We start from the raw sequence: 50,806 nt of genomic DNA, 5'->3' as shown, positions 1-50,806 counted from the left end.
ATACCATTACCAAAATCCAAAATGTAGTAAAAATTTACAGGAAAAATTTACCTGGTTTCAACAAATAAATGGAAATGAAAAAGCATTTGTGGAGGAAATCCATAAACTACAAGACTTAAGCACACATTAACCAAATGCAAGGCGTGAACCTTTTTCAGATCTCAATTTGAATAAACAAAAAATTTTTAAGACGACACAATTTGGGGTAAACACTGGATATTTGACATTAAGGAATTATTGCTAGTATTTTTAAGTGTGTTAATGATTTTGTAGTTATCTATTTAAACTCATTTTTTCCCATGATATCTTTTTTTTTCAATCGCTCAGACATCCCAGGAAGTTGTGCCATCATTAGACCTTTTTTTTAACATTTTATTTATTTATTAAAAAAATTTTTTGGAGTATAGTTGATTTACAATGTTGTGTTAGTGTCAGGTGTACTATCTTCTGATAGTTATTGGTAACCTTATGTACTGATTATTAACAGCTTTATTGAGACATCATTCACATAAAATTCACCCACTTAAACTGTACAATTCACCCACTTAAACTGTATAATTCAATGGTTTTTAATATACTCAAGAGTTTTATAATTTTAGAACATTTTCATCACCCCCAAAAGACACAGATATCCATTTAGCAGTCACTCACATCGCCTCTAAAACTCCTCCAGCTCTAGGTAACCACTAATTTACTTTCTCTATGGATCTGTCTATTCTGGAAAAAATCATTATCTTTTAGAGATATGTTCTTAGGCATTTATGCATGAGATGATGTGTCTGGGATTTGCCGCAAAATCCTCCAGCGGTGGCTGAAAGCAGGTAGGGATAGATTAAATTTAAAAAGCAGAATGCTGACAGTAAATGCAGCTGAGTACTGCACAGAGGAAGCACGGGGTTTCATCATACTATTCTCTTTACTCTTGTATGTTTGTAATTTTCTGTAATAAAAACAAACAAGGTCGTCTATTTTACCATAATGAAAAGCCCCAAGGTGGGCATAGGCAATATTGATTCAGTGACTCCGGGAGGATCCCATTACTTATTCTGTTTCTTTCCATCTTTCTGCTCTGCCATTCTCAGCATGTTGACTTTGCCTCTTGGGCTGGTTTCCTCATGGTGCTGGCATGGCGGTACTTTTCTATACATTACATGCAGACAACACTGTCCAGAGGCAATATAAGGGGACACACTAGTGTCTTATGTCCATTTTTAAGAGAGAGGGAAACTGCCCCAGAAGCCCCCAGCAGACTTGTCATTTCTCCTTGGCCAGAATGCCCTTGACTAATTCAATCACAGGGCAAGAGGTATGAGACCACTCCATCAAGACTCTCCTTTGGGAAGTTAGGTTCCAGACATTCTGGAAGAACATACAAATTGCAGAGTCACATGAGCAAGTATGAAGTGTGCAAATAAGAAGCAATGGCCTTAGGTAAAGCAACCAAGAAGGTCAACTCCAGGAGAGTCAAGGCAAGGAAGACTGGTCACAGGAGCAACCCAGACACAAGAGCACAATCCAGGAGCTTAACGATGCCTGAGGTTCAAGTAGAGCCAGAGTGGTTCCCACCAGAAGGCAGGCCTGGGAAGGTTTCCTGTGGTCTCTCCCTCCTTGAAAAGCCAGGGCAGGTTACCAGGTCTGTGGGTCTCAGCCCCACAAACAATGGCCAGACCACATATAACAGAACTCTTTGACCCACAATCTCTATTTTTTGCCCCTGTCCCACTTACGACCCACCAGAGAAAGCCAGATAAGCTCCCCCGAGCAATCACATAGGATGACCCACTACTAGTTAGCCGGCCTCCAACTTCCATACTCCACACTCAGGACACACCTGAGGCCATTTCTGTTTGTTGCTGTCAAGCTTTCCCTCTCCTGTGCCGGCCTTTGAGCCTTTGCCAAACGCAAAGACTGTGGTGGACTCCCCTGCTCTAGCGGGCTCTGAAAAAACGTCTTCTGTGGTCCTCATCAGGTGGTCTCCCTTTACTTCCACGGCAGGTCTGGCCGTTGCAAAGGCCCACGAGGAAAGCACGAAGCCGTGCACGGTTCAGACACGAACGTCGCGCCCTCGACCTGTGTCGCAGACGCCCATGAGGAGAATCAGAGTCGTCCATTAATTCGGGGCCGAGGGGCAGAGCTAAAGGGAGCAACATTCTCAGCCACAACCCGAGCTGTCGTAAGAGATAAAAAGTTGGGTCGCCGACGCCCAGACACCAAAGGCCTCGACGCTGCCGCTGCCGCTGCCGCTGCCGCCGCCGCTGCCGCCGCCGCCTCCGCCCGGAGCAACGGCCCCAGCAGCAGCTGGAAAAACTGCTACTGAAGCGAGAAAAACGGCCGCCAGCCCGCGGCCTTCTGGGACTTGTAGTTCGTTGCGCCGAGCGCGCGCACTTCCGCCACCCACCGGAAGTGCCGCCATTACCCGCGAGCGCAGGTGAGCCTGGCCCGGCAGCCCGCGTGGGGGGTCAGCTGTACCCGCGAGGTCGCCCCAGCCCCAGAACGTGGACACGTTTTCTTCCACTGGTACGTGGACTTTTAATTTAACTTGAAGAGAAAGCGTATGTTGTCCAGATGAACAAAGAATTAGGGGCAGTCCTGGCAGAGCAAAGGGCATCGGGCAAACTGCGGACAAGGGTGTTGGCCTGTGTTGGTTGTGTTTGATGATGCCCCAAGTTAAGGGCTCGGTGTGAGAGGGGGCTGTATAGTGGTGTGGAGAGCAGGGACACAAATTCCGTTGTGCGTGAGGGCTGGGGTTTGGATTACAGCGCCTCAGTAAGTAGAAGCATCAGGCGGTGGATAACTCAGTGCAAGGGATAGTGCCAAGGGAGTAGAAAGAATGAGGAGGACTCTGACTTTCCATGTCTAGTGAGGAGCCAGGATGGAGGCCACAGTGCAAGAGATGAGGAACCGTGGTCACGCTCAGCTGTGTTGAGTCCAGGAGTCTTGTCAATGATAGAGTTAATCCATAGTTGATCTAAGAAAGAAACGGAACTTTAAAAAAAAATTACTTATTTATTTATTTTTGGCTGCACTGGGTCTTCGTTGCTGTGCACGGGCATACTCTAGTTGCAGCGAGCGGGGGCCACTCTTCGTTGTGGTGTGTGGGCTTCTCACTGGGATGGCTTTTCTTGTTGCAGAGCACAGGCTCTAAGTGCATGCTTCAGTAGTTGTGGCACGCAGTCTCAGTAGTTGTGGTTTGCAGGCTCTAGAGCGCAGGTTCGGTAGTTGTGGAGCACACACGGGCTTAGTTGCTCCACAGCATGTGGGATCTTCCCGGACCAGGGCTTGAACCGGTGTCCGCTGCATTGGCAGGTGGATTCTTAACCACTGGGCCACCAGGGAAGCCGAGAAATGGAACTTGAATTTTATTCAAGTGAACCTGAGGATTATAACTCAGGAAATAGTCTTTCAGAAAGCTCTGAGGACTGTTCCACCCTAGAGATCAAAGCACAGTTATATACCTTTTTGAGACAAAGGGTCGTATATCAAATGATGAGTTGACAGTTTATGTAATCCAGAGCTGCAGTACAAAGCCAGTAGTGGGTCACTGTGACCCCTTACAAAGAAGGAACTTTGTCTCCTAAGGAGATAGGGTTAATGCAGATACAGGATACACACTAAATGGGAGGGAAGAGACCCAAACAAGCAGAGAAAAAGTTTATGTTTAAATTTTTCTTGTCTTGCCATAAAATATGAATTTTATTTCATCAAGTCTTTAAGAGACATGGCTGGATGTGGAGGAGGGAATGGCAGTGACAGGGAACTTGGGAGGGAGGTCTAGGCTGGACATAAAGCCTGGGGCAGCCCTTGAAACCCCACCCCCTCACAGGCAGGGAAAGAGGAAACTAGAAAAGGAAGGAGAAAGAGAGGCCTCTAGAAAGAGGGACCCCTGCCAGACCAGCCCCCTCCTGGGTCCAGCATGAGGAAAAGGGGAGTTTTATGTCCAGCTATAACCAATATAATTAAATCTGCTGTGCCCCTACTGTGTGTCAGCACAATGTTAAGCAATTATAAATGCAGCTCACATAATCATCACAGCAGCACCACAAGGCAGGTGCTCTTCTCCCGGATGTCTACAGATGAGGCTCAGAGAGGTTAAGGAGGCCTGTTCAGAGTCCTACAGAGGCACGTGGTGGAACTAGGACTTCGAAAGCAGGCAGTCTGGCTGCGGAGGGGAGGTGTTCCCAGCCCTCACCCTAGGGTGTCTCCAGACTAGGAAGAAGAGGATCAGAGGGTGGAAATGGACACGGGTAGTAGGAGATTGCCCGTGGCTGGATGGGAATGTCAGAACAAGGTAGCATCATATAGAGTCTTCAGTGGCCTTCTTAGGTGTGGTGAACATCTGTGTGTGTGCATGGCGTGGGTGTGCTTTTGGTACAGGCAGGGTGAGAGGGAGTCAAACATAGGGAAGGGTTTGGGGCAAGATTCGGGAGGATTTTTGCCTGGCTGTCTCAGTGGGACTGTCACGTGACTACAGCCAAGATACTAGATGGGCAGGGTATGGGAAGCAACGACAGTGTTAAGCAAAGCAGGGGATAATAGGTGTGGCCCACGGGCAGTGGGGCAGCACCCAGCAGCTCCAGAAGGATGATACCTACCTCTCAGAGTGCCCTTAGCTGTCCTCCTGGTGATTTTCATATCCTCCTTGTCCCCATACCCCACCTCCGTTTTTAGAAACCAGCTGATGTTTCATTGGGATATTTTTTAATTGTACGATTAATTGTTTTGACACTGCCTCCACTTCTCCCTATTTAGTATCTTGAAATAAGGGGAAATACTGGTCCCTCCTTTATTTGAGTGTTGAAGGACTGCTGTGTATCTTTGGGCTCATGGTTCAGACACCGCAGCACGTGCCTCAAGGCATTTACCTTGAGCCTGGGGTAGCCCAGGCCCGGACCCAGGCAGACTGGCCCTCTCCACAACTGGAAAGCTGGCTCGGCCACCTCAGCTGACCTCAGAGCCTTGAACAGGGAGAACACGTGATCAGAGCCCCGCCTCTCTGCCCCTCAGTCCCCAAGGGATGGTCCTCAGCTGGCATTGGCCACCCTCTCCTTTGGAGATGGGAATGGACTCAGGAGTGTGGACATAACTTAGGTGGGGCTGAATCCCTAATTGTTCCCCCAACCCCAGCCCTGCCTTCTGAGGACCTCTGCCCTCTTCAGGACAGCTTCTCCAGGTATGAGGAGGAAATGGAGGCATATCCTCAGCAGATCCTGTCTCAGGTGAGTTGGGGACCTTCGCTTTCATTGCCTTAGTCTCCTTGGCTGTAAAATGTGTCCAAGGATAGCACCCAACTCCTCAGGCCAGCACACAAGAGAGTTCTGTAATGCTGCCCTATGCCTTGGGGTGAAGTCTACAGGCTCCCTGCGTGAACAAGCCAGGAACTCCACAAACCTGGTTCCCTGGGCCAGGTCTCTGCCTCAGACTTTTTATTTGTGGTTTTTGCTCAGTGGGCCCTTGAGGGCAGGCAGAGCTGAGCCTCCATAAACATGCAGGCACTCTGGGCCCATTGATCCTCACTGAGACCACTCAGGAGGGCAGCTGAGAGTGTCCCCATAAAGAGCCACAGTCACCCTTAGATGGCTCACGGTGCAGCACACGGCGGGTGGGGGCGGGTCCCTGACCTCCTTCAGGGTCCCAGCATCATACACTTGCCTGTGCTTCCTGGGTGCCAGGGGTCAGTTGCACTCATGTCCTGTGAGACTCCCCGGTGCAGGAGGCTGTCTTTATAGTCGCATCAGGGCAGCTCATGCCGAGAAGTTCAGGGACACGTCCAGGTGTCCAGCTAGCAAGTCGTGAAGCAGAGAGGCCAACTTGGTCTACTTGGGCTGCTGTAACACAATACCACCCGCTGGGTGGCTTGGACAACAGCCATTTGTTTTCTCACAGTTCTGGAGGCTGGAAATCCAAGATCAGGGTGCTAGCAGGGTTGGTTTCTGGTGAGGACTCTTTCTGGCTTTCAGATGGTGCCTTCTCTATGTCTCCACATAGTAGGGAGAGAGAGAGGCCTCTGGTTTCTCCTCCTCCTCTTGTAAGGACACCAGTCCCATCACATTAGAGCCCTGCCCTATGACCTCCATTAGCATTAATTCCGTAAAGGCCCTGTCTCCAGATAAGTCACATTGTGGGGTAGGACTTCAACATGCGGATTCATGGGGAAACAATTCAGCTCATGGCATTGGCCTTCTAAAAACACACCACAGCCCTGATTTGTCCCATGGGCCACTGTGTGCTGACCCTGATTTAGAGCATCCTCTTTGACTGGCTTCCAATCTGTGATTTTGTAGAGAGGCTGGGGACGGGGATCTCCAAGAGGGGTCCCTGTTGTTTCCCAAAACAGAAAATCGGGATCACTGGTGTGACCAGTGGTAGATGAGATACCCAGGCAGAAATGAAAAGGCCATGGGCCTGAGTCTGGGTCTGATCTGAGCAAGGGGTTCTCCCTCCCCTGTACTGTCCTGTCCCCCCAACCTCCTCGTCGAGAAAGCAGGATCCCATGGTAACACCAGTGATGTTTCAGCCACCTGTGAGCTTCAAGGACGTGGCTGTGACCTTCACATGGGAGGAGTGGGGACAGCTGGACCTGGCCCAGAGGATGCTGTACCGTGAGGTGACTCTGGAGACCTGCAGTCACCTGGTCTCCCTGGGTAAGGCAGGCACTGCCCATTGCAGGACCCAGAGTGCGGCTCAACTCAAGGGTGTGCCCAGGCTGGGCCAAAACGTGCTGGAAGTGGGTCCTTTTGAGATTTGGGTCCTGGTATTGCCGCTTACTCCATCTCCAGAGCAGATCTGTGGCTTGTCGTTCAGGGAGTGGGAAATCTCCTCGGGAGGATGCGGGGGCCCTCCTAGTCCATTCACGTCTGACCCCAGGGGCGAGGGCTGGGCCTGTCACCAAGCAGAAGACCAAGCCCTCTGTTTTCCCTCCATTGACCAGGGCTTCTGCTTTCAAAACCGGATGTGATCGCCCGACTGGAGCAAGGGGAGGACCCATGGAGGGTGGAGCCGGGACCTCCCCGAGGTGAGAACAGGCCAGCGGCCCAATGGTTAAGGTCCAAGGAGCAGGGAGGCCATTTTGGGGGAGTTTGCTCAGGCGTTCTCTGCTGCCTCCTCGTGTCCAACAAGGCAGCTATGTTCTCATCCACATCAGCCTGTCTCTGTGCCCAGCCCACCCACAGAGAACACTTGTTGCTGTGGTCAGGACATGTCTCACACATGGGTTCATTTCTGTCCCCGTCTTCCTCTGGTCTTCACCCCTCTGCTGCTGCATCTCATTCCCATATCCTCATGCCCCCTCTTTTCCTCCATCCTCTCATCCTGACTTCTACCCAGGGTGGAAGCTCCTCAGCCCTCCCCTTCAGGCTGGTCTTTGCTCTGCCATTTGGGTGATCGGCCGTCCTCCATGTTGGACGTTCCCATGTCTTCAAGATGATTCCAAAGTGTGGTAAAAACTTGTGCGTCCAAGCCTTCCAGAAGGATTCCTACTAAATCTTCCTGGACCTCCTTTCCCACCTCCCCTCATCCCATAGGCCCACCTCCTACCCTGTGTGTCAGCCTAATTGGAATTATCTTTTTTTTTCTTTTTTTCTTTTAGAGCCGTATCAAAATACAGTTTACATACCATACAGTTCACCCATTTAAAGTATGCAAAGCCTCTTAGTATATTCGCAGTATGTGTATCCATCACCACAATCTATTTTAGAACATGTTCATCATACTGACTAATTGGGCTGCTTCTGATCTTTTGTTGTTTTGTTTTAATTCATAGACTTTATTTTCTTATTTATTTATTTATTTAGCTGTGCTGGGTCTTAGTGCGGCATGTAGGATCTTTAGTCACGGCATGAGAACTCTTAGTTGTGGCATATGGGATCTAGTTCCCTGACCAGGGATCAAACCCCGGCCCCCTGCATTGGGAGCACGGAGTCTTAGCCACTGGACCACCAGGAAAGTCCCCATTGATAGACTTTATTTTTTAGAGCAGTTTCATGCTTACAGAAGGTACAGAGTTCCATATACCACCCCACCCCACACAGTTTCCCCTATTATTAATGTCTTGCATTCTTTGGCACATTTGTTACAGTCGATGAACTTATATTGATAAATTATTATCAACAGAGATCAACAGTTTACATTAGGTTCACTATGGTGTTGTACGTTCTGTGGGTTTGGACAAATACATAATGTTATATATGCACCACTATAGTATCGTACAGAGTAGCTCCACTGCCCTAAAAATCCTCTGTGCTCCACCTATTCACCCTCCCTCCACCCTAACGCCTGGTAACCACTGATTATTTTACTGTCTCTGTAGTTTTACCTTTTCCAGAATATCCTATAGTTGGAATCATGCAGTACCTGTTCTTTGCTGAGTGGCTTCTTTCATTTAGCAATAAGCAACATGTTTGTCCTTTATACCACCTTGCCCTAGCCTGGAGGCGTTTAATTTATCTCATGTGTTCCTGCGCCTTTTTACCCTGTTACTCTCTTGCCTGCAGCTTCTGTTATTTCTTACTTCTGAACTCTTACCTACTTTTACTTACCCTTGGTTCTCAAATGACATCATTCTGAATTTAGTTTACCAGCAGTGTCTTTCTTCTCTTCTGTCATAGACATTACTTTCTTGCTGACCCACACAATCTGTCTTCCTCATTTCAAGATCTTGGTGCAGATGCTACTGTAGAATTTTAACCTCCTTTGCCCAGTTTCCAACAGCCAGGCACATCTTGGACATATCTTAGCCACTCAAAGATTTCTTTCCTTTCCTCCTCCAAATACCCTTTCACTCCCCTTCATGGGGCTGTTGTTTCATTTGAAAAGTTCTCATCATCAGAGATTCCAAGTCAACACCCCAAAGGAACACAGCAGTGTCTTGGGAAGGAGAACAGTGCTGGTCGTGGGAGAGGTTGGGCATAGATAAGGACCTTCCCCATGAGGGAAAGAAGGTCTTTGTTGGGCAGAAGGGAAACGTCCTCCTGGAAGTCAAAGGATAGCCAGAGAGTGTAGGTCATACGTTGCCAAATGGAGGATACTTATCTCCTTGGCAGGCATAGGGAGAGAAGCATGGGACCCTGGGCAAAGGCCTTGATATTACTGGATGTGGGTGGCTACCTGACTGAAAAGGACAGTATGTGGACAAAGTGACAAGTAAAAAGGGAATCCTGGAGGATGCAGGCAAGGATCTTGAGCTGGGAGCCTGTGGCACTCTTTGTTAAAGGCCCAGTATCTTCAACAGGCGGAGGAATCCCCTTTAGAACCATAATAAGGGTGACGACATCAACAGTACCATGTATAGCAGTGCACCGTGTGCCAGACACTGTTTGAGGCTCACATGCTGATTCGTTTATGCCTCGAAGTAACCCTTGTTAGCTAAGCATTCGTATTCCTGGCTTACTGCCAAGGAAATCAAGCCTCAGAAGTCGCCAGCTGGTGGAGTCCACTTGTGGCCCAGTCTGGCCAAGCACCCTGCTTCAGGGGCCACAGCACTTTTCTGGGGAGTCTGTGACATCAATTCTGGAGTGGTTAAAGGGACTTTTATTTCTCTGTGGGCAGCCTGAAGTGATGGTAGAAATGGTGCATTAAGAATATTAAATTAGGGCTTCCCTGGTGGCGCAGTGGTTGAGAGTCCGCCTGCCGACGTAGGGGACACGGGTTCGTGCCCTGGTCAGGGAAGATCCCACATGCCGCGGAGCGGCTAGGCCCGTGAGCTGTGGCCACTGAGCCTGCACGTCCAGAGCCTGTGCTCCGCAACGGGAGAGGCCACAGTGATGAGAGGCCCACGTACTGCAAAAAAAAAAAAGAATATTAAATTAGTGTTGGTATTTGGGATCTCGTTTCAAGATCCAGCACCAAGAAATGGATAGACTAAGATTGTGGATCATAAGGTTGAGGCACATGTTAAGATCCTGTTTCCTGTGACTGCTATTACAGATTACCAACTTGGTGGCTTAAAACAACACAAATTGATTCTCCCACAGTTCTGGAGGCTACAAGTCCAAAATCAGTATCATTGAGTTAAAATCAAGGTGCAGCAGGGCCATGCTCCCTCCAGAGGCTCCAGTAGGGAATCCATTCCTTGTCTCTTCCAGGCTCTGGTGGCTGTGGGATTCCTTGGTCTGTGCCCACATCACTTTAGTCTTTAAGGCCAACACCTTCAGATCTCTTTGCTCTGTGTTCAGAATGCTTTCTGTGTGTATCAAATCTGCTTCTGCCTCCCTCATATAAGGACACTTGTGATAACATTTGGGGCCCATCCAGATAATCTCCCCATCTCAAATCCTTAACACATCTGTAAAGATCCTTTTTCCAAATAAGGTATCATGTTGACAGGTCCCAGCAAAGAGAATGTAGGTATCTGTTGTGGTGATTGAGGGCTTTATACCTTCAGACCCAAATTTTTTGTGTGAATTTCTCCTTTAAGCTTCACCCTTCCCTGCTTATTTTATTCCTCTGCTCCCTCTTTGGGGACCAGTCTTCCTGAGTCATCTCTTCATTGCTTTTTTGTATTTTACCACTGATTTCCTCTTTGCTGAGCCATCCCTTCCTTTCACACCCTGCATGAAATTACAGTCCATGGATTAGAAACAAACCCAGAGATACCTCTCATACTTGGTGGTCTCCTTCATCCCACTCTCCCCTCCTAATGCTTCTCCAGTAATTCAGGCAATTTGGATTTCTTTCAGACTGGAAGACTACACTGGAAAATAAAGAGTCAGCTTCTGAAGAGGGTATTGCTGTGGAAGAGCTATCTCACCACATGGAAATGAAACACTGTGTACAGGAGGAGGGCCCCTGGTTGGTGTCATTAGAAGAAGTGCAGCATTGGAGGGACCAGCTAGGGAAGCACCAGGAGGACTCTCTGAGTCAAACAGTACTTACCTCAGAGAGACATTTTGCTCAAGGGGGTAGTTATCTGAGTCTAAGCCTTCTACCTCCGACATTACCCACAAGGACACATTTCCATAAGCTCAACTCACAGGTTAAAAGGTTGAAACAGAACTCGGTTTTCATTAATCATCAGAAAAACTGGGCTGATCTGAAGTCCTGTGAAGATCATCAAAGTGCTAGAGCCTTCTGTCAGAGCACTTACTTGAATAAAATTGCAAATGTTGAAACGGGAAATAAAAAACCTTATGATTATACTGTCAGTAGTGACTCTTTAAACTGTGGTACCTCCCTTCATTTTCTTAATAGAATTTTTTCAGCAGAGAATGGCAATGACAGTAGGGACGACGGAAACAGCATTAATCGTAGCATGTCTCTGAATGAACACAAGCCAATGAGTTTTGGAGAGAGAAAGTACGAGTGTGATGAATGCCTTGTACAAACTGAAATAAGTGATCCTGGAGAGGCACCATTCAGATGTGAGGAGGACTGTGGTGCCTTCCACGTGGCCTCATCTTTTCCTGACTGTGACATCATTCAGACTGGAAAGAAGTCATATGCATGTAACCAGTGTGCAAAATCTTTCAGCTGTTGCTCTAAGCTTGTTGTACACAAGAGAACACACACAGGAGAAAAGCCATATGAATGTACTCGGTGTGGGAAGTCTTTCAGCCAGAGCTATGACCTGGTTGTACACCAGAGAACTCACACTGGAGAAAAGCCCTATGAATGCAACCAGTGTGGGAAATCCTTCACCCAGAGTTCCAAACTTATTAGGCATCAACGAACTCACACTGGAGAAAAACCATATAAATGTCATGAATGTGGAAAATCTTTCAGGTGGAACTCTAACCTTACTGTTCATCAAAGAATTCATACTGGAGAGAAACCTTATGAGTGTGCTCATTGTGGAAAGTCCTTCAGTCAAAGCTCTGACTTTGTTGCACATAAAAGGACTCACACTGGAGAGAAACCCTATGAATGTAACCAGTGTGGAAAATCTTTCATTCGAAGCACTCAGCTTATTAGGCATCTGCGAATTCACACTGGAGAGAAGCCATATAAATGCAATCAGTGTGACAAAGCCTTCACTGGGAGCTCTCACCTTATTGAACATCAGAGAACTCATACTGGAGAGAAACCGTTTGAATGTAATCAGTGTGGGAAAGGCTTCACTGGGAGCTCTCACCTTCTTTCACATCAGAGAATTCATTCTGGAGAGAAACCGTATGAGTGTAATGACTGTGGGAAAGCTTTTCGGCAGCGATCTCAGCTTGTTGTGCATCAGCGAACACATACTGGAGAGAAACCTTATGAATGCAGTCATTGTGGAAAAGCTTTCAGCCAGAGGTCTCCCCTCATTGTGCATCAGAGAATACACATTGGAGAGAAACCCTATCAGTGTAACATGTGTGCTAAAGCCTTCAGTCAGAGGTCCCGCCTTATTGAACATAAGAGAACACATACTGGAGAAAAGCCCTATGAATGCATTGACTGTGGGAAAGCCTTCAATGATCGATCAACCCTTACAAAACACGAGAGAACACACACTGGGGAAAAACCCTATGAATGTAATCATTGTGAAAAGGCCTTTAGCCAGCGGTGTCAACTTACTAGGCATCAGAGAATCCATACTGGAGAGAAACCCTATGAATGTAATGAGTGTGGAAAAGCTTTCAGTTGTAGTACATCCCTTATTCAACATGAGAAAACCCATGGGAGAGAAACCCTATGAATAATCAAGATGGAAAAGCTCACTGCCAGACTTTCTTTACTAGACATCAGATGACCAAGGTATGATTCTCAGAGTGTAGTCTGATGACCATATACATCAGAACTGCTTGGAGTGTGTGTGTTGAAACTGCATATTACCAAGTTTATCCTCAGTTTACTATATCAGAATATCTAGCAGTAAAATCCAGGAGCCTGCAGTTTCCAAAAGGAGCACACGTGATTTGTATATATACTAAAATTTATATACTTCTGCATTTAGGTCATGAATATGACCACTGATGAAAAACATTCAGTCAGAGCTCTCGGCAGAAGTTAGAAAACACAGAATGGAGCTGTACCCACCAGATAATCTTTTTAGTGCATACAGCCACGCAAACTCAACCAGACGTTGTCTCCACATTCATGGAGATGATGGGGAACCAAAAGATACTCTTTACACAGATCCCCAAACACTCAACCTAAGAAGAAACCATTGCATGAGGAAGTTGGTGTTTGGTAATGAAATTTGAAGCCAGCTATGTTCAGTGTAAACCAGCAATTAAAAACACAAATTGGGGGGAATTTTTTGGTGGTCCAATGGTTAGGACTTGGTCCTTTCACTGCCGGGGCCTGGGTTCTATCAACGGTCAGGGAACTAGGATCCCGCTGCATGGCATGGCAAAAATAAACAAACAACAAATCGAAGGAAAACTAATGATGGGAAGTCTTCTAAAATGATTTTTATTGGAATTAAAAGTAGACTCAATTTTTCAGGGACTCTGTCATGCTCTAACTTAAGTTTGTTGCTCAGTTAGGTTGACTAATCAAAAGAGTCAAGTGAAGTGAAAACAGGGCTCAAAACGGTATATACACAGAATGTTACAACATATAAAATCATGTGCACAGTTGGTTGGTTAAGAAGGTCAACTCGGCAGCATGTTCAAAAAAAGGCTGAAGTGTAAATCAGTGGTGAAGCAAGTGGGAGAGGCCATTATTGCAGGTTTGAGCAAGGTGAAAGCAGGTGAGAGCATCGCCTGGAGATGCAGAGTGGGAAAGGCTGTAGCTAGGAACTTGCAAAGAGGGAGCTGCAGGAGTGGAGGTCACAGCCCCCCTGTCAGAGCTGTAGACTGACAAGTGGGGCAGGAAAGCAGGGTTCATTGAAGGTCTGTCCGTGAAACTCCTAATTTGCTCTCCCCTCTCTTGCGTTAAGTATCTGGCCATGGGTAAGCAAAAAATATAGTAGAGAATGAATTATGTGCTATAAGAAAAAGTCTGAGGTCCTCGGCGCTGCCTACGGAGGTGGCCACCATCTCTTACTCGGCATCATGGCTGCCCTCAGACCCCTCGTGAAGCCCAAGATGGTCAAAAAGAGGACCAAGAAGTTCATCCAGCACCAGTCAGACCAATATGTCAAAATTAAGTGGAACTGGCGGAAACCCAGAGGCATTGACAACAGTGCGCAGGAGATTCAAGGGCCAGATCTTGATGCCCAACATTGGTTATGGGAGCAACAAGAAAACAAAGCACATGCTGCCCAGCGGCTTCCAGAAGTTCCTGGTCCACAACGTCAAGGAGTTTGAAGTGCTGCTGACGTGCAACAAGCCTTACTGTGCTGAGATTGTGCACAACGCCTCCTCCAGGAACTGCAAAGCCATTGTAGAGAGAGCAGCCCAGCTGGCCATCAGAGTCACCAATCCCAACACCAGGCTGCGCAGCGAAGAAAATGAATAGACAGCTCGTGTGCACGTTTTGTTTAATAAAACCGTAAAATGGCCCCCCAAAAAAAAAAAAAAGTCTGAGGGACTAGGGAATCTGGTGTATTATGCTCCAGAACAAGTGCTGCCTTATTTTGGCATTTCAAGGACATTCATCCTAACAGCTGGTTCTTACCCTTTTAATCCTAAAGCAAAGTGTGCCGTTAAACCAGCCCCACCCATCTGTGGAGCTTCCCCTCTGTTTTTTGATAGCTTCTTCAATATCATGAGAGCTAGGGAGTGAATGATTAAGGAAGCCTCCAACATGAATGAAAAAATATCTGGGGCTTCCCTGGTGATTCTGTGGTTAAGAATACGCCTGCCAATGCAGGGAACACGGGTTTGAGCTCTGGTCCAGGAAGATCCCACATGCTGTAGAGCAGCTAAGCCCGTGTGCCACAACTACTGAGCCTGCACTCTAGAGCCCATGAGCCACAACTACTGAAGCTCACATGCCTAGAGCCCATGACCCGCAACAAGAGAAGCCACTGCAATGAGGAGCCCCCACTCGCCACAACTAGAGAAAGCCCAAGCACAGCAACAAAGACCCAACGCAGCCAAAACTAAATTAATTAATTAATAAAATTTTTTTTTAAATCTAAGATAAAACAGAAAAAAAAACTGCCAAAGAGAACAGATATTCAGGAGAAATAAATATTTTAAATGTTTTATTCTAGGAGTGAGTCAAGAAATAATTGCAAATGAAAAATAAATGCAAGATGCTCTTTTAAAAAGAATAGACTCCCTGAAATTAAAAGTAAGACTGTTGGGCCAAAAAGCAAAGAAAAGAAAAAGGGAAACTTCACCAGAGCTGAAACATCTTCAGATCATGGATAGATTCACACAGCATGAGAAATTGAGAACACAATTAAAAAGCCATCACAGACTGGGACTTCCCAGGTGGTGCAGTGGTTAAGAATCCGCCTGCCAATGCAGGCGACACAGGTTCGAGCCCTGGTCCAGAAAGATCCCTCATGCCATGGAGCAACTAAGCCCGTGCACCACAACTACTGAGCCTGCGCTCTAGAGCCCGGGAACCACAACTACTGAAGCCCGCGTGCCTAGAGCCTGTGCACCAGAACAAGAGAAGCCACCATGAGGAGCCCACGCGCCACAACAAAAAAGTAGCCCCTGCTTGCCACAACTAGAGAAAGCCCGCGCAGCAACAAAGACCCAAGACAGCCACACACACACACACACACATCACAGAAACTTCTGGAAAGAATTTTGAAAGTAGAAAAGGATTATTTTTTAAGAAAAAGGAATGTTTCTTCTAATTAAAAAAATCAGAGACTTCAAAGTAAGCAAATTGTTCGAGAAAATGTACAGATTGTACAAGACAATTGCAGTCCAAATGTGAAGCAAATGTTTTTAATATATATTTATTTACTTTTGGCTGCATTGGGTCTTCAATGCTGCACGTGGGCTTTATCTAGTTGCGGCGAGTGGGGGCTACTCTTCGTTGCGGTGCGCGGGCTTCTCATTGCCGTGGCTTCTCTTGTTGGGGAGCACGGGCTCTAGGCTCACGGGCTTCAGTAGTTCTGCCACTCAGGCTCAGTAGTTGTGGCTCTCGGGCTCTAGAGCTCAGGCTCAGTAGTTGTGGCGCACAAGCTTAGTTGCTCTGCGGCATGCGGGATCTTCCCAGACCAGGGCTTGAACCCGTGTCCCCTGCATTGGCAGGTGGATTCTTAACCACTGCGCAACCAGGAAAGCCCCTGAAGCAAACTTTAGAAAGGAGTATTCATTTGACCCTTGTGTTAATAATTCTTCCTGGAAGAGGCAGAGGACTCAGGAAATCGGAAAAAAAGAGGGGGAAATATAATCGTTGTTTTGATTGGCCCTTCACTGAACAGTGTTTGCATAGTTCTGATATAAAGAGTAGATACTGTTTATTTTTATTTTTCAATTTTAGGAAGAAACCCAGATCTGTGACAGAATAGATTTCATAATGGCAACAGAGTGGCGTGCCATTGTTCCCAGTCCTGTCACCAATAGTAATGGCACAGCCTGTGACTGTTACAAAGTAGAAAGGGGAAGAGAAGTAGAAAGGGGGGAATGTATCCCCGTATCATCATCTTAGGAAGCGGGCTTTTAAATACAATACTTTAGGTTACTTAGGAGACCAAAACTAGAGCTCAAAACAGTAATATGACAAAAAGTTGGAAGCAAATAGAAGAGCAACGACGTGAGTCAAATCTAAATTCCTTATCAGAGCAGGAAGCCAGTAAGGTCTATAGACTGAAAGAATTGCAGAGGTGGCCTCAGAAAGAACCAGAATAGAAGTGGCTAAAAGTGGTTGATGGGATTTGTGACTGTTGGGTAAGGTGGGGCAGGAGACAGCTATTTTCCATTTTAAAACTTCTGTAGCGTTTTATTCCCTGGTGGTACACTTCTTATTTGGGTAACAAATTATTTCAAATGTGTACCTATAGGTGAGCGAAACTACAGTGCATGAAGACATCTGCAGTTGATTTGGGGGTTATGTACATGTTTCCTTTTGATTCAGTGTCACTGTAAATTGAAAATTAAAGAAGCAAGAGCTTAAAGAAAAGATGTCAGGCTCTTCTGTTTTGCCAATCAGAGTTGATTCCAGTAGAGCAGGAAGGCTCCTTGGCTTCTTAGAATTCCTTGGAGTCCTTTTAAGGCTCTAAGACTTTATTTTCCAGAAGCCTTATCACCAGGAAGTCAGTGGGCCCCAGAGAGGTGCTGGTATCCTGGGACACCTGGGTGGACAAGACAGGTGTGTGAATTTGTATAACCACCAAATACTGAATGTACTCCCCCAAGGTCACTCTGGCAGTTACCTGGTATTTACTTTCCATAAGACCCTATAAGTAACGGCCCACATGATTCATATGAGACTTGGAGTTTGAGACAGGGAATGCCTTCCTACAGTGGCGTGGACAGAACAGAGGGGACTTTGCTGCCTGGTTAGGCAGTTGGTCCTGCTGCTGAGACCAACCTTGTGTAGCTTTCAGAAGATGCTGGGGCCTGGGAGGAAGGACTTGTGCAATGGATCTAGCAAAGTGAGTGTTGTTTGACAATTCTTGTTGACCAAACACCTGAGAGACATTTCCATTCAGCAAGTCTTAAAATTAGCCTTGTTCGGTGAAGGCACTATTTAGGGACTCAGTACGGAAGATGCGTGTGATGCCGCAGCGCCCTCAAGTCCCTTCTTCCCAAGATGGGGACGCCACACAGGAGCATAGGGGTTATGGGTTCCTGGAGACCACACCTTGTGGGAATCACACAAGAAGGATGCATGTAGGGGGCTGGGGGGAATGGAAGACAGAAGTTGCTGTGTACACAGTGAGTGCTTCAGGCCCTGCTCTGAGAGGGTTCTACCCTTTCATAAATCGGAAACCAGAGGCTCTTAAGGACCCAAGAAGTGGGCTCATTTGAAATAGGAACCCGAGACCTTTCCGCCCAAATGATTCTCATACCCAGTGGTTCCAAATCAAAACGTGCATAAGACCCACCTGAAAGGAAGTGTTAGAATTACAGCTTATTGGACCCATCTTAACATGTTGTAAAGAGTACTCTTGGGCTTCCCTGGTGGCGCAGTGGTTGAAAGTCCGCCTGCCGATGCAGGGGACACGGGTTCGTGCCCTGGTCCGGGAAGATCCCACATGTCGCGGAGCGGCTAGGCCCGTGAGCCATGGCCGCTGAGCCTGCGCGTCCGGAGCCTGTGCTCCACAACGGGTGAGGCCACAACAGTGAGAGACCCGCGTACTGCAAAAAAAAAAAAAAAAAAAAAGAGTAATCTCAAAATTGTATATCCATATAACTATTTCCTCTTTGCTGGTTTCACTTACATTTGTGGCTTAATTTTTAGAAGACCTTAAACAGTTACCACACCTGTGTTACATGTGACCCAGGGGCTCCTTTTAACAGAAATCCATTCTCCCTGCCCACCCCCACCCCCACTTTTTAAAACACAGATACCAAAATAATCATAATGTATATTTGATACAACCAGTAGTGAATCTATTGGTGGCCCACAAGACCACTCCCACATCTAGAGATTTTTCTAGAATTCATAGGGCTCAGCATCCAACTGTACTCACAGCTGAAATTTACGGCAGTGGTGTACTAAGGATACACAGTTGTTGGGACTTCCCTGGTGGTCCAGTGGGTAAGTCTCTGTGCTCCCAATGCAGGGGGACCAGGTTCTATCCCTGGTTGGGGAACTAGATCCCACATGCATGCTGCAACTAAGACTCCATGTGCCACAACTAAGAAGTCTGCATGCCACAACTGGGAAAAAAAAATTCCGTATGCTGCAACTAAAGATCCCGCATACCGCAATGAAGATCCCATGTGCCTCAACTAAGACCCAGTGCAGCCTAAATAAATAAATAAATATTTTTTAAAAAGATACACAGTTGTAGGACTTCCCCAGTGGTCCAGTGGTTAAGACTCCACGCTTCGACTGCAGGGGGCATGGGTTCAATCCCTGGCAGGGGAACTGAGATCCCACATGCCATGTGGCACAGCCAAAAAATTAAGAATAAAAATAAAGGATACGGGGCTTCCCTGGTGGCGCAGTGGTTAAGAATCCGCCTGCCAATGCAGGGGACACGGGTTCAAGCCCTGGTTTGGGAAGATCCCACATGCCACGGAGCAACTAAGCCCGTGCGCCACAACTACTGAGCCTGCGAGCCACAACTACTGAAGCCCGTGCACTTAGAGCCCGTGCTCCTCAACAAGAGAATCCACCGTAAGAAGCCCGCCCACCACAACAAAGAGTAGCCCCCACTCGCCGCTACTGGAGAAAGCCGGCGCGCAGCAACGAAGACCCGACACAGCCAAAAATAAAATAAATAAATTTATATATTAAAAAACTTTACTTTAAATAAATAAGTAAAAACAAGAGCTGTTCCCAAGGAGAAGATAATAGACTCAACACCCCACCACCACCTCTCTACCCTCTGGAGGGCTGCTGCTAAGGGGAAGGCAATAGACCCTCCTGGGACCTCCTGGGTTCCTCCTGGGACTTCCTGGGTCCCTCCTGGGACCTTCTCTGCCCACGGAGAAAGGAATACCACCAGGAAATTTTGCTGGGCTCCCAGTAGAAGCCAGATTCGGTCTCCTGGAGGCTGCCTGACCCGTGGTTCCCACAGCCACGGTGAGTGGTGAGTGAACACATGCTCCTTCTGGCATCGCAGGCCTGGTGGGGTTGGGTCCTGGGTGTGGTTGCAGGGGAAATGCCCAGCAGATTGCAGAAAGGTGGTTGGACTGAAGCGGAGAGATGCAGCAGCAGCAAAGGGATGACAGGGATGGGAGTGAGTGCAGAAACCGCGTGCCCCTTGGAAGCCGGCTGCCCCATCCCCGCAGTGACCACAGTCGTTCACCCTTTTGTCATGTTTGTGGTTTGCTGTCTGTCTCTCCCCACTATACCAGCAGTCCCGTGGGGGCGGGCGAGTATCTCTGTTCTCTGCCTTGCTGTGCCTGGTTCCTAGCACACAGTACATGATCAAATGAATATTTGTTCTGTTTCGACTGCATCCTGGTGAACATCGGCTTTTCCTTTCTTCTTTTCTAATAAACTTTTTAATGGACTCTAACAGAACCACAGATATGACGCTTCGCAAAGGGAATACCCCAAATCGAGAAACAGGACATGATCAACTCTCAGAACCCGCCTGTGCCCCCTCTGGGCCACTAGCCCCCTAAACCTATTCTATTAACAAAATCTTTAAACGTTCATGTAATTGTAAAGCATAGAAATATTTTAAGCACAACGGCAGTATACGATCCACAGACAAGGAAAGCCCCAGGCCTCCTCCTGCGCCTTTCCAGCTGGGAAGAGCAGGCCCAGATTTCAACCCGGGCCGTGGCATTCCAGGTTGCAGACTGGCTTTCCGATGCCAGGCCACAGGGCGCAGACTGGCATTTGGAAGCGGGGCCGCAGGGCGCGGACTGGCATTTGGTTTGGGAAAACGATTCCCCCACCATCGGGGCCCGCAACACCATAGCCACTGGCGCTGGACCCCCGCCCGCCTAGGCGCACAGCGCGGCGGCCTGAGGGGCCCCATTGGCCGAAGGGCAAGCGAGAGGAAGCCCCCATTGGTCGAAGGCTCGATGAACGAAGGCTTTCATTGGCCGGGGGTGCAGGGCGCTGCACAGCCTTCTGGGAGCTGTAGTTGCAGCGTCGCCGGCGCGGCCGCCATTGTCCGGCGGGCGGCGAGTCCCGCGGTCTCTGTAGCGGGTGGGGCTCTCTGGTTCAGGTTCACCTCGGGCGCCTGTCATCGACCTGTCGGCCCAGGATGGACCCCGAGGAGGAAGCGGCGACACTGACGATGGCTACGGGGCCGCCGGCGGAACGGCTCCAGGTACGGCGGAACAATAATAGTAACAATAACAACGACGGCCGCGGGCCCCAGGCCGGGCATTTCCCTCAGATATTGACCCTTTACCCCTCGCAGCGCACGGTGAGCAGGGTCGGGCGTTATCCCCTGGTCATACGGGAAGACTGAAGCCCAGGTCGGGCGCCCCGACTAGCCCAGCTGGTGAGGGGTGGCGTGGGGAATCGAACCCAGGCCTTCCAGTCCCCGATTGCGTATGCTCCGCAAGTCCTCCCGCCTTTCTGTCCCGGCCTAGAACTTGGGGTCATTCCCGAGGACCGGGCTGGCCCCGCCCCGAAGGCCGACCACCGTGAGCATGGGTAATAGTAACTGGAGCAGAGATGCTTCAACATGCGGAGTCAACCGACACCCACCCAGAGCCCCGCTCCCCGAACCCCCTGGCCCGCGGACGGGGACAGCCTCTGGGGTGAGGACAGGTGACCACACACCGCGTTAATGGGGCGGGAGCGACCACCGCGTCTGACCCCTGCGGGGCTGTGGGGGACTGCAGTACAGGGTAGTCTGCTTGCAAGGCCATCTGGGAAGGCGCCTGATTCAAAGCTCCAGCCTTTCTAGACAAAGTGGCCTCTGTTCTCCATGTAGTGCTGACTCCACGTAGCAGGAACCAAAAGAAATTCATAATTCCTGAAGCTCCGGGTCTTTGAAGTTACAGACTTTCTGTCTTTTTGTTGTTGTCTGCGGGGGGGTTGCATTTATTTCACATTTGGAATGCAGAATGAGACTCTCGACAATCCTAGGTGTGCATGTGTTCAGAGACTTCTTGTTGCAGATTGGCAGGAAATGCTTTAGTTTGCTTTTGCTGTGGATGGCAGGGAGTGAGCAGTGTCAGAGAATACCAGAGCTGGACAGTAGTTAAAGCAGTAAAAACAGATTTTATTTGGGAACTGTTGCAATAGGGGGAAAGAGACTTCAGTATAGAGCTGGGCTCTATTCTGAATACAACAGGGAAAAGTGGGTATTTATAGTGGGGGGGGCGGGGTAATTCTTGCTAAACTGACCTAAAACAGGATTATTGCTGAAGCACCCAAATGAGGGGATGTTATCTGGAGGATTGTGGGGGATGAGGACTTTGAAAAGATATCAAGAGTGGTCAGATATGGAGGGTGGGATCCTGGCTAAATCAGTGGATTTTTGGTAAAACTGAGTGTTGCAGAAACGGACACAGAAGCCCAGAAGTCAAAGCTTAGTTGGGAAGAGGGTTGTAAGGAACCAGACTAAAGTTTGGTCAACGAGAGAGTCTGTCAGCAGTGAGAGGCTTAAGAGAAAGTGTGTTCATTATTGGTTGCTGTGTAACAAATAATGAAAAATGTAGTGGCCTAAAACAACAATAAATATTATCTCAGTTTCTGATGATAGGAATCCTGGAATGACTTAGCTGGTGGTTTTGGCTTGGGCTTATGGCAGTCAAGGTGTCAGCCTGGACAGCTGTCACCTGAGACTTGACTGGGTCTGGAGAATCCACCTCCAGGATGGCTCATTCGCGTGACAGGCGGGAGGCCTGTGTTCCTTCTCATGTGGGCCTCTCTGTGGAGCTGCCTGGGCGGCCTCACAACATGGCACCTAGCTTCCCACAAAGTGAATGATCCAAGAGGGAGCTATGTGGAAGCCACAATGTCTTATGACCTGGGGTCAAAATTCACACTCTACTATATCCTATTGGTTACATAAGTCAAACTTGCTCGTATAGGAGGGGGCTACAAAGGGCTGGGGATCCTTGGGGGCCATCTTGGAGGCCAGCCACCACAGGAGGCGAGGACCAGAAGTGGAGGGCTTCTGGTATTAGCGTCCTCTGGCTGCCATAACATTACTACAAATGTGGTGGCTTAAAATATATACATTTGTTCTTAGAGTTTTGGAGGTTAGAAGTCTGAAGTCACCTTCACTGGGCTGTGATCAACATGTGGGCAGATCTGCCCTTCCTGTCAAGGCTCTAGGGTAGAATCTGTTTCTTTGCCTTTTCCAGCTGTTAGAGCTGTAGAGCTTGCATTTTTTGGCTCATAGCCCTTTGTCCATCTTCAAAGCCAGCAGCATAGCATTTGCTTTAGTGGTCACGTTGTCTTCTCCCTTCTGTAGTTAAATCTCCCTCTGCCTTCCCTTCAGAAGAACATTTGTGATTGAATTTAGGGACCTCCTGGATAATCCAGGGTAATCTCCCTATTTTTAAAATCCTTAATCACGTTCACAAAGTCCCTCTTGCCATTTATGGTAACGTTCACATGTTCCAAGAACTAGGACCCAGACACCTTTGGGGGCCGTTTTTCAGCCAACCATAGCCAGGCTAAAAGAGGTCATCCTGTATCCAAAGATGGAAAGGAGCCATTCAAGTGTTTTAAGCAGGAATGGTATGGGTTTGAGAAAAAACATTCAGGCATCTGGGGGGTGGGGGTAGGAGAGACACTGAGAGCTAACTAAGGCACTGGGTGAGGGGGGAGGATGGGGTCTGACAAAGCCCATCCCTCCGGGACCCAACAGTGTAGAGGAGGAGGAGGTTTGCAGGGGTCTGAAGACCTGGTGGCTGGGCTGTCACTGGTACCCCATGCAGATTAGGTGGTGGTGGGTGGGGGCAGGAGACACAGGGAGCATGTTGTCAGGATTGGAGGACCTTCTGAGTGGGAGGTGAGGATATGAGGACAGGAGCAGAGACCTCCGTTCCCAACCAAAGGGTTCTGCATATTTGCTGCACAATTTTTGTCAGAGCCATATGCCACCTGTACTATATTTCTTTAATATCTTTAATATTTTTAAATCTGACTGTGTTTTTCTTAAAAGAAAATACAATTTTAAAATTGAAGTATTTGGTCTGTGATTTTGACTTGCATTTCCCTGGTGGTGAATGATGTTGAGCATATTTTCCTGTGTTTATTAGCTATTTGTATATTCTTTTATATCTTCTTGAAGAAATACCTATATAGATCCTATGCTCATTTCAATTGGATTGTCTTTATTTTTGAGTTTTAAGAGTTGTTTATATCTTGTGGATACAAGTCACTTATCAGATATATGATTTGCAGTTATCATCACCCATCATATGGGTGTCTTTTCACTTTCTTGATAATGTCGTTTGGAACACAAAGGTTTTTAGTTTTGATGAAGTCGGTTTTACTTATTTTTTTATTTTATTGCTGGTGCTTTTGCTGTTATATCTAAGAATCCTTTGCCAAATACAAGGTTATAAAGATTTATCACTATGTTTTCCTCTAAGAATTTTTTTTAATATTTATTTATTTATTTTGGCTGCACTGGGTCTTAGTTGCAGCATGTGGGATCTTTGTTGCAGCATGCGGGATCTTTAGTTGCGGCATGTGGGCTTCTTAGTTGCGGCATGCATGCGGGATCTAGTTCCTGGACCAGGGATCGAACCTGGGCCCCCCGCATTGGAAGCACAGAGCCTTACCCACTGGACTGCCAGGGAAGTCCCTTCTTCTAAGAATTTAATAGTCTAAGCTCTTACATTTATGTCTTTGATCCATTTTGAGTTCAATTTTACATATGGTGTGAGGTAGGGGACCAACTTTATTCTTTTGCATGTGGCTGTCCAGTTGTCCTGTAAGAAGTGTTTAACAGCCACTTAATCCCTATCACGGCTCCCAAGGAGTGATTCTTTGTAGACAAGGAAACGAGGAGGCAAAGGTGGGTACCTGCTCTCTGCCTCTCGAGGAAATGGCAGAGCCAAACCTTTGATCCAGCTTTTAATCATGGCCACAGCCAGCCCACAGAAGGGTTTCATTTGTGGGAAACATTTTAAATACATTGCATAAACTTACCAAAATTTAAAGTTTTCACTTCATAAAATGTGACTGAATTTTCAGCTTCTCACCAGAGATTGGGAATTCTGACCACATGGGGCCTGTATTTCCCCACAGTCAACTGATTCTGAGTCCCAGCCACCCCTTCAGACAGGTCACACATATTACTCATCACTTCCCGTGTCACCTCTTATCGGTTAAACCCTCGTAAGCTCTTACGTGGGCTCACTTTAGTCACTTGTGAGCCTGCCCAGTCTCTCAAGGCCAGTGAGTTTCTGACCTCAACTGCACATCCCTCTTTCAGGGAGGATGATAAGCCTTGCTTTGAGTCTGAGGATTTCTTAGTGTGTCAGTTAGTTGTTGCTGCACAACAGACTATCCCAAAATTTAGTGGATTAGAACAGTAACCATTTCTTTAGCCCACAAATCTGCAAGTCGGCAGTTTAATCTGGTCTCTGTCGGCACCGGCACCTGTCTGAGCTCAGTTGTAGGTCAGCTATGGTTGGCTTTGATCTTGCCTGGATACTTTCTCATGTCCTCGCCATACAGCCCACCCCCGCATGAGGCAGCCCAGTAGGTGCCCAGTGAAACCTGACTTGCATTGCTCAGAACGTGCACTCTCTGGACACTGGCCTGCTTGTCTTCACCTTCCCCTCTCCTCCTCCTTTTCCCAAGCGTGTTGATGAGGACAGTCCAGCTGATTGAGAGTGTGTGTGATGTTTCAGGAGCCGGTGACTTTCCGGGACGTAGCTGTGGACTTCACCCAGGAGGAGTGGGGGCAGCTGGGCCCTGCCCAGAGGACCCTGTACCGTGACGTGATGCTGGAGACCTTCGGGCACCTGCTCTCTGTGGGTGAGGCCCACTTCCCAAGCTGACGATCAGATTCCTGTGGTGACTTGTTCTTCGTGGGTTATGGGTCGTGGGGCCTCTGGTGTGAGGACTTGACCTGGGCTAGGGATCAGAGACCTTGAATTCTCATTTCCTATGGGACATGCGGGTAGGAGGGTGTCTGCCCTTTTCTGTCCCAATGCAAAAACTTATGAGGCGCTCCCATGTCCTGACGGTCCGGAGTCTAGGGCTGGAGCCTGGGCTGGTTCTTTTTCTCCAGAGCAGGCTCCCACCTCCTTTGTCTTTCTCTGTTTCCAGGGCCTGAGCTTCCCAAACCCGAAGTCATCTCCCAGCTGGAGCAAGGGGCTGAGCTATGGGTGGCAGAGAGAGGAATTGCCCAGGGCCGCTGTCCAGGTGAGAACCCACCAAGTGGGAACCCCTAACAGGAGCAGTTTTGCTGCTTGGAAGGGGTGGTGTGTCGGGATCCCCGAGAAAGGATACAGAGGAAAGTCAGCAAAGGGAAGAGGCCAGTGGGGCCGAATCCAGAGGGGGCCAGACGCCAGCTTCAGAATCCCTCCCTGGACGGGCAGTGAGTTGTGACAACAGGGGAGAAGTGTTGGCTGCCAGGGAGGCTCACTATAGGCTCTGTGCCAGGGGGTTTATTGGGGGCTGGTCACGTGGGCACCCCCTACCTGGCACAGAGCAAGACTCCAGGCTCCCAGGAGAAAGCAGGTGTTCGCCCTAAACCATATTGTTGTCACAGAGTTTGGGCACAGTGAGCCTCTCTGACCGGTTAGGTTTGTGGCAACCCTCCCCAAATCCAAGTTCCCAGACCCAGCCAAAGACCAGCCTTGAAAGCTGGCCCTCTTAGGATGACAGCCTTGGGCCGACCCTGTAGCTCTTTTCTGCACGGGCAGTCTGGGCCCTGTCCTCCCGTCCCCTGCCTGGGGCGCTCCCGGTGCTCTGAGGCCTCCTCACCTGTGCTCCCCTTTCTCTGAGCTCAGAGACCTCCTGCCTCTCCTCGAGGGGTCAGAATGCACCACTTCTTCCCTCTCTCAGCAACCTTCCCAGCGTGCCCTTACCACAGGATCGTTTCTGATGTGTGTACTTGCCCTTCATCTTCTCCGTTGCATTCTTGCACGTCCACAGCCTGTAAACCTCTTCCCTACACCCTTCTGTTCTCTCGGGAACAGGATTGTGTTCAGCCGTAGATACCTGACAACTGGGCTAGAGCTCCTCAAAGCAAGAGAGCAGCATTTTTCTCACGAAGCAGGAGCCCAGAGGTGGCCATTGCTGGTGCTGGCTTGGCATTCCAGGAAGGCCAGGGCTGATGGTTCTGATTCTCCTGGCCTTTCCTTGGGGCTCAGCGTGGCTGCAGCAGCTTTGGCCGTCACATCTGTGCTCCAGACAGGGGCAGGAGGAGCTGGGAAGAATGGCGCCAATCACATTTGTCCCCTTTTATCAGAATTCCAGATGTTGTCCATTGAGGTCTCCTTGGTCAGAAGGGGGTCAGCGCAGCTGCTGGGGAAGCTGGAAGGAGGGAGTCTAGATTGTCATCACTGGCTTATCCATCCCTTCCCTGGGGCTGGTGCGTTGGTACCCTGGCTACTTTCTGAAGGAAGTGGGCTCTGGCCACGGGATACGTAACCAGCTGTACCTGCAGCCCAGCCTCCCACCTGAAAGCCTCTGACACCATCTGTAGGGAAGCCCCGGTACCTCCACAATAGGGTGTGGCCCATCACCCGGGGGCAGGACTAACAACTACCCTGTCTCCTCTGAGGCCACGGAGCCTGTCTGAGATCTTCCAGCCCCAAATGCTGGCCTTCACCCCCAGGCCCTGAACTAACTCCCATCAGGCCAGCCCCCTTCCAGCTGCCAGGTCCCAAGCATGCCATAAAATTCATCCATGTAAGGTGTACGATTCTGTGGTTTTGAGTGTATTCACAGGTTGTGTATCCATCAGCAGCGTCTAGTTCCAGAACATTTCTGCTGCCCGGAAGTTGTCCATTAGCAGTACCATGGTTTGTTTTTACCCACAGAACACTCCTGACACCAAACGTGTGGGGTTTCCACATCAACAACCAGTTCTCCACCCCTCCAGACACTAGCCGTGTGTCCCAACGATTCAGTCCAATTCTGACGCTATCTCCGTGGAGCTGGTGCAGACCCCACGGCTTAAGGACTCAGTCCCATAAGGCTGCCCCCACTTCAGACACTGGCCACAAGTCAGGGCCTCCCATACTTCTGACCGACTGGCTGTAAATCGGGAGTTCCCACAGCCCCTCAGGTTCAATAATGTGCTGTAACAGCTCACAGGCCTCAGGGAAACACCGTTTACATTTACTGTTTTTTGTAGATGATGATACAAAAGATACAAATGAACAGACAGATGTCAGGGGAGAGGGGCTGAAGCTCCCCCTGAAGCTGTCCAGAGGCCCACCACGAGTCACCTCGTTAGCATGAACTCATATGGTTGAGGGGGACTTACTACAATTAACAAAAGACACTCCTGACCCCTCTCACTAAGGAAATCCCAAGCCTTTTAGGAGCTGTGTGCTGGGGACCAGAGATGAAGACCAAATACATATTTCTTATTAAATGACAATATCAAAGGCAGTCACTCTATCGCCTCATCCCTCCCAGCCCCCGGCAACCACTAATCTACTTTCTGTCCGTGGATTTGCATATTCCATTTAAATGGAATCTTACAGTATGTGGCCTTTGGTGTCCAGCTTTTTATTTTTTTCTGTTTTTGTCTGTTTTGTTTTATTTTTTTATTGAAGTATAGTTGATGTATGATATTATATAAGCTATAGGTGTACAGTATACTGATTCACAATTTTTAAAGGCTGTACCCCACTTACAGTTATTATAAAATATTGGCTAAATTCCCTGTGTTGTATCAATACAATATATCCTTGTAGCTTATTTTAATACCTACTAGTTTGTATGTGTCTAGCTTCTTTCAGTGAACATCTTGTTTTCAGGGTTCAGTCATGTTGTAGCGTATGTCAGTACTTCATTCCTTTCCATGGCTGAATCATATCCCATTATGTGGATGGACCACACTTATGGACATTTGGGTTGTTGCCACTTTTTGGCTCTTGTGAAAAGTGCTGCTGTAAACATTCCCGTAGAGTGTTCTTGTGGACTGGCTGGTGTTTTTGTCCTTGTGGACTGGCTGGTGTTTTTGTTAAGTACCCTCTGGGTGCTGTGCATGGAGTCCAGTTTGGGGACTGGAGGTGAGCGAGACAGGCGCCTGCTGCCTGGTCAGGCTTGGCTCCTACGGCACCTGTCCCCCAGCCAGTGCCTCAATGCCTCGCATCTGAAGCATGTATTTTTGAGAACCTGCTCCCTGTCAGCTCTAGGAACTGGCTGTGGACATTCTGGTGTGGTGAGATGGACCCTAAGTGAATGAACACATAGAGTGTGCTGTGGACAGGATTGCAGCAGGTGAGGAGGTTGGAGAGGGCTGGGGTGAGCAGGGAGCCTGGCCCCCAAGGATGTCCACGTCCTGATGCCCAGCGCCCGTCCGTTGGATTATTGGGCCAGCCTATTGCAGTCACAACAGTCCTCTAGTGAGAGAGGCAGGAAGAGGACAGGTGACGTCAGAGAGGGATTGGCCGGCGCTCCGCTGCTGGCTCTGGAGGCGAGGGCAAGGGCCAAGGAACATGGGTGCCTCTAGACACTGGAAACAGCAAGGAAACCCATTCCTGCAGTCTCCAGAAGGGGCACAGCCCTGCCAAATCTGGCTCTAGACTCTGCCTTCCAGAGAGTAGGCGTGTGCTGCTGTAGGGGTGAGTGTGCGGTGAGTTGCTCCACCGCCACTCCACGCCCTGCCTGCGTGAGGGGCGATTCTGGAGGATCCGCAGGCCAGATGCTGCTCCTCCAGGGTGTCCGCAGACAAGAGGGCACCTGCACTTGGGGATCTGGCCTGTCACACCCAGGTCTTCTGTACTCAGCTACTCGTTCCCCACCCAAGCCTGCTCCTTCTGCACTTTGTTCAGTGTCTTCCTCCCCAGCTCCAGAGGGTCGCTGCATTGTCCTCAGCATCTAGGGTCAGACAGTAGATATTTTAGGCTTTGCGGGCAACTGTCACCGCTGAGACAGATTGCCACAAACACGGCTTAAGACAACATACATTTATTATCTCCCAATTCTGTCAGACCTGACTGGTTTATCTGCTCTGGGGCCCACAAGGCCAAAGGCAAGGCAAGGCGGGCTGGGGGTCGGGGGGCCGACTTACTGGGAGGCACAGGAAGAATCCGCATCTAGACACGGGCAGGATCCAGTTCCATGCGGTCATAGGACTGAAGTTCCTGTTTCCTTGCAGACTCAGCGGAGAGCTGCTCTCACCTTTGAGAGGCACCCGCATTCCCTGGCTCATGCCCCCTGCCCAGCCAGCCTCTGCCTTCTACCTCCTTCTGCTTTTAAAGCTTGAGGGGATTGCTTTGGGCCCAGTCAGCTAATCCAGCATCATCTCCCTATTTTGAGGTTTAAGGTTAGCTGATGAGTAAACTTAATGTCACCTGCAAAATCCCTTGATAGCAGTACCTGGATGACTGCCTGAACAGCCACCGGCAGCTTCAGAATCCCGCCCACCTCTGTCACATATTTTTTCCTACAGCCCTTTAAAAACATAAAAAGCATCAGTCGCTTGGGGGCTGTAGTTGGCCAGCTCCTGACCTAGGCCAATATCTGGCCCATGGCAGGTGCTCAAGAAGTTTTTGTTGAAAGGATGAATGAGTGAAGCTGTGTTTACAGACAGGGCACTGGGGTCAATGTGAGAGCAGAATTGGGAGGCGGGGCAAGAGGTTAGGTCACAGGCCCAGGGTGTGTCCACTAGCCCCTCACAGCTCTTGGATTTTCTTTCAGGCTGGGAGTCTGGACCTGAGGGCCGAGCACCGCCCCAGGAGCAGGGCCTTCCTGAGGAGAAGGGGCGGGAAGGCTTCCTGGGGGAGGCTCTATGTCCCGCTACACCGGGGGAAGACTGGGAATATGAGGGCCGGGTGCAGGGGCCCGAGAAGGACCAGGGTAATTTGAGGCAATTGGAATTCAGCCTCAAGGAAGCACTGGTTCAAGGTGGAAGCCACGAAGGTCTCAGACTTGGGGAAAACTGTGTCCTGAGTCCAAACCCAAATCCCCTCCCGGAGACTTCCAGGACAGAGTGTTTGTGTGCTCCCGACTCATGGGTTACAAGCTCGCAGCAGAACCCGAGTGCAGTCGGTGAGCAGATGGGCTCCTCGGAAAGACAGCCGCGTGACAACAGTGACTGCAGCAACTCTTCTGGTCAGGCGGTTGTGGAACCAGAACCCGAGCCTGCGCGCAGCCAAGTGCCGGACAAACCCTACAAGTGCGCAGACTGCGGCAAGTCCTTCAACCACAACGCGCACCTCACGGTGCACCGGAGGATCCATACGGGTGAGCGGCCGTACGCGTGCAAGGAGTGCGGCAAGGCCTTCAGCCAGAACTCCTCGCTGGTGCAGCACGAGCGCATCCACACGGGCCACAAGCCCTACAAGTGCGCGGACTGCGGCAAGTCGTTCTGCCACAGCACGCACCTAACGGTGCACCGGAGGATCCACACCGGGGAGAAGCCCTATGCGTGCCAGGACTGCGGGCGGGCCTTCAACCAGAACTCGTCCCTGGGCCGCCACCGGCGCACGCACACCGGGGAGAAGCCGTTCACCTGCAGCGTGTGCGGCAAGGCCTTCTCGCGCACCACGTGCCTGTTCCTGCATCTGAGGACGCACACGGCCGAGAGACCCTACGAGTGCAGCCGCTGTGGCAAGGGCTTCCGGCACAGCTCGTCCCTGGCCCAGCACCAGCGCAAGCACGCCGGCGAGGGCCCCTACGACTGCCGCCAGAGGCTGGCCTTCGAGCCCACGCCGGCGTGGCCGGAGCCCCTGACCCCTGGGGAGGGGGCTACCCGCAGCGACAGGCCCTTCAGGTGCGGGCAGTGCGGCAAGTGTTTCACGCAGAGCTCGCACCTCATCCGACACCAGATAACGCACACCAGGGAGGATCCCCGAGGCCGGGGCCGGCGGCGCCCGCAGCCCTGCAGCCGGAGCCCGCACCTCGGACGGCACCAGCTCGGGCCCACGGGTGAGAGCCCTGGGGCCGGGACAAAGGCAGGGCAGCCGGCAGGCAGGGCACTGGCCCTGTTTGACATCCACGAAATCATGCAAGAGAAAAACCCAGTGCACGTTATTGGGGTGGAAGAGCCTTCTGTGGGCACGTCCGTGTTGTTTGACATCAGAGAATCCACCTAGGGGAGAAACTCTGCGGATGACTTTTGAACCACAGGTACAAAAATGTGGTAAGTCCTACAAGGTGTATTTATGGAGGGGGGGCTGGGGTAGAAATGGCCTCTGATTTCCTAAGGAAATGACGCTTCCCAAACACCTGAGCTCAGTGGTTCTCCAATCTATCAAGCCCAGTACCCTGAAATGAATTGACAGGTAATGTAACCCCCACACGTGTAATGTTGAAAAATCCATACGTGCCCCCATTTTGTAAAGGATAATTAAAGCAAAAGTAATTTACAGTAGGGTAACGTGTGCTGACTTGGTGGTATCTCTCCCCGTGACCTTGTGGCCATTGTGCCCGGAGACCTGGGGCATTGCCTGTTGCCGTCTGGTACACGGAGTGTAGTGTTGACCATGGAAACGTTACGAGAGGCATTCCTGTGTGGGTGTGATTTCCCAAAGTGGTGACTAAGTCTTGGAAAAGGTTTGAACAAAACAAAATGCCAGTGCATTTCTGGAAGGTTTATGTATAACATTTAAACTTGCAGGAATGAATTGGTTTGTACGTGGAGTTGACCCAGGGTCTCAATTCATACATTACAGACAGGTGGTTGCACACATACGTGCACGGTCCCTTGGGGCCAGTTCTGCACTTCAGAGTCATTAGAGCATGCATGGCAGCCACACTCATGCCCAAATCAAATGTCAGAGGAGCCCCCGTGAAATTGCACAGTGTTCCCTGGGGGGTGTCACAGCTCCCGCTGGAAACCATCGCCTTAGAACAGCAGTGTGGCCTGTGCTGGAGGTTCTCACTCTGAGTGCTTTTGTTCCCCAGGAGACACTTGACGATGTCTGGACGAATTTTGGTTGTCATGACTGGCGGGAGGGAGGGGTGCCCCTGGCATCCAGTAGGGGAGGCCAGGGCTGCTGCTGAACATCCTATAAAGCCCCAGACAGCCCCTCAGCAAAGAATCACATGGCCCTGAGGTGGAGAAACCATGCCCAGCACAAGAGCCGATTTTCCCCGGACTCTGTAAATTGATTGATCAGGGCTGTATTAACAATCCTATACGTTTGATTTTAACAAGTGATATCATGAGCATGTGCACAACATGTTTTTTAGTAATTTTTTTCCACTGTTTTTTAGCATTCGTAGTTGGTATGAAGGAAAAGAATCCACTTATTTTTCTGAGTAATCTAAATTTTATTTTGGACATTCCATGTAAAACATGGATAATACATTTTCACTGGCACCCCTGCCTGCCACGGGATTATTTTTACATCAGCCTCAGAAATCTTGTCATTTCATCCATTTTTCTGGATATCTCTAAAAAGCATGGACTTTTAAATATGTATATAAAATCACGTTAGCTCATGCTGACAGAAACCATTTTCATAATCATTCTGAGCCGTCATTTGCCTTTTTCACCAAGTTCATGTTTGCACTGATAGTGCAAAAGCAACAGTGAGTAAAGCTGCCAGAGCCTGAGTGGGAAACAAGGAAGTGGTCCCGAGCTTGTTGTTCATAGTCTTCCTTCCCTGGCATTTCAGTAGAGGAAAAAAAAATGTTGGTTTCATTTAAGAATGTCTGGGATGAAGCAGGAAAAATGATTAATTTCATTAAATCTCGAGTAAAACTATATTACCATTTTCACATCTAAACAGAAATAACAGTAATTCCTCAATATATTGTTAAGTATCTAGTGTTCAGATGTTCCTGGTTGCCTCATAAATTTTGTTTTGTTCTCTATTTGGTTTGTTCTAATCATGATCTAAACAAAAATCACACGGTGCATTTGCTTAATATTTTTCTTAGGTCTCTTTTAATCTATAGGTCTCCTTTCTTTTTCTTTTTTAGTCTTTTATATGTTGGGGGAAACAAACAACAGGATAACCTAAATTTTGTCCCCATCCCAAGCCTGCCCATCAGACCCTCCTTGGCCTGGTGGAGTGACTTCTGATTTGGCGTCAAGTCACCAGGCTGTGCTGAGGGGCTATGTGAATGGTGTGACTCACTGTTCTGTTCTCAAAGTTCGTCTGCCCCATCTCAAGCACGGCTCCCCATCTTGCTGGGGTCTCTGCTGGAAGACCTTCGGAAGACTTTTCAGCTGTCAATGCCCAGGAAAGAGAGACGTCTGAGAAAATGGTTTATTTGTATACGATGCAGAACATTCTAACATGACCATTTTCATGTCCACAATTGGAAACTTCGTCTGGATCATCTTTTTGCTTTCCTCCAACTTTACTCCTCAGGAAAGCAAAATCTTGTGACCTTTGTCTATGCTGTTCTTGACATAAAGAAGAACATTGTGTTCGAGATGTGATCCTTGGTATCTCATAGCAGAAAGGATTAAAACCAAGGATTTAAACCTGCCTGCTTTCTAACCTACAATGAAAGGCGAAATGCCCATCCCGCCGGGACACTATGTCGTGTGCTCCGGTTATACAACATGGTTCCTTTGTTTGTTTGTTTGCTGTTCCCACTGCAGCTGAGCTCTAGTGAAGTTAAACACAAACCATAAACATCAAAAATTGCAAGGAAGGAAAGTTGGTTATGGTACATCTCAGCTTGTGGGAATTGTTCCTAAAAATGTCCACAGAATGTTGGGTTAGCAGAGCGTCAAGTTGAATGGAAGGAGTATCATCGTGGAAGGATACAACGGCAGTTCTAAGACCTCTGTCAGAATGGCTGAGCATCAGCTCTCGCTGCCGAGACGTGATGGTTGAGTGTCAGAACCCTGTCAGAACTTTCTCGTGTCCATTTCTGTTCTTTGGGTGCTGTGGGTGTCACAGCCAGTGGGGTTTCCATCCCAGCAGAGCTGGCCTCCAGGACGCTCAGAGCCAGCCTCACTGCTCATCTCCAGAGGTTCCACAAGAGCCCTCGAAGCCTCGCGTTTGCTTCTCTGCGCTCGCCTGTCCTCTGGGCTTGTCCTCATGGACTTCCCTTGTCGGCTCTCACTGTCACAACACCTCTGTCCTCGTGGCTTAGCCTGCACCACCTGCCACTTCATTCTTAGCAAATAACCTTCTCTTTCCGTGGCTCAGAAGAGGTGTGTTTTCAGACAGGCAGTGCCTCACAGTTCTGTGAGGTGGTGGCATTTTACATGCAGGAGGATGGGGCCCAGGACAAAAGTAGCCATGGCCAGCTCGCACAGCTAGGAGCCAGAACTTGAAGTCGGCATCCCGTCAACAATGACTTAAACAGATCAGGCTGTGTCCTCAGGGCCTCAGCTACGTCAGAGGCAGTGTTTTCTCTCCCACCCCGGCCCTCCTCATCGCAGGGAGACTGCTGCAGCCTCAGCAGTTGCGTCCACGATCAGGACTGGAGGACGGGGGAAGGGCAGGCCTATGCTCGTCTCTCCAGTGAGGTTTCAAAGAAAAGCCTTCCCCGAAGCTTCCAGCCGGTGCTCCTTATGTCTCACTGGCCAAGCCTGGGTCACAGGGCGCCGTCTAACGACGAGGGCGCTTGGAAAGCTAGTGTTCAGCTTCTCTGACCTCCGTGGCTGAGACCGCACCCTTCAGAAGAAGGTCTCGGGAAGCAGGTGATGGATACGCAGCCGGCAGCACCCTCAGCCCTCCAGCCGGCAGCACCCTCAGCCCTCCGCCTCCAGTCTCTTCTTGGAGGAGTCGCTCCAAGGAAGCGCACTTCCTGATCAGATGCCGCCACCGCCTCTCGGCTCGGCCTCTTCATCCCCTGGATAGTTCAGCCTGCCGGCCAGGCCCCCTTCCCTATAATGCTTGGTCCCCTGACATTCTGGAACAGCCCACTCTTCCAGATCCCTTCTGCCTCTCGAGGGGCTTCTTGCCCTCCCCTCCCCTCCCCTCTTAAATGTTGGGGTCCCTGGGGCGTGGTCCCGGAGGCCCGTTGCATGCGCCGCTCACTCCCACATCTTGGTGTCTGAGCTTCAGGCTAGAACAGCAGCTGCATGCTGCTGGGCAGCTCCCCTAGATGTCCTGCAAAGTCCCAAAACACAGCCTACCTGGAGGGAAAGGCCATTTTCCAGGCCAAACCTGTTCCTCCTCCCCTGGGCCCTTGCGCGGGGGTGGTTGCTACCCGTCACCCCATCCCTCAAGCCAGAAGATAGATATCCTGTTAGTTTTACCATCTGAACATCTCAGCTGTCTTCATTCCATTCCATTCCCACTGCCACCACTGGTGCAGGATGGCCACGAGAGGGGGAGTGACATGACACCAAGTGGCCTGGCCACCAGAGCCCTCCCCACTTTTGACTTTACCTCCTCACGGCCCCACCCGCGGTGTGGGGTGCAGACTCGGAATGCTCCCACTGCCAGTGTGCTCTGAGGAGGGGAGTCCCCGCGGTAACTTCACAGCTCTGGACAGCTTGGAATCCAGGCCTGCGATTGCCCCGTTCCCTCCGCCTTGGCCCGAAAAGTGGCAGCTGCCGAAGGGTCATGTTTCCACAGTTCTCAGAGTGGACACTGGGTGGGCTGAGGCCACAGTGGCCTCACCAGGTAAGCCTGGAACAAGCTTGTCACTGTTGCCGTTTGCCGCCCTCTCCCATGCACTGTAGATCTTTGGGAATTTTCCATTTCTCTTCTCGGGTCACGTTTTCTAGGCATCATATTCCTACTAATTTCCTTACAGATGCTTTGAAACCAAGTCAGATAAGAAACTCCTCAGGGGAAATTACTATAAACTAGGGAGAATATATGGTTTTATCAGTTTGTCAAAGTAATGCAAATTCTTTGTAGCAAAACCTGTAAAATGCACAAAAGTAAAATACACGTAAGTATGGAGGCTTATTTAAATTTTAATTCCTCATACTTCCACCATCCAGAGGTGGTCATTACCTAAGATTTTGTTAATTTTCCTTGTAATTTTTTCTTGAAATATACATGTGTGTATACATAGAGTGAACATTAAATCTTATACACACAACAAAAATATTTATGTGTAGTTATCTTGTGTTTAGAAAATTAGAATCCCTTCTGTTTCTCTTGTAACATGTACTTCTTTCTCTATCTTGAACATTTTCCTCTGAAAATGGATTTCATGTAGCTTTTTAAATTACCTTTCAGGAGGATTGTAACAATGTGACCTCCACCCAGCATCTTACCAGCCTTGACTTTTATCCAAAAGGGGGAGGAGGGATTCATACACATTTCTGAAGGAGTATGAATTGATACAGCCTCTGTGAAGGGCACTTTGTTGGTTGCTATCTAAATTACAAACACTTTGTCTCAGCAAACCAGTTGCTGATAATGAATCCTACAGATATATTTGTACCTGTGCAAACTGTATGTAGTTTTAACCATGGCATTGATCTCCAAAGTGAAAATTTGGAAACAACCTCAGTGTCCACCACGTGGAACTGGCTAAGTGATTTATGGTGGACTGGCTGGCTTTTACACAGCCCTTAAAATGGGGGCTGTCTTTATGAACTGTGGAAAAGAGCACCAAGATTGTTAAGTGAAAAGGTATAAACCAGTTTGTATGGTATGTTTCCATTTGTGTAAAGAAGAAGCCATTGCTTATGCACACACACACACACACACACACACACACACTATATCTGAAGGGTACAGAGTGAACATACATACTACTATATATACTACTTGCTCTTGGAGAGGAGAAGTGAGGGGAAAAGGATGAATAATTTTCACTCTATATCTTTTGATATTTTTGGAATTTTGAAACATGTAAAAGTATTACCAGTTCAAAAAATAAATTTAAACAAAACCTTAATTCTTTAAAATTAAACTAAGTTTGTTCATTTGTTTCATTGTTCATTGTCTGTCTCCCCCCAGTTAAATGTCCCCATGACTGTGTGTCTTGGCCACACCTGTTCTGTGTATATGCACACGTGTGTGTTGAGCTAACACGACCAATTGAGTGTAAAACAGCATAGACTCCATAAAGTTTCCTGCAAGCTAGTTGTAGCACATACATTTCCCATCAATAAACCAATCTATAGTAGGAATAGAAGAAAGTTTTATTTGAGCCAAACTGAGGACTATAGCCTGGAAGACAGCATCTCAGATAACTCTGAGGAACTGCTCCACTGAAGCATGGTTTTCAGTGCAGTTTTGTATCTTCTCAGAACAAAGAGCATCAGACAAGTCAAGGATACCTTCCTTCAAGGTTTCAAAAAACAAAAATAGGGCTTCCCTGGTGGCGCAGTGGTTAAGAATCCACCTGCCAAAAAACAAAGAATCCACCTGCCAATGCAGGGGACACGGGTTCGAGCCCTGGTCCGGGAAGATCCCACATACTGTGGAGCAACTAAGCCCATGAGCCACAACTACTGAAGCCCGCGCGCCTAGAGCCCATGCTCCACAACAAGAGAAGTCACCGCAATGAGAAGGCTGCGCACCCCGACGAAGAGTAGCTCCCGCTCGCCGCAACTAGAGAAAGCCCGGGTGCAGCAGCGAAGACCCAACGCAGCCAAAAATAAATAAATAAAACATAAATTTAAACAAACAAAAAACAGTCAGTCAGTATGGCCTTGGCACCTGGGAAGGGAGCCTTATCATTGAAGGAGGACGGGCATTGCTGTCCCAGGAAGGAAGGCATTTAATCTTTATTTTTAACACGGACAGTCTTTACTTCTGGTCAGTGCACCCTTTTCTTTAATGATTAAAGCAGATATACAATGTGTGTGTGATAGGCTGCAAACAGGCTTAAGTTTTAGTTAGCATAAAAGTAAAGTTAAATCGTGTACAAGCCAGAATGACTTCCCCGTACCTCAATACATGAAAATTTCTTCCATTAATACTTATACATGTATATGTGTGAGGAGGAAGAGGACATAAAGTACATACGTTGCATATCTAACAGGACACAGGAAACTGTGCCTGTCCCTGTATGTCCAGTCCTCCAACCCCCCCCCCCCCCCCCCCCGGGGAAGACGGACTGACGCGTCCCCACGCTCTTCCCTTGGCGGTGCACTTGGACTTCATTTCCCAGAAGGGCCTTCACCCTATGCCGGCTGTTTCCAGGCACGGAGCGCGCGGGGCCCGCTGGGAGATGAAGTCCCCAACCACCGGCGCTGGGCGGAAGTGGCCTTAGTGAGCCTGCACAGGGCGACATGCGCGAGGGTGGGGGCGCCCCTGGGGGCGCCCCCCGACTCTGTGGTGAGTTCGCGGTCCCAGCGGGTTAGCGGTGCGAGTGTGAGGAACGGGGAGGCCCGTGTGGGCAGGCGGTGGGGCCCAAGGGGCGTGGACCGGGGCGGCCGGGCTGTGGGGGAGGGGAGAGAAGAGGCGGTGATGCGCGCCAGGGGGTGGGGGTGGGGAGCGACCTGTGCTGGCAGTTGAGACCTCAGGTGTGCATCCGAGCCCGACCCCGCATGTGTGACACCGCCTGTGTATGCAGGTGTGACCTCAGGTGTGTGCCTATATGCCCTGAACCCGTAGCCACCACTCCCCCGTTCACCTCCTCCCCGGCCCCTGGCAACCGTTAATCCACCTTCTGTCTCTGTTCTGGACCTTTCATATACATGGGGTCCTACAATATGTGCTTTTGTGTGTGTGCTTTTCTCACTGAAAGTGATGTTTTCCAAGTTCATTCATGTTGTGTCGTGTGTCAGTACTTCATTTTTGTAGTTGACTAATATTCCATCGTATGGAAATAGACCAGTTTGTTTACTCAAGCATCACTGCTGTGAACATTCACACACAGGTTTGTGTGTGGACATATGTTCTCAGTTCGGGGGACTGAGGCAGTTGGTGTGTCCCAGGGGAGCCCATGTGTATGGCTGTGGCCACACCCACTCCCTGCTGCCTGTGCTCAGCCAGCAGTACTTCATTGACGAGAATCCCAGCCCTGGGCCCCAAGGTTCAAGCCAGAGGCTTGGAGCCCCACTGCTGTGTGAGAAGTAGACTCTGGGGACAGGAATCCATCCCTGCCAGTGTCACCTACAACCTGGCTCCTCAGCCTGAGACTAAGACGACTATCATGTATCTGGTGAGGCCAAGCAGTCCAGAGACCGAGCAGTTGATGGAGCCCGAGGCACCAGGTGAGGCAGAAGGCAGGGTGGTGGTCACAGGGCTGGACATTTTTCAGAAACCAGGTCTCCCTCAAAACATGCCCTTCTCCTTGCCTTCCTCAGCCTAGCCCAGACCACCACCTCCTCACAGGTCTCTGCCACCCTTTGCCCCTTCCACCTCTCTCCACATAAGACTGGAGGGGTCTTTAACCCTGAATGGTGAGGCCACCCCTCCCCTTAAACCCTCTGTCACTGCCCAAGTCATCAGAGCAGGGTCAGCAAACTCTCCCTGTAAAGCACCAGATAGCAAGTATTTTGAGCTTTGCAGTCCAAGAGGCAAAATCAAGGATGTCATATAGGTTCTTATCTAACAAGAGAGAAAACACACATCCACACTCTTTTCTTTTTTCCTGACGAAATGCACGACTTTGTTGATGGACACTGAAATCTGACTTTCATGTAACATTTGTCTTCTTTTCACCTTTCCCCACCCCAGCCACTTAAAAATGTAAAAACTATTCTTAGCTCATAGACCATACAAAAACAGGCAATGGGGCCGTGTTTGCTGACCCCTGATTTGAAACAAATTCACACTTCTTTCCATGCCTTCCAGGCCCTGCATGACCTGACTTCTACCTGTTTTTCTGGCCTCCCCTATGGCTCTCCCTTTGCCCATCATTCTCCTCCTCCACCCCACCGGCCACTCAATAGGGTATAAGCTTAGCCATTCAGAGGCCTTCCCTGGCCACCCAAACCCACATTACGCTTTTATGTCTTACCACATTTGAACACTTTACACTTGTTCCCATTCATCACAGACTGTAAATTTCATGATGTGGTGCCCAGTCCGTGGAGTACTTGTTAATGAATGAACAAACAGCCTCCCACAAAAGGTATTATTACCCCATTTTACAGATAGAAAACTGAGGCCCCAGGGGAATTGAGCAGCCCAAGGTCACCCATCAGGGAGTGGTGAAGGTGGGTTTGATCCTAGATCTGACATACTCCACTTACCCACCTCCCTCGCTTAGCAATGACACCAGGAGGAAGGGCGCACTGGGCCCCAGGGATCTGCTCACCACTCTCACCCCTGTGGGGAGGGGCAGAAGGCCTCAGTCAGCCGTTCCCTCCTGGGAGTCTCTGTCGGGACCTGAATTCAAGGCAGCTGGGACTATGATTTTCATCCCTCTTGAGTACTCGCCCACCTGGTAGCTCCACTTCATCCCCAACCGTCCCTGTAACAAGGGATCCTGAAAGGTGCCTTCTGCTGCTGTCACCCATAAGCCCGAGAGAGCTTGGAGCTGAGACTTCAGACTGTTACACAGCATATCATTCACTTTGTACGAAGTTCAAGAATAGGCACAACTCCTGCGCTGTCAGAAATCCCAGCAGTAACCACCTCCTGGCTGGGGAGGGCATTGCCTGGAAGGGAGCCAGGAGGGGTCTGTCCATGGTGCTGAAACGCCCCAGGGCTGAACTTTCCAACTGGTATCTTTGAGCCACGTTGTACGTATTGAAATCTGAATTAAATAAATAAACTTAAAAATCACAAATCTAGTTTCTCAGTCACACCACCTGCGTTCCTACTGCTCAGGAGCCACATGGGGCTGATGGCTGCCAAATTCCATCCTCACAGAAGGCTCTAGAGCTTGATCTGGACGATGGTTGCACAGGTGTGTGCTTGCTCAGAACTCATTGAGCTGAGCCCTGATATCTCTCTTTTTAAAAATTACTGTTTTGAAGGCACAGACTCAAGTCTGACTGCCTTGTTTCAAATCCCCACCTACCCATTATTTGCTTCACAACCTTAGATTTAACCCTTCTGTGCTCCTGTTTTCCCCCACCTGTATAACAGAGGGTAGTGACAGTACCTGATTGTCCCCACATTAGGGAACTGGGCCAGTGTGGCCCAGAGAGCCTTTGAGAAGCTCACGGGCTGGGGGTGGCATGGGGCTGCAGCTCAGGGACTCAGCCTAGGCTCAGGGACGGTTTTAGAGGCAGGGTCTGAGGCCCAGCCCCCAAGCATCAAATCAGAGGGCTGCTTTCTATGGATCCCTGAGCCCCATGACCCCTTGCCCAGCCTAGGAGCCAGGCAGGGATGCAGGGTGTAAAGGTAGTGTGGCCTTGGGCAGCAAAGACCCTGTGCGCTGTTCCCGTGTTGTGTTTCATTTCACAAAGACTTTTCACAGCCTAATGCTGTTCATCCTCCCGGAGACTGTCCCTGCTGTACCTGAGAGGAAACAGGCCCAGAGTAGGGATATGGGGCCAGAGGTCCAAGCGTGCATCTTCCCCGGGTCACCCTGGATCCATGGTGGCTGTGCAGACCCCTGCACGAGAGCCGAGGTGGTGTGCCACATCCCCAGACTAATTCCAGGGGCACAGATCACCCCGTCCGTCCATGTGAACTCAGGCGTCTTCCCCTCTTGATGCCTCAGTTTCCTTCCTGTCACATGGGTCAGGTAGTGTTGCCTCACTCGTAGGGGCAGAGTGAGGATCAAGCAAGCTGATGGAGGGTTCCCACAGCAGGCCTGGCACATAGCAAACGTTGGGGGCTGTGGTTCTGTGAGCCCTGGAGGGCGAACAGGAGGGAGCAGGCCGAGGGCAGGCAGCACAGGAGCAAACGCCTGTGGGAGGGTCTGGTCGGGGAGGGCCAGGGTCCCTGGGAAAGGGGCCACTGGCTGGCAGGGCTTCTGGGTGAGGGGACTTTGGGGCTGCGGTCCCTGGGGTCTGAGGGCAGATCTGGCCTACCTCAAGCCCCTCCCCTGCCCTCCCCCAGCTCCTCCCTCTCAGGGGAGGATCAAGGGCCATAAGCCTGAGGCCCAGGACACCACATTCCCGTCAGATGCTGTCCGCGTGAGTCTCCAAAATGCCTATGTTGTCAGCAGGCACACCCGTTTCTGCTCCTGCTTCTGCGCCGCTTCACCTGCGAGCTGAACTGGAGCTGCAGCCCCCAGGGAGGGTGGGTCCTGGGGCAGGGCCAACCTCCTCCTCTCCCTCCCTTCCTCCTCCTCTCTTCACCCCAGGGTGGAGCTCAGTGACTCTGTCACTAATCGAGGGCACCTTGGGAGAAACCCTGACCCTGGGGAGATCTGGGACGTGGGGTTCTCTGTGGCCACACTGTTTACCAGCCAACACCCAGGCTCATGACCACATCTAAAACTAATCACCCCCAGCGGCCCCACCTCCAAATACCTTCACATTGGGGGTTAAGGCTTTAACATAGGACTTTGGGAGAGACACAAATATTCAACTGGAATCACAGCACCCAGTATCAAGGTGATAACAGCGCCAACTCTTGGCTTGGGCCACTCAGCGTGAGTCCCCCCACTCCCTCCCCCATGACAACAGGGTGTTCACATCCTGCTGTTTCCCATGGGACTGACCCCTGTCAGACATAGCCCCTGGCTGAGCCAATGTGTGTGGGATGTTTCAGAGCCAGTGACGTTCAAGGACGTGGCCATGGACTTCACAAGGGAGGAATGGGGGTTGCTGGGCCCAACGCAGAGGATGCTCTGTGTGAGTGTGTGTGTGTGTGTGTGTGTGTGTGTTCATCCCCTGCCTCATGCCCGGTCACTCACACCCAGATGTGTCCTTGCTCTGTGTCCCCAGCTGGGTCCCCTTTGTACCGACTGGATGCCTCTCCCTGAATCACTAGGGAGAGGGCTTTCCCATGCCTCAGGGCACACACTGCACTACTGTTCAGCCTCTTGGGGCTGACTGACTTGTAGCAACCCCTTCCTCCTTTGTCACCATGGACAGGACTTCCTGATTCCAAACCAGATGTGATCTCCAAGCTGGAGCAGTGGGAAGACCCGTGGACTGTGGAGAGAGACGTCCCAAGAGGTCCAGGTAAGTGAAGGAAGGTCTCTCTATCTAATCATTTTTTAAATTAAATTTCGTTTTTTCTCTCCCAGCTTTACTGAGGTGTAATTGACAAATAAAGGTTATATATATTTAAGGTGTACAAGGTTGTATTTTGACATACGTATACATTGTGAAATGATGACGACAATCAAGCTATTGATTCAGAGTTACCTTTTTTTTAATAAATTTATTTATTTTTTTATTTATGGCTGCGTTGGGTCTTCGTTGCTGTCCGCAGGTTCTCATTGAGTGGCTTCTGTTGTTGTGGAGCACGGGCTCTAGGCGTGCAGGCTTCAGTAGCTGTGGCTCGAAGGCTCTAGGGCACAGGCTCAGTAGTTGTGGTGCACGGGCTTAGTTGCTCCGCGGCATGTGGGATCTTCCCAGACCAGAGCTCGAACCCATTTCTCCTGCATTGGCAGGCAGATTCTTAACCACTGCACCACCAGGGAAGCCCAGAGTTACCGTTTTTCACCATAGTGAGAACACTTAAGATAAACTGTCTTAGGACATTTCAAATATACGATGCAGTATTATAACTATAGTCACCATGTTTCAGATGAGTTTATTTCTCCTCCTGGGGCAAGGAGGTGGCGTGTACACCCAACAGAAAAGAGCCAAACCCCTTACTCATTAAGCAGTCAGTCCCCCCAGCCCCTGACAACCACTAATCAGCTTTGTGCCTCTGTGGAATTTTTGTATCTGGCTTCGTTCGCTTAGCATAATGCTTTCAAAGTTCATCAACATTAGCACATTATCAGCACTTTATTTTTTGTGGCTGAATAATATTCCATCGCATGGATAGACCACATTTTATTCATACAGTCTTCAGTTGACAGAGAGTTGGGCTGTTTCCACATTTTGGCTGTTGGGAACATTCACATACATACAAGTTTTTGTTTGAGTGCCTGTTCTCCACTCTGCTGGCCAGGCCCTGGTCCGGTGAGGGCGTGGCTGTGCCCCTCATGGCATCTGACCAAGGGGATGGCTCTCGGTGGCCTTGGCCCGTGCCTTTCTCTGTTCCCTTCTACCGTTTTCCTTCCTCGCTGTGCAGAAAAAGGTTAACACAGCAGGTCTGAGGCTGCTGTCCTTGGAAGGGCCTGATGCAAGGCTGGCCTTTGGCTGGTGTCTGAACTTGGATTTCGGGAGCGTGGGGTTCTCACCACTCCCTAAATGGTAACAGCGGCTCACTGCGCCTGAACCGTGCGTACCAACAACATGGTTTATACTGAGCACCTGCGTTCCTCCTGGGAGTCTGGAATTTTGGTACGTGCTCTGCGGTGGGTGCCCTTCCTCAGATGCAGGAGCCTCTGCTTGAGGCCGCAGGTCCGGGCCAGCAGCTCGTTCTGTTGTCCAAGTCAGGCCGCTGGGGCTCTGTCCCCGCGCAGATTGGCAGTGCACGTTCAGGTCGTTGCTTGAGCACGTTTCTTGCTTACATTTCAGAATCAGAGCCTGGGTCCCGAGCTCCCGACAAAGGGCAGGCTCCAGGGCAGGTGATGCTCTAGTTCCAGGGCAGGTGACGCGGGGGCTGCCAGGGCACACACCATCGTGAAGTCACAGAGCACAGAGGCCAGGCGGCAGCGGGGACGCGCAGCCGGCGGGAGCAGAGCCCCGAGCGGAGCCTCGCAGGAGGTTTTCCCTGGCTGCCCTTCCTCACCGAGCATCAGGACACGCCGGCACGGGCGCAAGCTCCCGCGAACCATGTTCGCCAGGAGGGCGTCGCGTGCATTTCTGCCCTGGATCCGGGAGAGGGCGTGTGCGTGGAAGCCTTCGGCTCTTTTCCAGACCACAGTCTCCCTCGAGGAGTCGAAGCTGGGGAGGACGCGCCGGCGCGCGGTGGGTGGGGAGGTGCGTTTGGCGAGAACGCGTGCCTCGTGGGCCGTCCACCGAGTCCCGGCAGACGGAAGCCCCACGCGTGCGAGGAGCGTGGGAAGGTCCAGAGGACCCACGCGGGTGAGAAGCTGTTCCCGTGCCTGGAGTGCGGGCGCGCCTTCAGCGAGAGCTCGTCCCGGGCCCAGCACCGGCGCATCCACAGGGGTGAGCGGCCCTTTGCCTGCACCGAGTGCACGCAAAGCTGGACCCTAGCCAAGCACCTGAGGGCGCACATGGACGAGCGGCCCTACGCGTGCGGGGAGTGCGGCGGGGCCTTCCGCCAGAGCAGGTCCCTTGGCGGGGGGGGGGGGTCGGGGGGAGACCACGCGAACGCAGCGGGTGTCAGAAAACCCTCCGTGATCGTTTGGTTCTCATGCATCAGTGAACTGCGGACGTGCCAGATGCGGCGGAGACCTGTCCGTCCTGGGTGTGTTGTCCCCCCAGCCTGCGAGGGCCCTGGGAGCGTCAGGAACTTGGGGCTGGTACAGAGCAACCGCTGTTGCACTTCACGCACTTCTCCACGCAGGGCCACCTGGTCGGGTGAGAAAGCTGGGCATGGGCCTGGGACCTGTCCTCTGGAGATGCTTCTCCGTGAGCTTCAAGGGGAGTCACGGCCACCCCCAATCCTCCCCCATGTGCAGGTTCCCACGGGTGCCCACTCTCTGGTAGGAAAGATCCACAGGTGTGAATGGTCTTCCTCTCAGCAGGCCTGGAACAGCTCATTTCAAAGTTTTCGCCAAGGGAAAAGTGTAATTAAAAAACAAACAAGAAAAAAAACTATTTTAAAAAAAGGTATTTTTTTTTTAGTCCTTTGTGCTTTGCATTAACTCGGGCCATATGGTTGTCTGTTTCCCACCCCACCCCCAAAAAAAGGAAGCTCTGTGTGCTGAAACGTGGTGTCACCAAGTCCAGCTCTTTAAAAACTGTGTCGCTCCTCAGCTTCAGCATGAAGACTGTTGAAATCAGCTGCGACGGTGATGCCGGTGTAAGGCTTCCACACTGTGTGAGCACTTTGCAAGTGTTGTCCCATCTCATCCTGTCAGCGGCCCTGGGATGCAGGCATCTCTATCCCCACTTAGAGCTGAGATTCTGAGAGGTTAAACTGCTTGCCCAAGGCCAGCTGGAAGCCATTCACTGTTCAGGATGGAAATATTAGATGTAGCACATAAGGACAGCGTGGTGGAAGTCCGTCCATCCCTTTCAGCGGACACCAAGACGTGTGGAATATAAAGCCCCCTTGAGTATTGGGAGACAACAGGAGGATTGGGTCCCATCTGAAGAAGCAACTCGAGGCAAAGGCAGCGTGGGAACTGGGCAGCCCTTGCTCAATCCAGACGTCGTTGGTGAAATGCCTGCTGGGAGCCACGAGCTTGTTCCCGTCACAGAAGGGGGCCTTCCACTTCCTGTACAACTTTGCTCAGGGCTTCCCTGTGGCCACCAAGGTAAGAACCAACCTCAAGCCCAGCCTCGAAGCCCCTGCACTTCCCCACAACGGCCCACCTTTCCAGGCTCATTTCTCGTCATCTCCCAGGCAGCTTGCAGTGACCAAACCTACCTCCTTCCGGTTCCTTAGACAGCCCAGCTTGTTCTCGTTTCCTGTCCTCAGCATCAGCTCCAGGGTGACTCCCTGAGCAAGTCAGAGGCCCGTGGCCCCCTCGGGCCCCCCCCACCCTGGCAGCACATCCCTTGTGTGGCTTTTGCCTGTGTCTTTGTTCAGAGCCCCCCCCTGCCCCGGGCCAGGAGCCCCATTAGCACGTGTCCACGTCTCTGTGTCCCTATCTCCTGGCACGTCACGTATGGGGAATGCGTGAGTGAGCCAGTGAGACACCGAATACAAAACAACTACTGGGGGGTCCCCCAGACCACCGTGTGGTTTGTGGACAGGGAATGTTGCCTGCCATTCCAATAGACAAAGATCAAGCCGTCAGCCAGTGCATGCCTCCAGACGGCGAGCCCTGAGGGGAATTCAGGATGGAGAAAAACAGGAAGCATTCTGTGGATAACACAGAATGCTATCCATTCTGTGCTTTGGATACTGGCCTAGATAGTTAAGATACATATCTAAGGAATAATTTCAATGAACCCAGACTCTTGCATCTTCCAATACATAGAAAAGCACTAAAGTTATTAACTTGAGGTGTCTGTTCTTCGCGATTAGCAGTAATCTTTTGATGTTCGACTACATGTTTTGTTGTTTGTTTTTCCAGCAAAAAGACCTCTATATCCTGGCTCCTCCCTTACCTCTTTGAACAATGTTACTGCGAACATTTCTGTATAAGATTTTGTGTGGACATATGTTTTCATTTCTCCAACTGTTTTCCACAGAGGCTGCATCATTTTACATTTCCACCGGCAATGTATGAGGGTTCCGATTTCTCCACATCATCACCTACACTTGTTACCTGTCTTTCAGATCACAGCCATCCTCTTGGGTGTGAAGTGGGATCACAGTGTGGCTTTGATTTGCAATTCCCTGATGACAAAGGATGTTGAGCATCCATTCATGTGCTTATTGGCCATCTGCATGTTTTCCTTGGGGAAATGTTACTGTCTTTGCCCATTATTATTTTATTTATTTATGTAGCCACACTGTGTGGCTTGCAGAATCTTAGTTTCCCCACCAGCGATGGAACCTGGGCCCCCAGCAGTCCTAACCACCGGCCCACCAGGGAATTCCCTGCCCATTTTTAAATTGGGTTATTTAGGGGCTTTGTTGTTGGGTTATTTGAGTTGTAAGAGTTCTTTATATATCCCGGATGCAAGTTGTGTGTTTGTGTGTCTGTGTGTCTTTATGTGGGTCTGTATGTCTGTGTGAGCCTAAGTGTGTGGCTGTGTCTGAGCAGTACAACTTTGCCTCCCCCCATGGACATGGAGAAGCAGAGGGCGTCATGGTCATCTGGGAAGAGCAGAGGGTTTATTATCTCCGTGTTACAGAGAAGGAAGTAGAAGGCCAGATAAATGAAGTCATTTGCCCATAAAAGAGTTAAGAGGCAGAACTGGGAATTGAAATCAGCTGGGTCCCTCTCCCTAGCCTTTGCTTCCTACTGCACTATGCTGTTTCTTATCCAGTGGCTCTCAGCCTTGTCTGCACATTAGAATCATCTGGAAACTTTTAAAAGTCTGGATGGGGACTTCCCTGGCAGTCCAGTGGTTAAGACTCCACGCTTCCACTGCAGGGGGCACGGGTTCGATCCCTGATCGCGGAACTAAGATCCTGCACGCCGCATGGTGTGGCAAAAAAAAAAAAAAAAAGTCTGGATGCCAAGGCCAAACCCAGACCAATGAAATTAGAATCTGTAATAGGCAAAATAATGCCTCCCCTGCCCCCCCAAGTTGTCCAAATCCTAATCCTCAGAACCTGTGAGTATGTTACCTTACATGGCAAAAGGGAATTTGCAGATGGGGAAAGTATCCTGGATTACCAGGTGAGTCCAGCGTAATCACAAGGGTCCTCATAAGTGAAAAAGAGATGCAGGAGGGTCAGTCAGAGAAGGGGATGGAATGATGGCGAGGCAGGTGCACAGAACAAGGAACGAGGGCAGCCTCTAGAAGGTGGAAGAGGCAAGGAAATGGATTTCTCCCTTAGAGCCTCTAGAAGGAACACAAATGCCAACATGGTGACTTTAGCCCAGTGAGACCCATTTTAGGCTTCTGACCTCCAGAAACCTAAGATAAGAGATTTTTGTTGTTATGAGCCACTGCATTTGTGGTAATTTGTTATAGTAGTGATATGAAACTAATACAGCCTCTTTAGACACAAACCAGACCAGTTAGCAGAGCCAACTGCACCCGTGTGTATAATAGGGAGAAGGACATGATGGTTCATCGAAGTGATAAAATAGGAACCAGGAAAATCTGGGGTTCCCTTCACTGGGGGGAGGCAAGTTAGGCTTGGAGGCAGGGAAGTATCAAGGCAAGTGCTGCAAGACGTCGGTGACGTGAAGCTGGGCTTGGTGGAGAGGGCAGGGCTGGAGGGTGGGAAGCAAGAGCTGCCAGAGAGAAAGCCTTTGGTGGTGCAAAAAGGGAGAAGGTCATGGGCAGAGTTGACAATCTGGATGAACCGACTAGGCTCAGTAATTGCCTGGTGTGCAAACGGGGCTCAGTGCAGATGTGGTTTATTGTTATGATTATTGGGGGTGGGCATCATGGGGCTGTGCTTTTGACAACAGAAGTGGGACAGCAGAAGGCAGAAGACCACAGAGAAGGCCAAGAAGACCCAAAGAAATGAAGGCCACCAGTGCCACCCGCAGGCCAGAGCCCAGCACTTGATGGGTGAGGTGGGTCTTTGTTGGGCAAAGTGAAGGATTCCTTGGATTAGGGTGCCCATGGTGTGCCTACCAGTGGTCAGGAACTGCAAAGGGACCATTTACATAAAATATCCGGAATAGACAAATCCCCAGAGGCAGGAGGCAGATCGGGGGGTGTCAGGAGGCAGATCGGTGGCTGGGGCAGGCTGCTAATGGGCATGGGGTTTCTTTTGGGGGTGATAAAAGTGTTCTGGACATAGATAGTGATGGTTGCACAGCCTTGTAAAGATACTAAAAACCACTGAATTGTACACTTTAGGGGGGTGAACTGAAGGTATGTGAATTACAGCTCCAAAAAAATGGTAAAAATTTTTAAAGGGGAAAGAAAATGGAAAGAGGGCCAGATAAAGAGGCACTGTGACCACATGGTTGCAGTGGGCCACACACATGACATACATGATGCACACCTTCCCACAGCATCCACACCCCTCACCCCCCTCAACACCTCACCTCCTCACACCCGCCTCACCTCCTCACACCCGCCTCACCTCCTCACACACCTCTCACCTCCTCACACACCTCTCACACCTCTCACCTCCTCACACACCTCTCACACCTCTCACCCCCTCACACCTCTCACCTCCTCACCTCTCACCTCCTCACACACCTCTCACACCTCTCACCTCCTCACACACCTTCACACCTCTCACCTCCTCACACACCCCTCACACCTCTCACCTCCTCACACACCCTCACACCTCTCACCTCCTCACACACCTCTCACACCTCTGACCCCCTCACACCTCTCACCTCCTCACCTCTCACCTCCTCACACCCCCTCTCACCTCCTCACACACCTCTCACACCTCTCATCTCCTCACACACCCTCACACCTCTCACCTCCTCACACACCTCCTCACCTCTCACCTCCTCACACCCCCCCTCACCTCCTCACACACCTCTCACACCTCTCACCTCCTCACACACCTTCACACCTCTCACCTCCTCACACACCCCTCACACCTCTCACCTCCTCACACACCTCTCACACCTCTCACCTCCTCACACACCCCTCATACCTCTCACCTCCTCACACCCCCCTCACCTCCTCACACCCCCCTCACACCTCTCAACTCACACCTCTCACCTCCTCACATCTCTCACCTCCTCACACCTCTCACCTCCTCACACACCCCTCACACCTCTCACCCCCCACGCACCATGCACGGTTCCGCCTCCCGCACACCCTCCGGCCGGATCATCCACACACCGCCACCACTGCCCCACAAAGTCACGGCCGCTGTCCCCACGGCCCACGCACCTGGCCGGACTACAACTCCCGGCGTGC

At 50.1% G+C, this 50,806-nt stretch overlaps 1 protein-coding gene, 1 long non-coding RNA gene and 1 pseudogene across 5 annotated transcripts; all 3 read left to right on the top strand.

The window, feature by feature from the left end:
• The first annotated feature begins 13,841 nt into the window (after nt 1–13,841).
• Nucleotides 13,842–14,595, top strand: LOC132415871 (large ribosomal subunit protein eL32-like; annotated as a pseudogene).
• Nucleotides 14,596–20,507: 5,912 nt separating this feature from the next.
• LOC138413840 (zinc finger protein 8-like) lies at nt 20,508–37,240 on the top strand. Of its 4 annotated transcripts, XM_069540219.1 has the most exons (5): nt 20,508–20,677; nt 25,182–25,308; nt 25,603–25,698; nt 30,160–31,603; nt 33,391–37,240. In XM_069540219.1, exons 1-4 carry the CDS (start codon nt 20,612–20,614, stop codon nt 31,554–31,556), a joined length of 1,686 nt encoding a protein of 561 aa, XP_069396320.1. In that variant the 5' UTR covers nt 20,508–20,611; the 3' UTR covers nt 31,557–31,603; nt 33,391–37,240. The 4 variants fall into 4 exon arrangements, with proteins under 4 accessions (XP_069396320.1, XP_059854965.1, XP_069396321.1 ...); XM_059998982.1 differs by lacking the exon at nt 33,391–37,240 and having other exon boundaries at nt 30,160–31,937; XM_069540220.1 differs by lacking the exon at nt 33,391–37,240 and having other exon boundaries at nt 20,540–20,677; nt 25,132–25,308; nt 30,160–31,937.
• Nucleotides 37,241–38,540: 1,300 nt separating this feature from the next.
• Nucleotides 38,541–47,453, top strand: LOC132415872 (uncharacterized). Its single transcript, XR_009517424.1, has 4 exons — nt 38,541–38,627; nt 43,238–43,327; nt 46,085–46,653; nt 47,419–47,453. It is a non-coding gene; the product is annotated as an uncharacterized lncRNA (long non-coding RNA).
• Nucleotides 47,454–50,806: the final 3,353 nt, after the last annotated feature.

This window comes from Delphinus delphis, chromosome 20 (genome assembly GCF_949987515.2).
Source record: "Delphinus delphis chromosome 20, mDelDel1.2, whole genome shotgun sequence".
In the NCBI taxonomy this organism is placed as follows: domain Eukaryota; kingdom Metazoa; phylum Chordata; class Mammalia; order Artiodactyla; family Delphinidae; genus Delphinus; species Delphinus delphis.
Note: the sequence above shows the minus strand (reverse complement) of the source record. Positions and strands in the feature narration are given on the sequence as shown.

Coding starts and splice junctions, on each gene's coding strand:
- LOC138413840 (XM_069540219.1), top strand. CDS start 20,612: ATGGACCCCGAGGAGGAAGCGGCGACACTGACGATGGCTACGGGGCCG. Junction 20,678..25,181: donor CGCCGGCGGAACGGCTCCAG/GTACGGCGGAAC, acceptor GTGATGTTTCAG/GAGCCGGTGACTTTCCGGGA. Junction 25,699..30,159: donor TGCCCAGGGCCGCTGTCCAG/GTGAGAACCCAC, acceptor ATTTTCTTTCAG/GCTGGGAGTCTGGACCTGAG.